Consider the following 72,089-nt stretch of genomic DNA (forward strand, 5'->3'; position numbering starts at 1 on the left):
GAAGATACATTTATGGTGGATTAACACATTCTAGTAAACAATGTACAGTATCAGGATTGAAAACGAAGAGATTATTGTGTAATGCTGGGTATACACTGGTCCTGATTCAGAAGTGGACACTAATACAGTCACTATTGCATCTTATGCTGCAGCGTGACAGCGTCTTTATGCTAATGTCGCAGCCGATGAGATTCGTACAGAGACGCTCACCGTCTGCGGCACTAAACCACCACAGTGCACATTAAGATGCACCATCAGCTGCATGCCGGTCACACCATCAAACATTGGAGCCCTTTGGAGACACAGAATGAACGTCGGGATATGGCCACCGAAATCAGTGCAACTGTAGCAAAAGCTGCACTCGCTGCCTGTGAAAATACAGTGACACACCAGCAACTGGCTAGCCATCACTTTTTTAACACCTAGAAATGCCCACTGAAATTGCCTCTCTCTGCATCTAAATTAATTCTGCTACTCCCAGCAGTAACCATTAGGATGCATGCGCAGTGCGGCTTGACACTACGTGCACCTCTGAATCAGGCCCTTTGGGCAAAGTTTACTAAGTGGTGGGTTTGTTGATGTTCTATTTGGCAGTGGTTTCTATTTCTGCCAAATTGAACTTAAACAATAGACAAGCACTGCACAGATCACTATGACATGTGCAGGCTTTGTTATGTTTAAAATTATTGAAATACTTAAAAATGTAAAAAAAAATAATACATGCCACCCAACATAAATAACCATCCCTGGACCTTGGAGCCTGGAAAATATGGGGGAAAAAACAGAGGAGGGGGGTCCCCTTATTTTCCAATAACCAGTACCAGGCTGTCTATAGCAATGGGACACACAGCGTGGGGTCCCCCTGCCATAACATTTAGCCTGAAACTGAAAGTAGGGACCCCCCCAAAAAAATGTGGGCCCTCCTACCAAGGGACAACCAGTCATTAAGGGCCTGCTGATGCTTGTAGCCCCCCTGTAAAAAAATGAAATTAAAGACAAACACACACACACACATTATTGTATTTTTTAAACAATTAAAAACAGCTCTTGTAAACCACTTTAATACTCAGAAAATCGATGAAGCAGGACCTTTTTAGATCCATGTAGGCTTCCATGATATCGGCAAAACCAAAAATGACAAACTGTCTCTTTGCAGGGCCCAGTCGCGAGTGACGGTTACTCCTAGTCGCTCTCCATTAAAATGAAAAGGGAAGCGCTGATTGGCTGAGAGCATGGGAACGACCCTATGTGGGGGAGTGTTATTTTAATTAAAAACATACAATACTCTGTGTGTCTTTATTTTAGTATTATTTTTTTCACAGGTGAAGTACAAACGCCAGCAGGCCCTTAATGTCCAGGCATACTGCACTTGTGGTTCTACAAATGCCATGATGCTAGGGACGGCTTGATGGAACTTGTAGGCTGCCTAGAAGGAACAATATTAGTAACTTTTTTATTCCATTTAATCCTACATCCAGGATCCAATCAATATCCTGACAGTGGGGATGCCGGTGCTTAGAATGCTGGCGCCGGAATCCTGACACCTGTCAGAATCCTGGTGCCGACATCCCGATGGTTAGGGGGAGGGTTAGGGGTCAGGTTTAGGTTTATGGTTAGGCACTAAGGGCGAGGGTTAGGTCTAGGGTGCGGGGAGGGGGAGGTTAGGTTTAGGCACTAGGTGGGAGGGTAGGTTCAGGCATCGGAGAGGGAGGGTTAGGGTTGGGAGAGGGGGAGGGTTAGTATACTGACCGACAACAGTATGTATCCTAGCCTTCGGGATGCCGGTGTCGGAATTCTGACTGCCGGGATCCCAAGCACCGGCATCTCGTACCCATCCCATATACCCACAACCCAGAGGTGTGGGGCATAGCTCTGCTGGTTGTCCCGGGACAGGGAGGCTCCCCATTTTATGGGGGTAGGGGATCCATACTTTCTGAGGCATTCCAGCTCTGGGCTGACCAGTTTGAGGCTAACTAATGTAATGGCAGGGGGCCCCACACTGTGTATCTCCCTGCTATAGTGTTATCCACTTGGCTGGTTCAGCCTGGTGCTGGTTTTTGGAAAATACGGGGAACCCCACACAGTTTTTCCCCCTATTTTCTAATACTAGACCATGCTTAAGATGAACTGTGAAATATATTAGTCAAGGTATAGGTGACACACAATGTTCTACAAATATAGTATGAAAAAAGTAAGTAGTACAGGCTACAGATGGTAGATGTCAGTTGTTAAACAGTAGCAGCCTATACACTAATGATTGTTTAACAGTGTGTGTTTCTTCATCATCTAGAGTACCTGTGACAACATGCCAAACCATTCAGAAACCATTAGCCACACTGTGACGGTACCACTGCAGGCCACGCTGGGGACACTGGAGGAAATTGTCTGCTGACGCCTTGAAAACACTTATTCTTTATTTTGTGCCAAAAGTGTAGCGGTCACAGCATGGTGGGCAGAGAGCGATACCCACCATGAACCCTGATAGAACAATGAGGGGACGGACATGGAGAAAAATCTGTATACTGCCAACTGTACACAGCCCTGCATGCCTGCAGTGTATACGGCACTGATCCTCATATGATATTGAGGAAACCCCCTCACAGACACACAATGCACACATATTCCGTTATGTCCGGCTACGTGTGCTAAGCGGGTTCAACAAGGGTTTTTTTATTAAAACGGAAAAAAAAATAACAATAAAAATACTACAATGGTGAAAGTGCATTTTGTGTCTTATGTGTAAATAAGCAGACTTAGTGTTCAAGGACATTTTAGGACCAGTGACATTCATTTACAATCCCAAAAATAACATATGGTATCATGATGCATTTGCCTGCCTTAGATAACAGCAGCACAGAGGATGTTGTGAGCTGAACCAATATCCATTTGGATGTAAAATATCAAGTAGTAGCCAGATACTAGTGACATTATGAAGTGTCTTACGCCTAATGATGATTTATAGTGAATTGATGGACTACATTCAGATGGACATTGGTTCAACTCCCAAATGGCTACTAATGGGGTTGGGTATGGGCTCCCATCGGTCAGGATGCTGAGAGTCAGAACACCGACACTGGCATCCTGACAGTCAGAATCCTGACAGGATTTCGTAAGTATCCTAACCCTAACTCTAGCCCACCTTTCCCGCAGCCTAACCCTAACCTTCCCCGCAGCCTAACCCTAACCTTCCCCTTCCGCAGCCTAACCCTAACCCCCCCACCCCACACACACACACAGCCTAACCCTAACTCTTCCCTCTCACAGCCTAACAGTAACCTTCCCCCTAGTGAAAAGGGGTATATGTGTTCTGCGCTCTAAGTGTAAATATGAGCTGCTCAGTTATACATAAGATAGGACAATAAGAAAGGAGGGGAACTAAGCGCTTTTGTGGAAAGCAACGACTGGAACAGAAATACACATAGGAATAATAAAAAATAAATAAAAAATTAAAATTTAAAAATTAAAATAAAATATGAAAATATTTTGAAGCTGACATCTGATGCTCACTTTGAATCTGGTGACATTAAAGCCACAGTTGCTGTCCTGTGCTTCATTCTTTCAAGTGCAGCCAAGCATAATGTGAGCAGTGACAATCTGTCCAGCGAGCTCCAGCAATTGGGTCTTCCCAGAGGTGAGAAGGGAGTCTGTTATTTCAGTCCGGGTTCTCGCTGTCCTGTCTGGCTTTTCAGACTTCCTGTTTTATCACTTCCTGTTGGAGAATAAAGTTTTGTGTATTTAAGGCAGTCAAAAGGCAAACAGACTTATCCTTGATAAAGAACCTGTTGAGGTACAAAACGCGTTGGCGCACAGAGAGCGGCATCTAAGAGAAGTCTGGAAGCCAACATCGTGTACGGCAGTGGGCGTCTGACACCATCACAAAGCGCCGCGGGTAATACACGTGGGATGCACGGACCCAGCGAACTTACCTGGACAAAGAATCTTAAGTGATTCACCTCAGCAACTACAAGCAAGTCTAAGGCAGGGTCAGCTAGGGCTAGCCCGGAATATCAGATTCCACGGACGGCTTCCATTAAGACCCAAAACGATACTGCTCATCTACACCTTATCCCGGAAGGGCTTTTAAACATCTAATTACCTTCTCCTTTTTTTAATTATTTTTTTATTTAAATTTTTCAATTTAAATTTTTTTTATATTTTATTTTTAATTCATTTTTTATTATTCCTATGTGTATTTCTGTTCCAGTCGTTGCTTTCCACAATAGCGCTTAGTTCCCCTCCTTTCTTATTAACCTTCCCCCTAGTGCCTAACCCTAATACTGTCGGAATATCAGCTATCGGGGTTCTGGAGCCAGGATTCAGACTGCTGTCGGGATTCTGACGCAGGGATTCAGACCGCCGACTACATCCCCTCTAATGTGTGTATGGCGCAAGTTGTTTTTAAACATGTCTTACCATTTCAATTCCAATTAGAATTGCAGTACATAGTATGGTGCTGGAATTTCTGACATTAGCCAGTATAGTACTGATATGTTTATAATCAACCCTAATCATTCTGGTTATTCCTGTAAATGCCACTGGCTTAGTTTGAATAGTTCAGAGGATCTAAATGCACCTGTGTATCCATGGCAACACATCCACTAGAAGCACTTATGTGACCCCATAGGTAAGTCATAAGGGACAATGTGACATTTGTAGGGCAAAGCAATTCTGGTCATTAGTCACTTCTCTATGTGTAGCAGAATGATTTGTGCTGCAAATACAAAGCACAATCTATATCTCACAGCTGGCTCAAACTAGTGGTTTAAACGGCTATTAATGGCCAAATTAAAATTTTCAGACCTGACATATTAAAATAAAATACGTTGTCCATTCCACTTCATACTGTACCTCCATCATCCTCTATTATACAGTATTTAGCACAGAGTGACTAATGGAATCTGCAACAGGTCAAAAAGTAGAGACTGCAGTCATTTTAGTAACTGGGACATCACAGGCCCAGCTCATGTGTGTATCAATCCACAGAATGCAGCTCTACAAAGTAATGCATCCAAACAGCCACTCACTGTCAGCACCTTACATATATACAGTATATAATTTTTTTCCAATAATAGAGGATATTCATTCAGCGCCCATGCTGTACAACAATGTCCGTGTCTGTTGCCCTCCATATTGCAAAGCTATAGACAAACAGTAGGTAGTGGTGGCATTCATATTACAATTTTAACGTTTCAGTGAGACTGAGTGGTATATTTGCTAATATATATACACTACCGTTCAAAAGTTTGGGGTCACTTAGAAATTTCCTTATTTTTGACAGAAAAGCACTGTTTTTTTCGATGAAGATAACATTAAATTAATCAGAAATACACTCTATACATTGTTAATGTGGTAAATGACTATACTAGCTGCAAACATCTGTTTTTTAAAGGAATATCTACATAAGTGTATAGAGGCCCATTTCCAGCAACCATCACTCTAGTGTTCTTCTAATGGTACATTGTGTTTGCTAAGCTCGTTAGAAGACTAATGCCTGATTAGAAAACCCTTGTTAGGGCAGCTGAAAACAGGTTTGCTCGTTAGAGAAGCTATAAAACTGGCTGTCCCATGAGTAGTTGAGTATCTGGACCATCACATTTGTGGGTTTGATTATACTCTCCAAATGGCCAGAAAAAAAGAACTTTCATGTGAAACTTGACAGTCTATTCTGTTCTTAGAAATTAAGGCTATTCCATGTGAGAAGTTGCCATGAAACTGAACATTTCCTACAACGGTGTGTACTACTTCCTTCAGAGAACAGTACAAACAGGCTTTAACCAGAGTAGACAGAGAAGTGGGAGGCCCCGGTGCACAACTGTGCAAAAAGACAAGTACATTAGAGTCTTTAGTTTGAGAAATAGACACCTCACAAGTCCTCAACTGGCAGCTTCATTAAATGGTACCCGCAAAACGCCAGTGTCAACGTCTCCAGTGAAGAGGCGACTCCGGGATGCTGGCCTCCTAGGCAGAGTGGCAAAGGAAAAGCCATATCTGAGACCAGCCAATAAAAGGAAAAGATTAATATGGGCAAAAGAACACAGACATTGGACAGAGGATGATTGGAAAAAAGTGTTATGGACAGACAAATCGAAGTTTGAGGTGTTTGTGAATCACGCAGAAGAACATTTGTGAGACGCAGAACAACTGAAAAGATGCTGGAAGAGTGCCTGACGCCATCTGTCAAGCATGGTGGAGGTAATGTGATGGTCTGGGGATGCTTTGGCGCTGGTAAAGTGGGAGATTTGTATAAGGTAAAAGGGATTTTGAATAAGGAAGGTTATCACTCCATTTTGCAATGCCATGCCATACCCTGTGGACAGCACTTCATTGGAGCCAATTTCCTCCTCCAACAGGACAATGACCCAAAGCACACCTCCAAATTATGCAAGAATTATTTAGGGAAGAAGCAGGCATCTGGTATCAGTGGCATAACTACCACCCCCGCAGACCCCGCGGTAGCTTGGGGGTATGGAGGCTTTTGGGGCATGGTGGCTGCAGATTCCATGCAGACTAGCCGTCCGCATGAAATCTGCTGAAAACGGCCCTCTAAAAATGGTCACCGCCTAGGAGGAGACATGCTAGAGGTCCTACTGGACCTCTAGCATCTGTTAGTCACCCAGGCAGGGTAGTAGTGTGGACCGCACATAAGTGCAGTCCGCACTACACTACTAGTATAACAAACACACAGCCGTCGGCAGCTGTTTGTTTGTTTTAGCAGCCGATGAGAGTCAGATAGACTCTCATCGGCTGCTTACCTTGTGCCCATTGCCGGAGCCGGGCTCTTCCGGCCTCCGCAATGGGTGATGGGAGAGACATCATGACGTCTCTCCCATCATGCAGAGCGGGCCAGCCCGGGAGGACCCTGGACGGAGGAACAGATGCCGGAGCGTGGATCAAGGTAAGTGGATTTTTTTGTGTGTCTGGCGGGGTGGGGGGGTTACTACTACTAAGGGGACTGCATAGAGGGGGATTACTACTGGGGGCACTGCTGGGGGGGACTACCACTGGGGGGATTACTGGGGGGGACTACCACTGGGGGCATTGCTGGGGAGACTACCACTGGGGGCATTGCTGGGGGGGACTACCACTGGGGGCACTGCTTGGAGGACTACTACTGGGGGCACTGCTGGGGGGGACTGCTACTGGGTGCATTGCTGGGGGGGACTGCTACTGGGGACACTGCTGGGGGGACTACTACTAGGGGCATTGCTGGGGGGATTGCTAGGGGGCTACTACTGGGGGCATTGCATAGGTGGGGTTTACTGCTGGGGGCTCTGCATAGGTGGGGATCACTGCTGGGGGAGACTGCTACTGGGGGCATTGCTGGGGGGGATTACTGCTGGGGGCACTGCATAGGTGGGGATTACTGCTGGGGGTACTGCATAGGTGGGGATTACTGCTGGGGGCACTGCATAGGTGGGAGACTACTACTGGGGGGGACTGCTACTGAGGGCATTACTGGGGGGATTACTGCTGGGGGCACTGCAAAGGTGGGAGACTACTACTGGGGGCACTCTTGGGGGGACTACTACTGGGGGCATTGCATAGGTGGGGATTACTGCTGGGGGTACTGCATAGGTGGGGATTACTGCTGGGGCACTGCATAGGTGGGGATTACTGCTGGGGGTACTGCATAGGTGGGAGACTACTACTGGGGGCACTGCTGGGGGGGACTGCTACTGGGTGCATTGCTGGGGGGGACTGCTACTGGGGACACTGCTGGGGGGACTACTACTAGGGGCATTGCTGGGGGGATTGCTAGGGGGGCTACTACTGGGGGCATTGCATAGGTGGGGTTTACTGCTGGGGGCTCTGCATAGGTGGGGATCACTGCTGGGGGGGACTGCTACTGGGGGCATTGCTGGGGGGGATTACTGCTGGGGGCACTGCATAGGTGGGGATTACTGCTGGGGTACTGCATAGGTGGGGATTACTGCTGGGGGCACTGCATAGGTGGGAGACTACTACTGGGGGGGACTGCTACTGAGGACATTGCTGGGGGGATTACTGCTGGGGGCACTGCAAAGGTGGGAGACTACTACTGGGGGCACTGTTGGGGGGACTACTACTGGGGGCATTGCATAGGTGGGGATTACTGCTGGGGGTACTGCATAGGTGGGGATTACTGCTGGGGCACTGCAAAGGTGGGAGACTACTACTGGGGGCACTGTTGGGGGGACTACTACTGGGGGCATTGCATAGGTGGGGATTACTGCTGGGGGCACTGCATAGGTGGGAGACTACTACTGGGGGCACTGCTGGGTGGACTACTACTGGAGGCACTGGTGGGACCACTACTGGGGGCACTGCACTGGTGGGACCACTACTGAGGACACTGCATAGGTGGGGATTACTGCTGGGGGCACTGCATAGGTGGGGATTACTGCTGGGGGCACTGCATAGGTGGGGGACTACTACTGGGGGCATTGCTGGGTGGGGACTACTACTGGGGGCACTGCTGGTAGGTTAGTACTGGGGTCACTATATAAGGGGGACCACTACCTGGGGCACTATATAACAGGGACCACTACCTGGGGCACTATATAAGGGGCACTGCATAGGGGGACCACTACTGAGGGCATTGTATAAGGGGCACTGCATAAGGGCTTGTGTAGCTATCCGAGAGGGAGAGGAGGGTGCAAGGTTGAAGAAATGCCTAGGGTGCCAAGAAACCTTGCACCGGCCCTGCACCCAGGGGCTCCCATGCACGCTGTACTGTGCCAAGCAGACGGAGGAGTACAGCCGCTTCCTGCTGTCTGACAAGTACTCATACTGGCTCTCTCTCTCTCTGTCCTCTTCCTCTGGGCTGTCAGACACCGGTGGGAGGAGCTGATGGGTCTGCAGTGGCCACAACCTGACTCCCCTCTCACCCAGGCCACTCAGGATGCTGGATGTGTACCAGATGCTGCTGTGTGCAGGCTGCAACGCTCTGTCTCTGTGTACTGGAGCAATGCTCTGCTTTTGTGCTCTGTGTACGGGAGGGATGATCTGTGCAGGATGCTCGTTATGCTGATGATGATTGGTGCTCTGTGATACATGGTGTACTGTACATATAAATGCAGTGTGAGGGATGTTGGCAGTATAGGATGCTTTATACGACTGGGAGGGATGCCCTGTGACTAGCAGGCATTTGCTGTGAATTAGAGGGAATGCCCTGTGACTAGGAGCGGTGCTCCGTGACTAGTAGGGATGCTCTCTGAATTCAAAGTAGCATCAGCGCCCCCATTTATATATACTCCCAAATATATATTATACCCCTGGCAACGAGCATGGAGCCCCTGGCAATGAGCATGGAACACCTGACAACAAGCATGAAACCCCTGGCAACAAGCATGAAACCCAGAGACCCCGTGCATCTAGCATGCAACCCCTGGTAATGAGCATAAAACACCTGACAACGAGCATGAGACCCCGACGAGCAGGTAATTTAAAAGTAATTAGAAGCCTTACTGTGGGCCCTAAAATGGCGTCAAGGGGAAAATATGTACAGTAAGTGGCACTTTGGTAATAGGCATTACAGTGTGTGGCATAATGTGTATTGGGCATTATGGTGTGTGGTATAATGTGTAAGGGGCATTACGGTGTGTGGCATAATGCCCCTTACTGGGGGGGGGCATTTTGGTAAAATAATTATAATTACGCCACTGGCTGGTATTCTGTCTGTAATGGAGTCGCCAGCGCAGTCACCAGATCTCAACCCCATTGAGCTGTTGTGGGAGAAGCTTGACCGTATGGTACACAAGAAGTGTCCATCAAGCCAATCCAACTTGTGGGAGGTGCTTCAGGAAGCATGGGGTGAAATTTCTTCAGATTACTTCAACAAATTAACAGCTAGAATGCCAAAGGTCTGCAATGCTGTAATTGCTGCAAAAGGAACATTCTTTGACGAAAGCAAAGCTTGAAGGACAAAATTATTATCTCAAATAAAAATCATTATCTAACCTTGCCAATGTCTTGACTATGGGCCTGATTCAGAGCCGGACGCAATTAGCGCTCGCTCGTCCAGAAAATAGGGGTGGCTATTCAAATCAACCGTTCGCTCTTTGTGGTCTGTTCACGCCTCTAGGTCTGAACGAGCGAACCAAACTTGCAGTCGTTTTTTTAAAAAATACGCCCCCTGGCCGCTCGCATCCTACGTCATGTCCGCTATTATTAGATTAATCGAGTACATCGACCAGGGTATGAACTGCTCGCTATTCTTGGGGTTGGTTTTTCCTACCACAATTTTGCGAGCAGTTCTGACTATAAAATATCCCAGTGACGTGGTCAATAACGCTGCTGTTTTAATTATGCACACCCTTAAACCGCCCGTTTTGACCTTTTAGCACGCCTGCGTTCGGATCTCCACTCCCCGTTTTCAAGCACCTTCCCCCGTTACCACCCATATACGCCTCTTTCTGTCACTCAAATTGTCAGGCATTCGCTATTTTGTGAGCACATGAATTTCGACCGCACTGACTGGTTCACGCATGCGTATAACGATCCGTACGCATGCGCAGTTGGGCAAACATCACTCGGAGCGAACGAGCGGCCGCTTACGAGCGGCTCTGAATCAGGCCCTATATGCTCTATTCATTTTGCAACTCACTTGATAAATACAGTCAGTTTTCATGTAAAACACAAAATTTGGGTGACCCCAAACTTTAACGGTAGTGTGTGTGTGTGTGTGTGTCATATATATATATATATATATATATATAAGAAAGTCAAAGTCTGTATAGAAATTGCAGTGGTGCTCCTCATGAATCCCAAAGGGTAATCCAAAAGTATAAAACATAGAAAAAAGGGCACTCACCAGGTAGTTGAAAGATAAAATCACTTCTTCATTGAAAACTCGACAAATGTATGTGGTGAAGCATTGTCCTGTTTGCATCTGCTGCTGTCCTGATGATGGTTCCTGAGAGAACCGAAATGTTGACTACTGTGATGATTTTTTAGTGACTTTTCAATAAAGATGTGATTTTATCTTCCAACTACCTGGTGAGTGCCCTTTTTTCTATTTTCCAGTGTGTATGTATTTTTACAGTGTGTATATATAAATATATATATATTTTAGAGATGTGCGCCGACCCCCGTGTTTTGGATCTGGATTGATTTTGCCAAAACCTCACCTCCATGTTTTTCGTAAAAAAAAATCATAAAAACAGCTACAATCACATAAAATTGACCTGTTTTTGTTCCTACAGTATTATTACCCTCAATAACATTTATTTCCACTCATTTCAAGTCAATTTTGACTGCCTCACAGCTCACTATATTGTTTTTATCCAGTTTAGGCCCAAAAGTTGCACCAAGTTAATTGACAGCAGTGGGCGGCACAAACACATGGCAGTTCAACTTCCAACATGGCGCATCTGGAAGCAAATGTTTTTATTATTCAAGAGAGGCCTAAGGGAGTTGGAGTATGTATGTAGTTGAAGGCAGGGCAGGGACAGGAAGGGTTGATTGGTAGTAAATTTAATTTAATTTTATGAGGGGAGGAGGAATTTACAAAAAAAATATTTGACACATTCACATCAGTCCTTGCCCCAGAAGAATCCTTGAGCACCATGCCTGCTGCTGCTGGGAGTTGATTTTCTCATCCCAGAAGGGGACCAGGAAGACTTCTAGTAGTGCTTTCCACATAAAAAAAGCATTTCCCAACCTTTACAAGGACATTAATAAAAACATAGGCCCTCATTCAGAGCCGGACGCTCTGAGCAGAGCGCTCGCTCTGAATGAGGGCCATCCTCCATAAAAATGGAGCGTCCTCCTGGATGCTCGTATAGCTGTGGGTCACCACCCACAGCACATATGAGCGTGCAGGATGATGGTCGCGATGGTCTTGACCATCGCCAGTGCGACCAGAAGCCTGTGGTCGGGTTTTTCGACCACAAGCCCTGGAGTGATTTTGGCTCTATCAGAGCCAAAATCACTCCCACTGACATCACTAGTGATGTCAGTGGGGCCGGCTTCTGACGGTAGGCGTTAACTTGGGAACGCCTCTGTCTGGCAGGCATGCCCCCGGCACGCCCACCAAAGGGGGCGTGCTGTCAATCACCATCGACAGCACGCCCCCTTTGATCAGACACAATGAGCGAAGGAAAGTCCTTCGCTCGTCGCGTCTGGCGCATGCGCACAACGGAGCTCCCTCCGTCGTGCGCATGCGCAGTGCACACCATCGACCCACTTGCGAGCGGACAGCCGCTTGCGAGTGGGTCTGAATGAGGTCCATAGTTAGTAGCCTCAAAGTGCCACTTAACCAGCACAGATATGTGGACAAGCATAAGATCTATGATTTAAGGCAGGGGTAGCCAACCCTGGTCCTCGAGACCTACCAACAGTGCATGTTTTCCAGGGCTCCTCACAGAATCACAAGTGTAATAAATAATTAAATGTGTTAGTGAGAAATGAATACACCTGTGCACCAGCTAGGTGGTCTGGAAAATGTGAACTGTTAGTAGCTCTCAAGGACCGAGATTGGCTATCCCTGATTTAAGGCCTTACGTTGTGTCTTTCTTGAGAATCCTGCGCCTGCTTCTTCAGCTAGTAGTGAATTTTCATCCCAGAAGGGGACCAGGAAGAGTACTTTCCAAAAATAATTGACTTAAATAATCCTTTCCAAACCTTCTGTAAAGGCATTTCACAACTTCTACAGGGACATTAAAAAAAACGAGTTAGTGGCTTTCAAACTGCCGTTGACCCCACTGTCCACTTAACCATATCAGATATGTGAACAAGCAGAACAGCTCATTAAATGCAACATTTCCAATTTAAGGTTTAAGTCTTACGTTGTGTCTTTCTTGGGAATCCTTGAGCACCATGCCTGCTTGCTGGGAGTGGATTGTCATCCCAGAAGGGATGAAGACATTATTTTTTCTTCCCAACGGACACAGATCTGAAGAGAAAGAGATACAATAATAACTACTGGCAGGAAAAAAAGGCAATTTGGGGGTAATTTTAGTTTTACTAAAGTTTCTAAAAATGAAAAGTGTTCATGTTGTCCATAGCAACCAATCAGATTCTACAGTAGTTATTTCTCTATTGCATTCTAGAAAATGATAGACAGGATCTGATTGGTTGCTATGGGCAACATGAATACTTTTCATATTTAGAAACTTTAGTAAATAAATATACCCCTTGGAGGCCCTTACACAAAAAAAACTGCCTTTGCTTTACTTGAGCTGCCCACCTTCCAGTGTGTAATCAGAAAGAGTTTTCAGCACAGCCAGGAACCTTGTCAGTGATCGGCCTGAAACTACTTCCCCATAATGTGGAAAAGATGATGTCCGTCAAAATTAACTACAAATTCTACAAGAAAGATCTTTACCATCAATTACGTGCAAAAATTACTGAGGCACCTTTAATGGTGGATTCCAGCGGGGACAATTTAATTTTGTGTGAAGATGATGTATACCCCAGATTATACCATCATCCAAACCTATATCATCATCCCATCCTGTGTTGTGTATAAATTACAGCTGCGCTCCCTGTTAGATTGGGGATTCATTATTCACTTTAGTGGATGTTTGCTCCATTTTAGTCCATATCATCACCACATCTCCTACACATCTTCTGACATGGGCTACAGGAGGAGCAGCTGCACTCTGGAATATGGTTGCATGGAGTTGCCTCTCTGACTCACTGAAAGTCATGTAGCAGGGCCATGGGTAGGGAGTAAGGACATTATACTCAGAGAACACAGCTTTAGCTGTTTTATTCCATTTTTTAAACCATAGCCTCTAGTTTCACCTTTGAAAATGTTTATGAAAATCTCAGCAGAGGCGTTTGTGATGCCATGGCTAACACGCACACACACACACACACACACAGAAAAAAAACCACATTGATTGATTAATTAATTTTTTGGGGCACTTGTGAGGGAGAGCACCCAAACGAGACAGCAGTCTCTTGATAAACAACACAAGCAGCACCCCTGACACACACACAAAAAAAACAGATTGATTGAATTAATTTTTTGGGGGCACTTGGGAGGGAGAGCACCCGAACGAGGCACCAGCCTCTTAATAAATGACACAGGCAGCACCCCTGATACACACAAAAAAAATGTTTTTATTTTCACACTGGTGGTGTTGCTAATACGCAATTACGCACACACAAATTATTATTTTATTTTTTTTCACTGGTGCTGTGGTTAATAGGCAATTATGCACACACAATTTTTTTTTTATTTTCTCACTAGTGGTGTGGCTAACAGCCACACGCACACACAAAAAATTGTTTTCATTTTTTCACTTGTGGTGTGGCTAACACGCACACAAAAAAATTGTTTTTATTTTCACACTGGTGGTGTACACACAAAAAAATGTTTTTATTTTAACACTGGTGGTGTGGCAGGCTAACACGCACACACAAACATTTTTTTTTCACACTGGGGGAGAAGAGCACCCCTGAACGAGGCAGCAGCTCCTTGATAAATGAGACACAGGAAACACAGCACCCCTGCGCACCTACATTGCTGATAAGTGTGGCTAACAGGCACGCACACAGAAATAAAAATATATATATATTTTTTTTACACTGGGGGTTAATAGCACCCCTGATAGACAGAGCACCCCTGGACAACACAGCAGCACAGCCAGCCCCTATAGACAACAGCCAGCCAACCCCTATGGAGTGGACAGGACAACAGCCAGCTAGCCCCACTATATGGATATTATGGACAACAGCCAGCACCTATGGAGTGGACAGAACAACAATAAGCCAGCCCCAGTATATGGACAACAGCTAGCCCTGCCCCCTATGTACATAAGCAGCCAGCCCTCGACAGAACAGTAGCCTAGCCAGTCCCTATGCACATAAGGACATAATCAGCCAGCCCCTGACACAACAGTAGCCAGCCCCTATGCACAGCAGAACAGAACAGCACAGCACAGCTCCCAGCTCCCTCCCTCTTCAATCTCCACAGCCGAATTGAAAAATGGCGGCGATTGCGGGACCTTTATAGAATCCAAAACCCACAAGATTCTGACAGCGGGATGATGACTTTTTGCCTCGCTTTCAGATCCGAGTCAGGCAGGAAAACCCGAGCCGAATCGGATCTGACTCGGATCCCCTAAGTTCGGGTGGTTTCGGATCTCTGAGATCCGAAACCCGCTCATCTCTACCTAAGTGTAAGTGTAATGTCAGTGTGAGATGGCGAGATGTCCCTGCTTAGTGGCTGTGTGTAACAATGGCTAATGTACAGTACGTGTCACACATGGTCTAAATACAGCTAGGAGAGTCCTTATCACAGGGGTACACACAGTGGTAATATCTGCTGATACCTTATGTGGAGAAAGGAGTATTTGAAACTGGTTCAGAAACAGGCTGATTCGTTATATAAGCTGAATTAGCTCTTTAGTGAGAAGTAATGAGTTACGTGCATTGCCGGTTACACTTTTCAGGTGTTTGATTCAGGGCCACAACTAGGGGTATGTGAGCAGTGCTGTTGCCCAGGACTTAAGGCCCTGTGGGTGGCACTGTCGTTACCCCACTGCACCTGCATTTGGCTTGCAGGGTACCTGGAACAGCATCTCCAGTCTGCAGTGCTCTACTTCCTGGTGATGGCGGCCACGCCCCAGCATGACATCATGACGTCACATGTTTGATTTGCCCATTTGTATAAGGTTCAATTATATTGCAACTATCTAAATATTCAATTGTTATGTTTTAAGAGAATGAAGAATAATAAGGACACAGGGCTAGGAAGTGACCAGATGTAGAAGTCACTCTAAGGCTTTATGGTGGTATTGCCTTGGTAAGTTGTTGTTACAAGGAGCCCAGGTGTTACAGGGGGACCAGGTGTTATAGGAGGCCCAGGTGTTATAGGAGGCCCAGGTATTTCCATGTTTTTCACTTAAATCCAAATCCTTCCGTATCTCGTATAGCACAAAGGATCTTTGCCTTCATCTGTTCATAGGTCTTATACGGAGGTAGGCATAGGCGATTTAAGCTGCAGAGAAAAAGTGTATTACAGAGGATGAGATTAATCATCGACACTCAAATACAAAGGTAAAGTTGGTCACAGATGCCAGACGGCCGCACTTACTCTGCTATAGCGTGAACAAAACTACATGCATATATGCTGTGACCGCACCGACCCTATAACTATGCTTGTTCTAATAGTCGTCACCATTATCAGAGCACATTTGCACCAGCCCTGTACCCAGCGCCACCATCAGGGGGGTAAAGGAAGTACAGCTGTAAGGGGTGCTAATTTCTTAGGGGGCCGCAGCTGACTGACTCTTTTTTCTTGTAATAAAGTGTATAGAGCTGCAGTACCATGTACCCTACCAGAGGATAGTAACAGTGCAGTCATCTCTAGAAATGCCAGTGTACATCCCTACTGGCGGACAACATGCAATTCGTTTCAGATCATCTAGATTGAAAGCTCTGACGAGCAGGGCCCTTACTTCCTTACATATCATGTCTGCCTCACTCTGCCTACACCCTTTGTCCTCTTTCTGTTTATGCTGTATCTTTAATTACTATTCTGCTACGTTTGTATATGCATGTGTACTAGTGCGAGGGAGAGCTGTTTAACTTTCCGCTCCAGTTTGTGTAGAATGGGTATTTGCCACTCATGCATCAAAGGTGTTGCCTAGGGGTGATGTAGTTATTATCCCAGCAGTCGGGATGCTGGCGCTCAGAATGCTGGCGCTATAATCCCGACACCAGTCAGAATCCCAGTGCCGGCATCCCGACAATAAGTATTGGGGTTAGGGGGAGGGTTAGGGTTAAACATTGGGTGACTGCTAGGTTTAGGCACTAGGGGGGGAGGGTTAGGTTTAGGCTGCAGGGGAGGGAGGTTAGGTTTAGGCCCGAGCACCGGCATCCTGTACCCAATCCGCCTAGGGTCCCGTGATGTTTTACTAAGGATCCGTTGGCCCATATGTTCTGATTTATTGTCAGAACATGTCACTGAGAGTGAGAGACTCAGGCCTGCAGACTCTGTAGAATGACATGACAGAAGGCTATTAGCTGATCAGAATGGCATCTTCAGGATGGGGGGGTCCCAATTATTGATATCTTTGCAACACATCAGCAGAGCAGAGAGAGGCAGGAATTTTTTTTATCATTTATACCTACAGTATGTAAAACTGCTATAACTGTAAATGTAAATATGATGCAGCCCTGCCTATACCTGGTGCAAGAGGTCTGTGTGAGAACAGATAGATCTCTACATATGCACCTTCTGCATAGCCCGCAATTCTGCCTACTTGCCATAACTAAGTTTAGCCTACGTGAAAATATCATGATGCCTCCCAGTTATGCCCATTCAGTGGAGATGCGAGTGAGCTGTACATGACTTGGATTCATCCATAAATGTGATCTGTAGCCATATCTAGTGCCCATGCATGCACAGCTGGTATAGTGTCCCTGCATGCCCAGCTGGTATAATTTTCCTGCATGCCCAGCTGGTATAGTTTTCCTGCATACCCAGCTGGTATAGTAATCCTGCATGCCCAGCTGGCACAGTGTTCCTGCATGCCTAGCTGATATAGTGTTCCTGCATGCCCAGCTGGTACAGTGGGCCTGATTCAGAGCCGGACGCGATCAGCCGTTCGCCCCCAGTAGGTACGACCGTCCAAATGTCAAACCAAGCGCTCGCATGGGTGGTCGCTCGTAGCGAGTCTTCCACCCCATATTTCCACAACCCCTCCTCTAGCTAACGAGCGTCCGAAATAGCGAGCGCACTACTCGTTTTTGGATGAAGTGTTCGCTCGCAGAAGTACAACCGTAAGTAGGCCTGTCATTTGTCGATTGCCTTGTTTCTCCTTCGTTAAACATCCGTGAATCGATTGGTGGCAATCATTACCTTAATTGACTTCATTGTTGGTCGAAAGTTTTCTATCTTGTTTCTTTTTTGAATGTCAATAAACTTTGTTTGTTTTGTGTTCATTTTGTGTTCGCTTTTAACGGCAAACTTGTTTTTTTTCAATCCAAAGGCAGTTTGTTTGTTTTTTTAATAGCTTTTATTTTGGTTTCTAATTTTGAAATTGTTTTATTTCCAGCTTGTTGCTAACGCATCCAAATGCAGCAAGTCAATCATAAGTCACAATATATTTTTAGGGGTTGTTCACATGACTCACACATTAACCAATAGAATTCTTCATGTTATTTATGAAAGTACATTAGCCAGTCAAACTTTAGGTCCCTGTAATAAAACTGATTTGTGTAAAAAAAACCAAAAAACATTGCCATCATGAGAGCCAGTGCTTTTACACGGCGTGAGCTGCTGGTGCTCACCGAAATTATTGATCGCCGTATAACGGAAATGCCGCCCCCCGTCACCAACCAATGCAAGCGCCGGGCGTACGCCGAGGTGCGGCGCTGGCTGCGGGCCATGGGATTTCGGAGGACCATAGGCCAATTAGAACGCCGGTGGTCGGATTTGCAACGCTGGTCCCCACACCTGCTTGCGTATCTTCGGATGAGGATCCGTTGGCATAAGTGGATATTTGAATGTTTATATATCTATGACAATCTGTTGTTACTTTTTGTCTTTGCTAATGTAAATTTGCATTAATGCGTGTACATGTGTGCAGTATGCGTTTTTTTCGGGCTAAATGAGACCTTGTTAATGTTTTTTTTTTAAATTAATATTTTCTTTTGGGTTAATTTTTTACATTTAAAATGTTTTTTGGTATACATATTTGCTAATATTACAAACTATACATCATTTAGGTCAGGAGCGGATCCAGAGACAGAGACGGTGGCCTGCCCGACCCCTCTCCCCAACTCCCACCATCTCCTCCCCTGCCCTCTCCTCCCAAATTTTGCCACCCTGCCCTGACCTGGTCATCCCTATTTCCCCTCCCTCTCCTGCTCCCCAAATCCAAATAACCCCTCCTTCCCCTGTCCTACCCATCCACATTCCCACACCCTCCCCTGATGCACCCACTCCTGAATCCAACACCTTCCCTTTATCCCCCGGACATTTCGCCACCTCCTTCGCCCACCCACTGGCCCACTTTGGAGGAAGAGGATCTGGGCCAACCTGGCCCTGAACATGCAGGTATTTTGTATTTTATGTTTGCAATTATTGTGTTAAAATGTGCCCTATATGCATACAAAGTGATTGTTCAAACCACTATTCTCATGTTCATGTTTTTTTTTTTTTGGTGCCAATTGGTAATTTAGGCAAATTTATGTTACCACTATAGTTTAGCACCAAAATTAGCATGGTATGTAAACTTTATTTAAGTGTAAATCATACTGTTTTTCTTGTATGTTTTATTTTTAAAAATCACATTTAATTAAAACTCATATTTGTGTTTCTACAGACCCAAGGAGGTGGGATCAAGCCATTTTGGGCCAGATAATGGCGATGAGGGGACATTTGGTCCAGCTGCTGGTCGCAATGGACCATTTAATTTTGTTTTTGAGAAATTAATTTATTATGTTATTTTATTTTGTTAATAAAAGCTGTTTCTTTAAATAAATCTCATTTTTTGAAAATTAGCTCACAAGGTCATTCATTTTTTTTTTGGGGGGTAAACATTTGGGTTTATGGAATTTGCATATGAAAATGCAAACAATGTGGCATACTACATTTTTGGAGTAAGTATTTTAAAAAATTTTAACTTTAAAAAAAAGAGTGGTTTCCCAGACTTTAAAGACATATTTGGACATTCCAATAATTTGGCCAATTGACATTAACTCCATAATGTTTTTCTAAAATTCCCTTATGTAATTATTTATTTTTTTCAAAAATATCCATGCAACTCCCAAAATAGGTAAAAAAAATACGAAAAAAGGTAGGCCCAGCTATGCAAACATGTTGTTAATTGTTATGTTGTTTTTAAAATTGTTTGTAAAAAAAAAAAAAAAAATTATAAAAAAAGCACTTGTAAATTAAAAGGTACTGTCCATTTGCTGGTTTTTCATGTAAAAAAAAAACAAATAATTTTAAAATTTGTTTATTATACAATATCTCACAATAAAAAACAAATACACACAAAGATTGGAAACAAAAAATCAAGAACTGGTTGAAGATGGTGCATGCCAACATGTCCAAAAATCAGGTAAGAAACACATTTGTCCAGGTGTAAAGGTCATTTTTGAGTCATTAATGTCACAGGCGAGCATTTTCAGGAAGTAAGAAGGTTGTTGTTTGGATTTTGCACAAAAAAAAAGGTTAAAATTTGAAACATAGGATAGTAAACACACATAATTTTCAGTCTTCACAATGTTAACAAATGTAAAACCAAGGAAATTCAAATACCTGAAAAAGCGGGAATCGACCTCATCACGTTTGGCCCCCCCTGATACTCTCCTCCGACCAACCTGGGGGGGGGGCATCCTCAGGCAAGGCATCCTCTGGCTGCATTGGAACACCATGTTGTGAAATATCCCACACAGGACCACAATTTTGGAAACCATAGCTGGCAAATACATGACAGTGGTGGAGGCATCAAAATCGGCCTTTTAAAAGGCCAAAACAACGCTCCACCACCGCCTGGTGGCAGTAAGTGCGGAATTATATTGAGTTTGTGGCCCTGGTGTGGGAACCAAATAAGGAGTAAGCAGCCAGGGCATGCAAGGGTAACTACTGTCTCCTGTGGAAATAAAAAAACATTCAGTACCATTTCTAAGTCAACAGTGTTTAGTTTAAAAATTAGGGGTACCACTTACCCAGAAGCCATGCGTCACTAGCTTGTAGGTTGTTTAATTTGTGCCAAAGCCCTGATTGCCGGATGACAAATGAATCATGTGCACTTCCTGGAAATTTGGCATTCAGGGACAGGATGTGGAGGGAGGCATCACATACCACCATTACATTCATGGAATGGAAATGTTTACGGAGGCTGCTGGAGGCTGAAGTGGTATGTGAGTGCCATCCACAACCTCTATGATGTGTGGGAAGCCAGCAATTTTGAAAAATGTCTGCTTCACTACATTAAGGGAACCCATATCCAATGGCATATTAATAAAATGATGGAGGTGCTTAAAGAGTGCATCCATTACCGCCCTCAGGATCCTTGAAAAGGAGGATTGGGAAATGCCTGCAACGATCCCAACTGTGGTCTGGAAGGATCCTGAGGCGCAAAAATGTAACACTGACATTAACTGCGTATGTGGTGGTATTGCTGTTGGATTGTTAATTTGCCTTTCAAGATCACTCTCTATTAATGAAAGAGTGTCTAGGATGATTTGGGGTGGTAGGCAATACCGCCGTAAAACCAATTCATCAGGCATTCCAAAAAGGGTGACACGTGTTCTAAATATCTGGGGCCTTGCACGCCTACGATGCCTACGCCTAGGAGGATGTTCAGGTTGGTCGGGGTCGTGGACCATCGCCACTATAATTCGCCCAACATCAATCTGAAATGTTAGACAATGTAGTTATTTTTACAACATTTAAAAATAAGAAAATATACTTATCTTTTTTACACATTAAGACGAATCTTACAGGGTTAGGCAGTGACATCTTGAAGTATAACCTACGAATTAGATTTAACATTAAAAAAAAAAGAAAATTACCACAAAATAAAGACATGCCAAGGCAAAAATATAAAGAATGCATGCACTACACAGATGTTGTTAGTGTATGATTTTATTCTAATAATCCAATGTACGCTAACGCCACAGACAGGAGATGTGCAAAATATACTCAATAGAGGATACAAAATACCGCTAAATGGTACACTAACGCCACAGACAGGAGATGTGCAAAATATACGCAATAGAGGATACAAAATACTGCTAAATGGTACGCTAATGCCACAGACAGGAGATGTGCAAAATATACCCAATAGAGGACACAAAATACCGCTAACTGGTACGCTAACGCCACAGACAGGAGATGTGCAAAATATACGCAATAGAGGATACAAAATACTGCTAAATGGTACGCTAACACCACAGACAGGAGATGAGCAAAATATATGCAAGACATTTCGCATTTTTGATGGCCAAATAATCATTTGGGAAAAAAAAAAAATGCATAGTGAGACCCCTTAAAAAAACATGATAAATGTTAACAATAAACAGGGTCTAATGTATGTCAATAAACACTTACCGTACAAAGACGATCCCGAAAATCGAAATGCAGTCCACAAGACGAAAGGAGATAAATAAAAAAAAAAAAAACTAAAAACAAAAAAAAACATTTTACAAACAAAAAAAAAAATTAAAACAACCCAAAAAGCGACCCACCAAACTTACCTCAACACCAAAAAAGAAGGCTTACTAAAAAAACGCAACAATGCAAAAAAAAAACAACAATCGACAACTCGCACCAAATCCAAACAACTTTACAAACCACAACTCCGCACCTATAACAACCTCCAAACACTTCAATCAACCCACCCCGAAACAAGGCCACAAAAAAGCCTTAAATAGACCCAACTTTCCTGCTCAAATCAATGACGCACAATAGATGCGCCCGTATAATGCACACGCATCTATAAAAACGTCACGAGAGGCCACAATGGTCTGCTGAATTCAAGGGTTTAATCATGTTCACTGAACAGCAGCAAAGCCAAAATCCAGGACCAAACAGTAAGTAGCTCCAAATGTAAAGTTACCACACACACAAAAAAAAAAAAATATATTATTGTTTTATTTTTTGTAAGGTGTTGAGATTGACAATGAGGAGGCTGCGGGGCCTAGTACCCAGGCCAGGGCCAAACGAAAAAGGCAGCCACAATTCACAAGAAAGGAGATGGAGGCTTTGGTGCAAAAGTGCGTGGATAACTTGGCACAGGCATCCCGAAATATGGGTGCAAGCCAGAGATGGAAACTGTGGGAGGAAATAGCCAGTGCTGTCAATGGTGTTGGTGATTTTGTCCGTTCAACCAAAGAAGTCAAACGCCGGTACATAAATGCTGTAACCTATTTCCACAATTCTAAAAACTAAGTTAAAAAACGAAACATACATTTTTAAACAACAGATGGAGCGACTTCAAATATCGGCTCAAACAAAAACTGGCTGATAGGGCTAGGCATGCAGAAGGGGACAGGTGGTGGGCCAACCCCTGTGTCATTGGAGTTAACCGATTTGGAGGAACTGGCACAGGGGTGTGTGCAGGAAAAGGAGGTGTTTGGCGTGTCCACATGGACACAAACATGCCAGACTTTGCTGCTCCACATGTTGCTGCAGGTAATTTAGTTAAAAATGTTGGAACAACTTGTTTAAATACAATGACAAATGTACAAATATTTTTATGATCTCTCTTTTTCACACAGGCACAGAAGAGGACGAGTCTGCTCCAGAACTGAGGTTTGTCCGCAGGGGAGGAAGCAATATTCCCGGCTGGGGACCCTGTGGCGGACAGTCCAGGGCCTTCCCCCTCGCAGGCAGTGTCCCTTCTCACAGATCTCAATGATAAAACGGATAAAAACACAGAGATTCTGATGACGATGGACGCCAATCTGCTACGGGTGGCGGACGCCCTGGAGGAAAACGCTGCGGCCAATGTCAGAATAGCTAATGCCCTGGAGCAGCTTGTCCGCCTGCGCATGTTGGAGCAGGACTCCCTTCCTGCTGGAACATCAGGGCCCTCCACCTCTGGCGCAACATCGGCCATCCCTCCAAATGTGTCTAGCCCTATGCCTAGCCCAGAGGAAACACCAGCTACCTCTGCCCAGGCACGCCATACAACCAGACAGACAAAATCATGAGACTAAAGGCATTGTGAAGTAGGGGGCGGGGCCATGATGACATGATTCAGCGTGAATCGCTGGGGTGCAAGGGTGGTGTAAGTTTATATGGGCTGCATGCTTACAGAAACATTAGTGTTACTTGAAAACAAGCACAGAATCACCTATCATAGCCCGCAATTCAATTCAAAGCGATAATGAATAGCCCCAGGAGGGAGCAACCAGAGCTATTCAATTCAGAGCGATGTTTGGTCCGACTATAGGATTTCTTCTCACACCCTACTGGGCTTTTTGCCGGCTTAGTGCGGCGCTAACAGCCTCGTGGACAGCACTTTAGTCAGAGAACGCCGTTTCTCGCAATTAAACAGGTTAAGTTGCGAGAACTGGCATTCTCCGACTTAACAGTGCACTGAATTGAATAGCTCTGAGAGCTCCCTCCCGGGGCTATTCAGCATCGCGCTGAATTGAATCGCGGCCTTAGGGGTCTATTTACTAAGCAGTGCTAGGAGACAGAGTGTAAAGTGATAAGGTGCCAGCCAATCAGCTCCCAATTGTCATTTTTCAAACACAGCCTGTGAGATGGCAGTTAGGAGCTGATTGGCTGGCACCTTATCACTTTTCACTCTCCTAACACTGCTTAGTAAATAGACCCCTAAGAAAGAAAAGGGACGGACAATAGACCTGTGCTAAACAGTGATGACTGATCCATTGTCTGTAATCTCCTCTTCCTTCTGAGATGTGAGGGAATGCGTCTCCTGTGTGATATGTAACCACCTTTATCACCCATCATCCCGCCTCTCACAGCTGATTCCACAGGTCATCGCATGCATGCCGGCATTGGTTACGGCGGTATGCATGACGATCCGAGCAAAGGACCGCTCTGTCCGTAAGAAGGATGCACGTGCCACGGGGGGTGCTGGGAGGGATCTGATTGGATCCCTTTTATCAGCACTCTGTGGAGAGAAGCCCATTTGCTTCTATGGGTAATGCCAGGAAGATGGCGTTATCCAACGCAGCCAAGTCCCGTAGTGCCTTGTGAGAAATGCGGTCAAACACACTTGCTGCTGCACCCCACCATATATCATTATTGATTACATGTGCCATATCAATAGGGTCAGTTACCTGCCAGAACCAAGCAACGTGTTTGCTGTACCATGTGTATCACTGATACACTGTGTTCTTCCGCCAGTCGGTTATCTATGTCATGCACACCGCACAGCATCACCTGCAAAACCAAATGCCATTCTCTTCACATTTTATTCCTGGGGCACTTCTGTAACTACCATCAGCCAAAACCTATTTGCCCTCTGATAATAAACCCCCAGTAACACTTCCAGCTCACGCATGACTCCCAGCGTGTTCCGTGTCCTGAGTGTAAGAATCTGCGGTACGTCACCTCTGTGCCAGCTAATATACTCTCACTTACACCGCTGACACTGAAAGGATAACTAAGCCCACAAGTTTCTTACTATGGGCCTGAATCAGAGGTGGATACATTGCAGATGTTTGCGGTGTTGAGCAATCATGTTTTTACTGCGTGCGTGTATGAGTCACACTGCTCATGCGCCAAGTGTCATTTCCAGGGCCGGATTAAGGGGGGGGTGACAGGGGCGGTTGTCCCTGGGCCCCACATGTGGAGGGGCCCCCGCTAGCAGTGGTGCGCTGTCTGCGCCCGCCGCTAGTGTCCCCTATGCTAGTGTAGTGTAGACCGCGCAGTGAGCGTGGTCACACTACACAGTGACATACACACAGCCACTGGCGGCAGCTGTGTGAATATTACAGCAGCCGATCAGAGTCAGACAGATAACGGAAGGGAGCCGGCTCCCCCCTGCAGCTTGTGGTGATGGGAGAGACGTCATGATGCTGACGTCTCTACCAACTGTGCAACAGAAGAGCCGGGACTCATGTCAGGAGTAGGGATTCGGGTAAGCTTTTTTTTGTGTGTGTGCATGTGGGGCTCTGTCACTGCATAGGGGGCGGGGCGTTACAGTCATCCCTGTATAGGGGAGCAGCTACAAGGGTCACTGTATAGGGGGGCCACTTCATGGGGGCACTGTATAGGGGGGGGGTTTGGTACTGGGGGCAATGCATAGGGGGGGCTACTCCTGGGGCACTGTATAGGTGGGGACTACTACTGGGGGCAGAGCATGGGGGACTACTACTGGGGCACTGTATGGGGGGGACTACTACTGGGGGCAAAGCATAGGGGGGACTACTACTGGGGGCAGAGCATGGGGGGGACTACTACTGGGGGCACTATATAAAGGACACTGTATAGGGGGGAGTACTACTGGGGGCACTGTATAGGGGTGGACTACTACTGTGGGCAATGCATAGGGGGGAACTACTATTGAGGGCAATGCTTTTGGGGGAATACTACTGGTGGCATTATATAAAGGACACTGCATGGGGGGACAACTACTGGGGGCACTGTATAGGGGGGACCACTACTGTGGGCATTATATAAGGGGCACTGCATAGGGAAGACCAATACTAGGGGCACTGCATAAGGGGCACTACTACAAGGGACACTGCATAGGGGGGACTACTACAGGGGGCACTGCATAAGGAGCACTGTATAGGGGGGACCATTACTGGGGACATTGCATAAGGGGCACTTCTACAGTGGGCATTGCAAGAGGAGCATTAAGGTGAATAGAAAGAAAAAAAAAATCCTAGGGTGACGAGAAACGGTGGTATATAGGGGCCCCCACAAGTTTGTTGCCCAGGGGCCCCCACAGACCTTAATTTGGCCCTGGTCATTACCATCAGCGTTTTCAGCAAGGACTTGGATGCAGTTTGATGGACAGTCAAGGAGCATTTGTGGGAGGTAATGGGGGGTGACTCAAACACAGGAGTATCGCGACCGTTTCAGGGGCTTGTCTTACTAATTTTTTTAAGGCTCCGGTGGCTTACTTCTGACAAACAGAGGGCCTGATTCGGAGCTGAACGCTCTGACCAGAACGCTCGCTCTGAATCAGGGCCCTCCTACCTGTTTTTGGAGCGTCCTCATGGACGCTCGCATAGCTGTGGGTTACCACCCACAGCTTATGCGAGCGTCCATGATGATGGTCGCGATGGTCAAAGACCATCGCGACCATCGGGCTTGCGACGATACCCTGCGGTAGGGTCTCGCTGCCGTAAGCCCAGGAGTGATTTTGGCTCTATCAGAGCTAAAGTCACTCCCACTGACATCATTACTGATGTCAGTGGGGCCGGACTCAGACGGTAGGCGTTCCCATGGAAACGCCTCCGTCTGGCCGGCATGCCCACCAAAGGGGGCGTGCTGTCAGTCACCATCGACAGCACGCCCCCTTTGGTGCGAGACCCCGAGCGACGTATTTCTCGTCGCTCGCCGGGTCTCGCGCATGCGCACAACGGAGCTCCCTCCATCGTGCGCATGCGCATTCGCCAAACATCGACCCGCTTGCGAGCGAACTTCCCTCGCGAGCGAGTCTGAATGACCCCCAGAGTCAGCAACCACAGCGTTGCACAGAACATTGATGGTGCGACCAATGGCGCCTCTGTGTACACAGGCAGTGGACTACAGATGCCACCAGTGGGCGTCTCAATACAATTTCAGGTGGCTGAAACATTTGCATATTTTTGAATAACTGCTGCGTATGGGAACGCAGCCTCACAGGATTGGCTCCTACCTCTGAATCAGGCCCAAGGTGTTTTCTCAAATCCTACTAATGACTGTAATTATGATTTGTTACTCTTATGGATGGATCCTGCACTTTCCCCTATTTAGTCTTACGGTAATTATCAGTGTGTGTCTGTTACTGTACCGGTTATTAACCCTATCACACACCTGTGTCAGATCACATGGGGTGTTATATACATTATATCATCTTTTGCTATGTCTTATGTACAAGTAGGAATAGAAACAAAGGATCTATATACTCACTATCGGTGGTGTATCTATAACCGGTGCCCAATCATGCATCATGGCACTTGGGGATATACATACATGTAGTAAGCTCTAGCACAGTGCCAGAGCCTACACTGCACATGTGCGGCAGAAGCGGGGTGCGCTTGGAGACTGTATGCAGGTTCCTCATCTCATTAGACATCCCTGATAACTATACACCTTTTCCCCAATACAATAATATATGTATAAATGTATATGTCATACCTCCAACTCTTTCTCCTCAAAGTCTTGCAGCCACTGCAGGGGGACAACGCTGTTAAACCTCTCCAGGAAAGCGCTCATCTGATGTTCTGCTCTGGATAAAATCCATTCAACCATCAGACTAGAAAAACAGGACAGGGTGAGATGAATCACAATGTATTTCCAGTTCAGCAACGGCTAATAGACATACTGTATCAGTGCTGTATTAGTATTATTTATTAGTCATATTAAAGGGGGAATCTTAATTCATTGTTAATTGGTGTTAAAAATTGTTTGTGGTGCTTTTTTTCAGTGGCATTTTGGACATCCGTAATCTGACGGACATTGACAGAAATTTTTAAAACATCAAATCCGCTGAATAGTATATGTCCAGCAGTTTCATAATGCGGGTGAAATGTTGCTGCTTATGTAGTCTTCTTACCCAATGTATTCCTCCTTATTGGCCTCAGTAACCTGGATGTTTGCCCCATCCGGCCTCAGGTCATGGGATGTGACTAATCCTAACCTGTCCATGCTTGCACAAAAGAACAGCTCCAAGTCACAGTCCTCGATGTTGTTGCCTCTGCAAACAAGAAGCATAGCCACCATTGCACATACTGTGTAGCCGGATTTCACAAGATTACAGAGAGGTGAAGGTGATAGAAACAGAAGAATGAAGTTTTGTAACCGGCCACTCTGGTCACACAGAGACATGAGTAGGATACTGAAACCCAGCACTTATTATATCATTGCTATATTATACCCAGACACTCTGGTCATACAGAGACATGAGTAGGATGCTGTAACCCAGTACTTATTATATCATTGCTACAGTATATTATACCCGGGCACTCTGGTCATACAGATACATGAGTAGGACGCTGTAACTGAGTACTTATTTTATCAATGCTATATTATACCCGGACACTCTGGTCATACAGGAGTAGGACACTATAACCCAGTACTTATCATATCATTGCTACAGTATAAGACATGAGTAAGAAGCTATAACACAGTACTTACAGGGCCAGCCCCTGGGGTGTTCGACCTGAGCGGTCGAACAGGGGTGCTACCCATAGAGGGCTCACCCTTCCCCAGTATCCCGATTTCAGCAGGACAGTACTGTCCCGCTGTTCCATCCGTAGGATGAAGTAGCCTGTGGGTGGTCAAATCGGGGATTTGGGGACCCCCACCGCCACAGCTGTCTGAATGGATGCTGCGTGCATGAGTGCGGCATCCATTCAGTGCCATGAGAGCGCTGGGGGAAGCCCAGCTAGTGAGGCTCCCCCCAGCCTGACGTTATTTGGAGGTGTGCCATGCGGGCACGCCCCTCAGATAACGTCACATAAGGAGGCGTGGCCACGCCCCCAATTTCGATAATGAGTGCAGAGCCCTCAGCCGCCACAGGGCGCTATTAGCCCTGGAGCCAGCACTGAGTACTTAACATATCATTCAGGGCCGGACTGCCCATGTGGCACTTCTAGCAAAATTCCAGAGTGACTGATGGCCAGATGGGCCGGTCTGGTGTTAAACCCTTGCCGAGCAGCTCCGCTCGCCTGGGATACTGAAAGACAGGGGCGTGCTGCGAGGCCAGGCCCCTGCGACTTGCAACATGCCCCTGTGATTTCTAACCACGCCCCTCTTGAAGAGAGGTCACGCCCCTTTTTCCGGCGCGCACGCAGGGGGGCGGTCAGCAGCCCCAGTCCGTCCCTGATATCACTGCTATATTATACCATTGCATTGAGTTACTAGCTTTCAATGCCAATCTGTCTAGTGTGTACAGTACACAATTTAGTAATTGAAAAAGCTGCCCAGAGCAGTGAAACACGTAGGTGCTTATCCTGACTGCACCCTGGACACTTGTTATTGCCATTGGAATATCTGCACCACTAAAACACTATAGCAGCGTCTTTGGACTTTGTAACATCAGTTCCAGTCCCACCACACCACCACCAAGTCCGTCTCCCTGCATTGGACAAACCTCAGTGTGGGACCATCGCTTATTTGGGACATTGTGGACAACTCAAGTGGGTAAATCAATCATCAGTGCTATTTGTTGGACTGACATTCCTCATCAGTCATTGCTGCTTTCTTTTGGACTGTGATCTCACAATCACTCAGTGATACAAGCGCCTTATTACCCTTCAGTGTCTCAGGGTACTTATCAGTCTTTATCTATTGCTGGTCATCAGTAATTAATGCTCTCCTTTTACAACATTCTTATGCAATAGCAGTATATCATGTTTTTAATGTTATGTCTAAATGTTTATTAAATTGTTACATTTATATACTTTTATGTAGTTATCAGCGCTGCTTTTTGTTCTTTATCTTTTCATATAACTGGAGATTAACTGTCTCTTTTCTGCAGCTGCTGGGAGTAGCACCACATGTCAGCGCCCTTTTATCTATTTATAGATTCCTTGCTACCACACAATTTAGTAATGTCTGTTCTACCAGAAGAGCTCTACACTGTCACAAATGCCAAATGCTGTTAGTAGCTGGACAAAATCTGATTATTTGAAGTGGACACTGCAGTTAAAGAGACAATGCCTTTGTAATTACTTATCCCAACTTAAAGGACTGCTAAAGTGGAAAATGAGAATAATCAGGTGCATGCATAATATGAGACCTGAGTTATGTAGTCCTTATGTGACACTGAGCACTGTTGGTGGTGTTAATAGGCAGGGGTGCTGAGAGGGCGGGGAAAGCTGGTATTAATTACCCAGGCCTGGGCTTCATGGAGGGGCTCAGGTCCGCCGCCACACACCCCTCCCCCTTACTTGTCAGCGGCAATGTCACTGTCATCCTAGACTAGCACTCACAGCTGTGTGTTGGGCTGTGGCGGGTGTAGGGAGGCTGCTGCCACTGGTCAGCAGCAGCAGTTTCCTTACATCGAGTCCTCACAGACTTCGTGCACTGGACCCAAATCTTTAGTCACTCACCTTATCCATGTAAGAGACTTGTACATCTGAGGGTCAATGGCCTCCAGGTCTGCGATGGCGAGCTTCTTCCCCAGAAACCGCTTGTAGAATGGTATAGAGAAGCCTTTGGCGATGGAACAAGGCCTGGAGGGGAGAGCGAGGAAATCACTGCTTATGGGAAACACACACATTCCCTACTGGGAACCACATTACATTACATATCATCATATAATCCCATCCCTGCACATATGGGACTTCATTCAGACCCGCTCACAAGCGGGTCGATGTTTAGGCCCTCCGCACTCACAGCGGCCGCACTGCGCGTGCACAAGCCCCGGAGCGAGAGAGAATTCTCGCTACCAATGGGGCACTGTTGATGTTGATCGACAGCTCACCCCGTGTAGTAGGTGGGGAGGGGGGTGGTTTCACAAACGGACGCGTTCCTTAAGGAACGCATGCCGTTTTGTGGGCGGCCGCACTGACATCAGCAGTGATGTCAGTGGGGAGCTTCCTGCTCGATCAGAGCAGGAAGCTCCCTGGGGCTTGCGGTTGCCGCTACCCAACCTTTGGGTGTCTTCGCAAGCCCCGATGGATGACCATCACCATGGATGACCATCACTCTGGTCAGTCGCTAAAGCTGTGGGTGGTAACCCACAGCTTAGCTAGCAACCAGGAGGCCGCACTTCAAAAGACAAGCGGCTGCCCACATTCAGAGTGGGTACTCGCATTTTGCGAGCACCTCTGAATGAGGGCCACAATATCACACTGATAATAACCAGTCACTCTGTGTCACATACACTGCTCTATCATTCCGTGTCCATTGGTTAGTAGCAGCATTACTCTGACATTATATTTCCCATTCCCGGACCATAAGATAACGCTCTAATAATGTATTCTCCAATAATGTTACTGAGCTATATAACTAGGGAGAGGAGCCAGAGGGCACAGAAGGCACTTCCTAATGTAATGACACCAGTTACTGAGCTATATAACTAGGGAGAGGTGCCAGAGGGCACAGCAGGCACTTCCCAATGTAATGATGCCAGTTACTGAGCTATATAACTAGGGAGAAGAGCCAGAGGGCACAGAAGGGACTTCCCAATGTAATGACGCCAGTTACTGAGCTATATAACTAGAGAGAGGTGTCAGAGGGCACAGCAGGCACTTCCCAATGTAATGATGCCAGTTACTGAGCTATATAACTAGGGAGAGGTGCCAGAGGGCACAGAAGGCACTTCCCAATGTAATGATGCCAGTTACTGAGCTATATAACTAGGGAGAGGAGCCAGAGGGCACAGCAGGCACTTCCCAATGTAATGATGCCAGTTACTGAGCTATATAACTAAGGAGAGGTGTCAGAGGGCACATCAGGCACTTCCCAATGTAATGACACCAGTTACTGAGCTATATAACTAGGGAGAGGAGCCAGAGGGCACAGCAGGCATTTCCCAATGAAATGACACCAGTTACTGAGCTGTATAACTAAGGAGAGGTGTCAGAGGGCACATCAGGTACTTCCCAATGTAATGACACCAGTTACTGAGCTGTATAACTAGGGAGAGGAGCCAGAGGGCACAGAAGGCACTTCCCAATGTAATGATGCCAGTTACTGAGCTGTATAACTAGGGAGAGGAGCCAGAGGGCACAGAAGGCACTTCCCAATGTAATGACGCCAGTTACTGAGCTATATAAATAGTGAGAGGTGTCAGAGGGCACAGAAGGCACTTCCCAATGTAATAATGCCAGTTACTGAGCTTTATAACTAGGGAGAGGTGTCAGAGGGCACAGAAGGCACTTCCCAATGTAATAATGCCAGTTACTGAGCTATATAACTAGGGAGAGGAGCCAGAGGGCACAGCAGGCACTTCCCAATGTAATGATGCCAGTTACTGAGCTATATAACTAAGGAGAGGTGTCAGAGGGCACATCAGGCACTTCCCAATGTAATGACACCAGTTACTGAGCTGTATAACTAGGGAGAGGAGCTAGAGGGCACATCAGGTACTTCCCAATGTAATGACACCAGTTACTGAGCTGTATAACTAAGGAGAGGTGTCAGAGGGCACATCAGGTACTTCCCAATGTAATGACACCAGTTACTGAGCTGTATAACTAGGGAGAGGAGCCAGAGGGCACAGAAGGCACTTCCCAATGTAATGATGCCAGTTACTGAGCTGTATAACTAGGGAGAGGAGCCAGAGGGCACAGAAGGCACTTCCCAATGTAATGACGCCAGTTACTGAGCTATATAAATAGTGAGAGGTGTCAGAGGGCACAGAAGGCACTTCCCAATGTAATAATGCCAGTTACTGAGCTTTATAACTAGGGAGAGGTGTCAGAGGGCACAGAAGGCACTTCCCAATGTAATAATGCCAGTTACTGAGCTTTATAACTAGGGAGAGGTGTCAGAGGGCACAGAAGGCACTTCCCAATGTAATGATGCCAGTTACTGAGCTTTATAACTAGGGAGAGGTGTCAGAGGGCACAGCAGGCACTTCCCAATGTAATGATGCCAGTTACTGAGCTATATAACTAAGGAGAGGTGTCAGAGGGCACAGCAGGCACTTCCCAATGTAATGATGCCAGTTACTGAGCTATATAACTAGGGAGAGGTGTCAGAGGGCACAGAAGGCACTTCCCAATGTAATGATGCCAGTTACTGAGCTGTATAACTAGGGAGAGGAGCCAGAGGGCACAGCAGGCACTTCCCAATGTAATGATGCCAGTTACTGAGCTATATAACTAGGGAGAGGTGTCAGAGGGCACAGAAGGCACTTCCCAATGTAATGATGCCAGTTACTGAGCTTTATAACTAGGGAGAGGTGTCAGAGGGCACAGCAGGCACTTCCCAATGTAATGATGCCAGTTACTGAGCTGTATAACTAGGGAGAGGAGCCAGAGAGCACAGCAGGCACTTCCCAATGTAATGATGCCAGTTACTGAGCTGTATAACTAGGGAGAGGAGCCAGAGGGCACAGCAGGCACTTCCCAATGTAATGATGCCAGTTACTGAGCTATATAACTAGGGAGAGGTGTCAGAGGGCACAGAAGGCACTTCCCAATGTAATGATGCCAGTTACTGAGCTTTATAACTAGGGAGAGGTGTCAGAGGGCACAGCAGGCACTTCCCAATGTAATGACGCCAGTTACTGAGGAAATGAGGACTGACGATTGCAACAAAGCGGCCCATAAAGGTGAAGATAGGCAGGTGTCCAGGGATGATGCTGGAAGCTGGATTTATATGGAGAGCGTAGCTCTCACCGGAATATTCTCAGAAACCATAGTTGGGATTCAGAAGCTCCTAGGAAAGCTTGGAAAACCAGTCTCTGAAAGAAAAAACATGTTAGAAAATAACACTTTAAGCCAAGGACAAAATATACAAAAAAAACCCTGATTTGAGCTGATTCTTATGGGCTGAGGATGTCACATGTAACAGCCTCCACCGGATTAAGCGTTAGGCAACAGGGACGTGCTAATCCACCTAGGTCCTGTGGAGGACCTAGGTGAATTAGCAGGTGATCAGGTTTAAACTACTGCTGCTGGCTGTCTCCTCCCCCAGGGCCACTCACTAGAATTCCACTGAAGAGTAAAGATCCGTCCATGCAGGAGGAGCCAGCTAGAAGCGGGTAAAGTAGGTGCGGGTATGTGGACAGGCTGGCTGGGCAAGATGGGGAGCAGGGTGTTTTAGACTACCTCCTTTGTTCTATCTTCCTGGTGGTACAGCAGTGAAGTATGACACTGTCGCAGGCCGCCTCAGCGGGAATCAGTTATTAGATTGTGTGACATGAGTTGGCGCCTCTCTTAGTGCAGCCACTGGCAGCCCTTTCCTGAATTTTATTTCTGCCTATTTATTCAGCTGACGTTGGTAGGCTTACAGCCTGTGTGACTACAGAGTGTATGGAGTGTGCTGAGAGGGATATTGTGCCCTCTCCTGGCATCACCCACTCCCAGCGCGGCTTTCCTCAGGGGTGAGCGGGTCATTGGCCCACTGATTGGATTTCCTGAGACTTGCCTGCTGCCAGCCCAGGCCTCTGACTTATTGGTTGGTGTATTCCTGCTTATATCTCTGTGTCCAGTCACATGGTCAGGCTAATTTATTACCAGCAAAGACACCAGTAACATATAATTACCTTGTTATGCCTCCATTGTCCAGCCCTTCTTCCCCTTTAAACACCACATGGAGATGTCTCCTTAAATCGTATGGCTTCAACGCCATAATCTATATGGGAAAAGAGGAAGAAAATTAAGCATCTGACATCTCACTTTCTCACACATAGTCACTATATACATTTCTGCACTGAGCCAGTGATTGTATTACAGCATCCAACCCCTTCTTAGTCCCCCCTGTAGCTGGGCCCAGATCACTGGAAGTCATGGCATGTTATAAGCGCACCATGAATGTATGTCACTATGCAGCCTCGCCAAGACACAGCACATGCCAGAAGTTAATTACCCAGAATCCCCTTTTCCTATGACAGGACTAAAGTTGGGGTATCTCCCGAAGGACAGCCCCCACCATTGCTACCCAACGTATCAGAGAAGAGGAGATTACCTGCTGGAAAGAGTCCTCGACTATTGTCCGTCTTGAAACAGTTATTTTTGTTGTCTTGGGCAATGTGTTAGATTGCAAAGATAGGTATAATCAGATTAGTATTTCTGTCCTAGGGCTCTATTTACTACAATCCGCATATTGAATGCGGATTGTAGTGTGATATTACCGAGTGAATTCGCATTGTGAATTCAGGCAATATCACAGGGATTTACTATAAATCCCTTGCAGGGACAGAGCTTGCGATAAAGCTCTGTCCCTGCGGATCCCATCCGCACTCTAGTCGCGGTATTTTCGTAAAAAATACCGCGACTAAGAGCCCGCGCATGCGCCGACCGACCACCGCTACTACCCCCCACCGACGCTAAGCCCCGCCCCCGGCGCTAAGCCCCGCCCCCGCGATCGCGGACCCCCGCGACCCCCCCTCCCTTCATTACACTTACCTGCATCCTCCTGGCCTCCGGTGATCTTCTCCGGGCTTCCCGATCAGGTGATCTCCCATGCTGCACCTGATGACCGGGCCCCAGTGCACTGTGGGAGACCAGCTGACCGGAGAGGAGCCATCACCGGAGGCCCGATCACCGGTCCCTGGATTCAGGTAAGGAAAAAAAAAATGTTTAATTTTTTTTTCTTTTTTTTACAGTAATCAGCTTGCTGTCTACTTAGACCACATAGCTGATTACTGGTACCGGCTCCCGCCTCTGCTCTCTCCGTTAGAGCAGAGTGGGAGCCCGGTAACCGGGGGAGACCCTGGATAACGCCACCTCCAGGTGGCGTTATTATCACAGGGCTTCCCCCGGTATTTTTTTACAATTTATTTTTAGTAACTTGCACACAGATCACATTTCCCATTACAATTATGGGAAATGCGATCTGCTTTACTAAAAATAAGTGATACTGGGGGTTGGAGTAGAATTTTACTAATTCTACTCCAATTGCCCTGTAATAACTACAGGTGAAACTAAAATAATGTGAAAAGGGTGTGAAAACACCCTTTTTCACTTTATTTTAGTAAAAATAATGTTAATAAATAGAGCCCCTAGTGAGATAGAAACAGACAGCAATACACCTTCATACACCCTGCCTAGTGCACCTCTCCCATCACTGTTTACTCTTCCCCCTGCAGCACATACCATTGTGTCCTCCAGCTTCATAAAATACTGATATACAATATCATTGTAACAACACCTTACAAAATGATTACCTGGCACAAATAACACAAATGAGCTTGTCTCCGGGCAAAGCTGCGCAGCTCTGCATTCCTGGGCTCTTGTGTCCTAAGGTCACAAAAGAAAAGGAAAAGTAATTAGTGGTTTTATAAATCATTCTACTTATTAATACACAGAATCTTTGGAGGATGTGCAGTATTTCAGTGGTGTAGCGATTGTTATGTGGCCTCAGTAGGCAGGGGTGCTGAGAGTGGGGGGGAGGGCAAGTAGTAATTACCCCCCCCCCCTCCATTTTATCCCACAGCAGCCCAGCATATGCTGCTGTGTGCTGGGCTGCAGTGGATTTGCGCCGGGCTGAGGTGCTCACAGCGCCCCTCCCCAGCGCACAGTGCCGTTGCAAAAAGGATATTTTTTTTATCCTTAGGGTGCGTGGCCACACTCCTCATGATTGGGACATGCCTCCTTCCCCCCAGGCCCGGCATGGCTCTCTACGCCCCTGCAGGCATATAGGTCATACGTGTCCTTTTAGAAAAGTACAGTTGAGAATCAGGTAAAAAAACATTTTTAGGTGCCCCCAACATCACGAATGCATGTCAGGTAATGTAATATTTATTTAGATTGCCACTTCCAGCATGAGAATGCAGTCTATACAGTCATTGGGGACCGGGAATAGCAACTAGTGACAGAACAGGCTGTATTCCCAGGAATACCGATTAGTCCAAAAATGACTTTATGTGCAATTTCTAATATGGGAATAAGAGGAAAGTGTATATATACTAAGGATAACCCAAGGACTGCAAACATCTCTATTACAGACGAGGGTTCATGTGGGAATTATACACAGGTGCAGCAGTATATAGTGCTGGAAATTTGTTGTGTTTACATTAGAGATGTGCCAAAAAGGTAAACAGGGGGTGGCAGTGCCTCTGCCATCCACTTTATACTCCAGCATTTTGACTATAAAAATGATTAGAATAATACAAAGACATTTTCTTATTATTTTTATAGTCGAAACTTTGATGTATACCTAAATATGACAGGAAAGGCTCTGCCTCACCTGAATGCACATCACTGACAGACGGGATGTGGTAATAATCCTGACAGCGGGGATTCTGGCGGCGGTATCTTGACTGCCGGAATCCTGATGGTAAGTAGCAGGGTTATGGGGAGGGTTAGCGTTAGGGTTTAGGCACTAGGGGGAGGATTTGGGTTATCCCGATCGCTGGGATGGTAACTACATCCTCTCTGCTAGAGGCATTAGCTAGCATCTGATAGGCCCACTGTACCCAGAAAAAAACTAACTGCATATTTAAAGCAAAAATGTATAGGAAGCATAAATATAGGAAGTTTCTGTAAATGTATGTTTGGTTTAGGAAAGTCATAGTGGAGAATCGGCTTGCAACTCTCTGTTTTAGCTCACATGAAGTTGAATCAGGCTGATATAGACATACAGGGGTATTCAATATGGGTGCGATAACATCGTTTTTGCGTTAATATCGCAATTATGACGGCATTATCACAGGTTTTACTTTTACACCCTGTTCAATTTCAAAGACTTATCGCAGTTTTGACAAGTCTTTGATAAAAAACGGTGATAACTTTTCACCATTGAATAGGTGTCAAAAAAAGTGCAGAATTAGGGTTTAGGGGTGCAGGCTTAAAAAAAATAGCCTGCACCCCTGAGAATGACATTTAAAAAAGAACTGTGTCAAAAAAAGTAAAAAAAAATAGGGATACCCCAAAAAATTAATTTAAAAATTGGGGTGCAAAAAAAAAAATGGAAAAAAATTGTTAAACAATAGGGAAATAGGTTCAGGGCTATTCTGCAAGTATGCGGCAGATGTTTTGAAGAATAGAATTATAGCGGCAGGTGCACAAATGCAGAATTTTAAAAAACTTACTTTAGGGACACCAAAATATGCTAGTACCCATTTTCATGTACCCCAAATTTGATGGGACCACTTAAAAAAACGAAAAAAATAACCTAAGTGCTCTTCTGCATCACTTCTTCAGGAAAAAAACACCTGCTGCGGCTATTTAAATCCCCGACTTTCAATTAAAGGCTAAAACGGGGGTACCCATAGTGTTCCCCCCATGTTTTTACAACTTTAGGGGGGTCTTACAACTATTTTCAGGAAAAATTCGTAACTTTACGCAAATCCAACTTCGGAGTTTCCCGTTTTCGTTAATTTTATATTGAATATGGGGATAAGCGGGAGCGCGCACCAGACTTTAACGCAGGAAAAAACTCAGATAAGAAACGTTAACTTCGACAGTGAAGTTAACGTTTCATATTGAATACCCCTGATAGTCAATTTGCATATATTTTTCTTATTTTCACTCATTTTAATCTTCTATTTGCACAAAGTTCTTTGTCTGATGAGGACATTCTTACATTTGACGGCGAGGATCTTCCCACTGTGTGGTCTCTGTGGAATGGTTCACATATTAGCTCTTTCCACCTGGGGAGAAGACCTCTCTTCTTTCTAGAAAACAGAGACATATTGTCTTGTCACCTGCCTATATCTCAGAGATGCCTATAAATACCACTGTACAGTAATACTCTCTTACCTCAACCTGGTGGCAATGCCCCCAGTGGATCTGCTACTGATGAAGCCTAGAATGGAACATTATAAACGCTGCAATTAGAGATGGGCAGATCGGAACCGGAATCGACAGTCTGACAATCTGAGTGTAACATATCTAAACTTAGCCTCAGGGGGATTGGTAATTACCCGCACTCCTCAGATCTGAAAGCAAAGTAACATATCATGGAGTTTGTGAGATTTTGCTTCCGCCAGCCTGGACCTCTCACTGTTTGGTTGGTGTCATCCTGCTGGAGTCTATGTATATAATGTCATATAGGAAGCACAACTACGACTTCTAGAAAGCCATGAATAAGTCAGTGAGTAGTACATGCTGGACTCCTCAGACGGAGACAGCTGCTGTCACTGGTGGGCAGAGATATGGAGCTATCTGCTTGCTATAGCACTCCCAGAGGGCCTCATTCAAATGCACTGTTCAGCCACTTTGAATGTTGGGAAGTAAATGTGGACATCCGCCTGTCTTCAGCATTGGCTGCATCTATAAGGCAGGACTATCCCCAGCCATCCGCTTGTGCCAGTAGCCATCAGACCTATCCTTGCTGCAAGGATGTATCTGATATCAATCGGATCTCTAACCTGCAATTCCATCTTCACTCCCACGCAACAATTATCCTATGTATGAGTTACACTCCCTAATAGTGACATCCATCTGCACAATCCGTACAAACCCAGATCTCAGTTACCGAATCAAGGTCTTGCTGGTGAAGCTGCACAGACTCGCTGGTAGGCTTTGCAAGAATAGAACTATAAAGATAGTAAATAGGGCGCTGTGGTGAGAAGTCTTCCCAGCAGCTGCAAAAAGGGGAGGTAGTCAGCCTCCTATATGACAATATAGAAAGGAAAATATGCAGCGCTGATAATAGATGCAGTTTAATATAAATATAAAAACAATACAATCATGAAAATAAAAACATATCAAAATAATTTGTGTGTGGTAATATTGTGGATCCACTGCAATAGTAGATGGAGGTCCAAATAACAACCTCATAAAGCATGCATAATATCCTATAGGTACTCTTGCTGCAGCAATATACTGGATGGGCACTGATGTACTCAGATGGAAGCAGAACCAGAATGCAGACCGAAACCGGAATGGATGGTAGTGTATAATCAGGAATAGAGCCAGGAATGGAGTGGAATTACATATGTAGTCTGTGGATTGGTTCAACAGGCGAGGAGCAGAATCAGCTGTTCAGGATGTGCTGGGATGCAGAGCAGAACCAGCTATACAGGATATGCTGGGATGCAGAGCAGAACCAGTTATTTGGGATGTGCTGGGATGCGGAGCAGAACCAGCTATACAGGAATCAGGAACAAGCTGTAACTATTTGTGCTGCCAGGGAATGATGAGCACAGGCTTGTAGCAGAATCAGGAACCAGGTGCAGACACTACCTGTGCAGCCAGAAGAATGGTAGATACAGGTCTGAAGATGATGCAGGTGTCTGTACAGTACTTTAGGGAAAGTAGTCCAGGAATTCAATGGGAACTGAGCTTAGACATTGGGTCGCTGGTAGGCTTTGTCCAGCTTATGATCCTGGTGTTGTGGTCCACATACAAAGTCCTTCCATTGTCAGCAAATCTTTTCTCCCAGCTGTAAGACACAAACATGTTTTGCTTTGTTTAGGACATATAAAGATGGGTGTGGAACCATGCTGGGCATAGACAGCATCTTATACCTCACCAGAGTGGTAGAAGCATGTGTTCATTAAAACATCTGAAAGCTTAACTGCAGCATAGTTTACTATGTACTTAAATAAATGAGAGTTCCTAAAAACGCTACTGTATTTGCCAAGCCTTCTCCTTATACAATGGCGGATAAGGAGGTGGAACCAGGTTTCTCACCAACAGGCGTTGATTTGGCATCTGGGTATGTGGCATGCAAACCCATGTAATATTAAATACAGATGTGTCCACTTGCATCTTTGCCGCGATCCCCTAGCTCAGGTCCATAACCATCAGAGGGACTTGAGTGTTGTATATTGGGGAGGGGGTACAACCACTGTAATGCTTGCTATAGGAGTGACACAGTTGAATGTATTGGAATAGACCCACATGTGGGATGTAATTATCCTAAATTCTGCAAGGAAAGAGAAACCCTGTAGAGGTGACGTTTCTGGGAGGAACAAGATTCCCTCCTGGATCCAAAGAGAGAAGGAACTATGAGTCAGACCAGGGGAGAAAGCAAAGTTGTCCCATATCAGGATCAGAGGGGGTAACAAGACTACACTTATAGACATTCCAATCCCATGCTATAGGAGCGATCGCTACTGTTGGGTGCAATGTGATTTCAATGTCTCGCTCTGAGGGGGAATCCAGAGAGGACAGGAACCAGAAACCATATTAGTGAGTGCAGATTGTATGCTGGCACATTCGGCCAAATGGGTGGCTATGAAATAAAGTCTCTTATGCAGATGTATAAAGAGCTGGCATTTCCCCCGCTGGCATCTGCCCCACAGATGGTCTTTGTTAGTTTGTGCTGCCCTAAGATCTATTGTTGGAACCACAACTGGAAATTACATTAATGGGTGTCGGTCGTCATGTTCATAAGAGATGCTGTTTAGTACACAGTTTGTTACACGTGTGTTATACTTGCCATATTGTGGCTTTTTCATATTGATTATCACTTAGCACTTTTTAGCCCCTGGGTTATACTGACACCATAAAAATGATTTTACTGCAAGACTCACTTACCCAGGTGGTAAGGGCGAATCCCACTGTGTGGTCTTAGTGTTGTGGTCAACATAAAAGGTTATTCCACAAGGATCCCTCATCTGCTCCCATCTATAGACAAAACATAAAGATAATGGGTCTTCATAATAAAAGTAACTGAAGATACAGGACAGAAAGAGAATATAAAAACAGATCTGTAAATATCACCTCGGGGTGATAAAGCCCAGTGACTGACAAGGACTCTGGATTCTGTGTGAGCGGCCATGGTTATTCCTGGCATACTTTACCCATTTCATTTGGTATTATTGCTCGGTGAGCAGATGAGAGATGGGTTCTCACATAGCAGCTGAGGTCATGGACGTCTGAACACAAGTCGGAACTAAATAAACTAAATTCGTATATTCGCCCATATACACTGAGCTCTATGTATTTCTGCGTTTGGTCATCCTGAATCCATATGCTTAGTTACATAGCCATAATTACCAGTGCGCATTACACCAGCCCTATCCCTGGTGCAGGCAGATACGTCTTGCACAGGTGTCATTACGTGTATGCACAACACTGCATAGCACACGATAATAACACGCATCTTGTGCTACCACCAGCTCTGCAAGCTAATCAAGACGCCTCTCTAATGGGGGCACATTTTACACTTGTGATTTATATACAAAGGCTGTTCGCAGATCATTAGCGGGCTACAATAGATTAAATCATCCACATACCCAGGTGGCAGATGCTTTGCAGTGGTGGTGGGCTGCGGACTAACAGGACGCACTGGGGCAGTAACAGCTGATTGCCTGCGTCTGGTGGCTTCAGGAACTGCGCTGCCAGCAGAAGATGAAGGTGCACAGTCCGTTCGTGTTACAGGTTCAGGCACAGCAATGGCAGCAGATGTGGAAGGCGCTGGTGCGTCTACCGGGTCGCTTGTAGCGGCCTCGCTGTTTGGTATGGAGGATCCTGCAGGAGCTGATGCAGCTTCATCGGAAGGCACGCTATTGGCTTCTGATGCAGCACTTGCGCCATTACCTGGAAGAGAGCAATAATTCATGTCAAGAACATGTGGGACATATTACTCTAATTACATTATTCTGAACATGTGTGTACACAACATATAATTGTTACTTGTATTATATGTTTATGTCTGTACCGTTCACTACTGATAAAGTATGTTACAATTGCTACCAATAGGCCAGACGTGTGTTCTGCTTATGTTGTTTGGGCTACAGTCCCTTTCTTATGTATTGTTTTCATATTATAAAATAGCAGTATTGTCATATTGTGATTGCTATGTCGCATCTTCGTGTCTCAGGTGGCCTTTGGCTGATCATTTGCTGAAGTACTACAGAGGATGACAGGGCATGCTGGGAATTGTAGTTTGATGTATAATATTTCAAATTATGTTGTTATATTTATTTTCCTGTATTTTATTACCTCATGGCACAGGAACAAATGTAGGTTATTTTGAACCTTTCATGCGGTGACTGCACATGGGTGCTAAAGTCTTAAGGGGTATATTTACTAATGTGCAGGTTTTTTAGAAATGAAGATGTTGCCCATAGCAGCCAATCAGATTCTACTTAACATTCATCTAGCACCTTCTAGAAGATAATAGCTAGAATTTGATTGGTTGCTATGGGCAAACTCTCCACTTCTAAATACCTGTTCTTTAGTATATATAAAGCGACAGAGAAAGAGAGCAACAGGGAGAAAGAGAGAGGGGGGTGAATGTTTTGCCTCTCTAATAAATACAGCAGGAGCTTCCCGCATAAAGTGCACACATTACTTACTGGCTGCTGTGGCTGCAGAGTCACATGTTGTCAAGGACTTCAGAATAACGGTCAACTCGCCCGTTTGGACCGCGCCACGTTTTCCCTCCAATGAGAGGGGTAATTGCTCTACAGCTCGTTCCACTAAAATACAAAGTAAGTGACCAAGTTCTATGAAACACTCTACATCTACTATAGTGGGGCCTGCAATGATAATGATCCTGGGGCCTGAGCAGGGTTGGACGGAAGTTGTTGCAACTTACATTTCCCATGGTGGTTATCCAAGACTTGCTTCAGGTCTATGATGGCTTTCCCCAGCAAGGTGTCAGCTCTGAAAGCATGGTGGCTCCATACCCTAACTTTCAGGGTGGTGTCTGGGGTTATGCTCCTGCACACAGGGGAAAACACAATTAGTATTTGACTTGTTCTTGTTTAACATGCTAAACACAGAGAAGGAGGGTGTTATTCCATATACTGTATAGGGAATGCGTTCTAAGCAAAGTAACATCACTACAAATGAGAAATACATTAAATCCCAGTGTTAATGTTACTAATAATTAGGGGTGTGCACCGGCCACTTTTCGAGTTTTGGATCTGGATCTTTCTTCGTGTTTTGGATCTGTATTGGTTTTGCCAAAACCACCCTTCCGTGTTTTGGGTTCTGGGTTTTGTGTTTTGGATCTGTATTTTTTTTTAAAAAAAAGCATAAAAACAGCTAAAATGACAGAATTTGTGGGTTTTTATGCTCCTATTCAATTATTAACCTCTATAACCTTAATTTCCACTAATTTCCAGTCTATTCTGAACACCTCACAATAGTGTTTTTATGTCCAAAAGGTTGCACCGAGGTAGCTGGATGACTATGCTAAGCGACACGAGTGGGCATTACAAACACGTGGCCCATCTAGGAGTGACACTGCAGTGGCAGACAGGATGGCAGTTTGAAAAACTAGGCCCCAAACAGTACATAATTCAAAGAAAAAAAAGGTGCAAGATGGAATTGTCCTTGGGCCCTCCCACCCACCCTTACGTTGTATAAACAGGACATGCACACTTTAACAAACCAATCATTTCAGCGCCAGGGTCTGCCACACGACTGTGGCTGAAATGATTGGTTCGTTTGGGCTCCCACCAAACAAGCTGGCAATTAATCTGTCCCTGCACAAACTGGCTCTACGGAGACAAGATGTTGTCCTCATCCTCCTCATCCACCGATTCCTCACCCTCTTCAGTGTTGTGTACATCCTCATTCTCACAGAGTATTAATTCGTCCCCGCTGTAATCCACCACCACAGGTCCCTCTGTACGTTCTGGAGGCTCGTCTCCCTGGAAGAGTTGATAATTCATTTTTATGAACATCATCTTCTCCACATTTTGTGGAAGCAACCTCCTACGCCTTTTGCTGACAAGGTTCCCGGCTGCACTAAACACTCTTTCGGAGTACACACTGGAGGGGGGGCAACTCAGGTAAAATAGAGCCAGTGTACAGGGGCCGCCAAATTGCCTCTTTTTCCTGCCAGTACAGGTACATACTGTCTGACATGCCTACTTGGATGCTGTCACCGATGTAATCCTTTAACAGACAGACGCACGCTTGTCACTGCTGCTTTGAGGATGCAGGTGCGGCTACTGCGCATACATTTCACATACAAACACAGAAAAGAAGTTTATTTTATTTTGGTTGGAGCGCACTTTGGGGGTTACACCACCCTTTAAACAGACAGATGCACGCTTGTCCCTGCTGCTTTGAGGATGCAGGTGCGGCTACAGCCCACACAATTCACAAAGACAGAAAAAAAAAATATTTTTTTTTTTGTGGAGCGCACTTTGAGGGTTACACCACCCTTTAAAAGACAGATGCACACTTGTCGCTGCTGCTTTGAGGATGCAGGTGCGGCTACTGCGCATACATTTCACACACACACACAGAAAAAAAGAAGATTATTTTATTTTGGTTGGAGCACACTTTGGGGGTTACACCACCCTTTAACAGACAGATGCACGCTTGTCACTGCTGCTTTGAGGATGCAGGTGCGGCTACAGCCCACACAATTCACAAATACAGAAAAAAAAGAAGAATTTTTTATTTTTTGTGGAGCGCACTTTGGGGGTTACAGCACCCTTTAATGGACAAGCCAGCCGGCCCTTTACTTATGACACAGGTGCACGCTTGGCGCTGCTCCATTTTTGATGCACGTGCAGCCACAGTGCACACAATTCACAAACACAGAAAATAATTCCTCCACCATTCTGTCATTGGTGACAGTATCATATGCAGTGACTGTAGACATGTCAGAAATTGTTGGCACGTCCTTCAGTCTGGACCAGATGTCCAAACCGGCCCTTGACTTATGACACAGGCTCATGCTTGACGCTGCTGCTGTGTTGATGCACGTGCGGCTACTGTGCATACATTTCGCACACAAACACAGAAAAAAAAGAATTGTTTATTTTTTGTGGAGTGCACTTTGGGGGTTACACCACTCTTTAACAGACGAGCTAGCTGGCCCTTTACTTATGACACAGGCGCACGCTTGGCACTACTTTGTTGATGCACGTGCGGCTACTGCACACACAATTCACAAACACAAAAAAATATATATTTTTTATTTTTTTGGAGTGCAATTCGGGGTTTACACCACCCTTTAACAGACAAGCCAGCCGGACCTTTACATATGACACAGGCGCACGCTTGGCGCTACTTTGTTGATGCACGTGCAGCTACTGCGCACACAATTCACAAACAGAAAAAAAAAATATTATTTGGAGTGCACTTTGGGGATTACAGCACCCTTTAACGGATGAGCCAGCCGGCCCGTTACTTATGACACAGGTGCACGCTTGGCGCTACTTTGTTGATGCACATGCGGCTACTGTGCACACAATTCACAAACACAGAAAAAATATTATTTTTTTTGCACTTGGGGGGAGCACCTCTGATGGACAGAGCACCCCCTGGACAACACTACAGTACCCCTTTAGGACTGGGACACTGCACAGGACTTTGGAGTGGACACAGCCCCTATGGACAACAGCAGCACAGCACAACACAGCCAGCCCCTATGGACTTTGGAGGAGTGGACACAGCCCCTATGGACAACAGCAGCACAGCACAACACAGTCCAGCCAGCCCCTATGGACTTTGGAGGAGTGGACACAGCCCCTATGGACAACAGCAGCACAGCACAACACTACACTGCACTGCACTACACTACACTACACAGCCCAGCCAGCCCTAACTCCCACCCTCCCTCTTCACTGTCCACAGCCGAGTGAGAAAATGGCACCGACGTGAGTACCTTATATAGAATCCAATACATGCGAGACCCGGAAGGTGGGATGATGACGTTTTGCCTCGATTTCAGATCCGAGTCAGGCGGGAAAAGACGAACCTGACTCGGATCGGCCTCTTATCGGGGGGGCTCGGGGGGGGTTCGGATTTCAGAAATCCGAATCCACTCACCCCTACTAATAATAAGCACATACTAATAAAAACAGTTGATAAAAAACTTTCTGCTTACACATATGGGAAGAAAAAACAGATTCCTGGTTGCAGCTTTGTCTCATAGCCCCCTGCAGCATAGTGTACGATATACTTACTGAGCACTCCCATAGGCTCCCACTACATTGTTCCGAGTGCCAGCACCTGCTTACATTATGTGTAGGACTATCAGCAGTACAGCACATCTATCAGGCCTTACCACTATAAGCCTGTGACTATAAGACCTCTCTGTACAAGCCCCTAATGTTACATGATTAGCAGGACACCAGCTCTCACACCTGTTCTGTAACTACAGGGAAGAAGTATCAGAGTGTTACATGATAATAGGACTTACACAGTGACCGCTTCCTCCCATGTAGGGTTAGTAGAGCTTTTAGCTCTAGCTGTCCTCTTGCTGGTAATTCCCCCCACAGCCAGCACACCGTACACGGCCGCTCCAAACCAACTTCTTCTTTTGAATTTGGCAGAAGACACTGAAAAAGAAGAAAAGAAAAAACTAAACATTCATCCCATCAGTGTGTAACACTTGTATTGCTCTTTTAGATTTTAAGTGAGAGCAGCTGAGGACAAGGTACAAGTTTGTGCCATATTTCAAGATATATTTATGTTATTTTATGGGATAGTCGATTTGGGGGTCTGTATAATAAAGATGTAGAGGCCTTAGAAGAGGTCCCCCTGTCAGTCTGCTAGTTATGGAGTAAAAAAAAAAAATATGATACCTAAGTATAAAAATTAGGTGCAACCAATAAAATACAATAATAAACAGTTGTTAGCTATATAACAGCTCCCAGTGGTAGCGCTGGAAACACTACCCAATTATATATACATCCAAGGGAGTGCTGGATTAATTAATAGTAAATTTAATGCATAAATAACATTACATATAAGTACATCAATAAAATTAAGATAAAGGATACTATATGACTAATATCCAATATCAACATATTCTCATAGAGATATATCACTGATAACTGGCAAATTTTGGTGGCTTGGAAAATGTAATTCAAAGGATCCTATGGAAATCCACTAGTGGTATAGAAACTTGATTAGTAGAGCCAGTGTGTTAATATGGTTTGAATCCATATAGTCTCACCACCCTTAGGAAAATCAGCTAGTACCAGTGGTAGGGCAATCCTCTGTGAATTACGTTCCCCGTCTGGTAATCAGAGTCACCGCTTGCCAATGTGATGACGTCAGCGGCAGTGGGAGCAACACATCAGTGCCCAGATATGAGAAGAAGTCACGGCTCTTGCATAAGAAACAGACGTTTAACATCCGTAGCACCACACTGTTAAGTAGATCCACTGGTCAAGCAGCCAGTATTAAGTCCACAAACTTAACGCGTTTCTCCGTTATTAGACCATACAACAGTTTCCTCAGAAGAACGCGTTAAGCCTTTGCTTAGGATTTCCCTAGGGGTGGTGACACTATATGGATGCAAATCATATTAACACACTGGCTCTACTAATCAAGTTTCTATACCACTAGTAGATTTCTACAGGATCCTTTCAATGACATTTTTCAAGCGACCAAAATTTGCCAGTTATCAGTGATATATCTCTATGAGAATATGTTGATATAGAATATTAGTCATACAGTATCTTTTATCTTAAATATATTGATGTACTTATATGTAATGTTATTTATGCATTAAATTTACTATTAATTAATCCAGCACTCCCTTGGGTGTATATATATAGCTAGGGAGTAGATGGATCACTAGCCCAAACACTATTATCAGCACTGATGGCATCTTATCGGTCACTGACCAACTCCAGCATAAAATAAAATATATTATATTATATTATCCTCTCAGCTCATGGACACTACTTATGTGGATGAGCCTGAACGGACTCAGCAGGACTTCCTCTGAAGTCGTATAACACATGTTTATGTAGATGATGAGATTTTACTGCTAAGACGGAAGTACTGACTTTTAAGATTCCTCCATCCTACACTTCCCTATTATCAGTTGCCTGTCGTTTCTCCAACACCTGTTGTTCCATCAGGTATAAAATCTATATAGAAAGGCGCCCTCTAGTGTAATGATTCAAGTACATATGCAGTGCGAGTGTGGGCATGTAGCCTCGTTATTCTATTAAGTTATACAGTACATATTACTCCATGGCTGCAATATCCAACACAACATTAGCACTGTATGTGTACTCTAACTACTACACTAGAGGTCTCTCTCTCTCTCTCTCTCTCTCTCCCCCCTGCCCCCCATAGCAACATTTTGAAGGGGCCCCTGTCTCAATGCTTTTATACAGACACATCTCCACTGCAGTTGTTAATTTCTGAATCATAGCAGTGCCGTAGTTCCCATTATGGGGGAGAATTATCGAGCCTTGGTGAGAGAGGTATAGTACCAACTAGTCAGCTTCTAACTGTCATTTAAAAAAAACAGCCTGTAAAATGACAGGTAGAAGCTGATTGGTTGGTACTTTATCTCTCTCCAAGGTTTGATACATCTCCCCCTATATCACATTGAAGGGCTGCCAGTACACATTATGCAACACAGTACCCTCAATTCACATCATGACATAGTGTCCCATGTTCATATTATGCCACACTATAGTGCCTCCAGGTCATATTGTGCCACATTACAATGCCCTCCAGTCTATATTATACCACATTACAATGAGCAGGTCTGACAATGCCACATAACAGGGCCCTTCAGTTCAGCTTATGCCACATTATAGTGCCCCTTTACCATTATAAGATCAGCTGCACAAAACTCTCACTCACTGAAAATGGAATGTCACCTTAGTCAGGCTGGGCAACGGATCGGACCAAATTGCTTAGCAGGCAGATCAGGGAAATTTGTATACAACTATATAACCTGTGTCCGGGCCCCCTAAGCCTCTGGACCCCATAGCAATGGCACCACCTGCACCCACTTAGCTACACCCATGTTTCCATCTACTGTATCTACCTACAGTATCCATCTATGTATACATAGGAGCCTGTGCCATGGATACTCACACACCCCCTTATATATCCTACATATATCCTGCTTATATAGCCTACCTGTCACGTGCAGCTGTGATCCCTCATGGGTGGTGGTATCAGGCTGTTGTGGTGAGGCGGTGGCCATTTCTGGCTACAGATCTGGTCTCCACATCAGTAATGAAGACTATCTGTAAGTAAATCTACACTAATAGCAGCCAGAGCTCAGCACTCTGGCTGCCGTTGTAAATTCAGTTGTCAATAAAATCCGTAAATCTCCAAATAGCTAAAAGTACAGGAGTAACTGCTAAGCAGAGATGTATATCCCAGGATATCCAGGGCTATACTACAGGTGCTTAGGGCTCTATTTATTAACATTATTTTTATTAAAATAAAGTGAAAAAGGGTGTTTTCACACCCTTTTCACATTATTTTAGTATCACCTACAGTTACTACAGGGCAATTGGAGTAGAATTCGTAAAATTCTACTCCAACCCCTAAGTATAACTTATTTTTAGTAAGCAGATCGCATTTCCCATAATTGTAATGGGAAATGTGATCCGACCAGAGTTACTAAAAATAAATTGTAAAAAAATACCGGGGAAAGCCCTGTGATAATAACGCCACCTGGAGGTGGTGTTATCCAGGATCTCCCCCCGTTACTAACGGGGAGAACAGAGCCCGGAGCCGGCCCCAGTGATCAGCTGTGTGGTCTAAGCAATGATCAGCTGTGTGGTTTAGCAGATCTCTGCTAAAAAAAAAAAAAAAAAAGTAAAAAATTTTTTTTACTTACTTTCCAGGGACCGGTGGTCGGGGCTCCGGTGATGTTCTCCCTCCGGTCAGCTGGTCTCCCATGGTGCACTGCGTCCCGGTGATTGGGTCCCAGTGCAGTATGGGATATCAGCTGACCGGGGGCATGGCAGACATCAACGGAGCACCGATGACTGCAGGTAAGTGCTATTAAGGGAGGGGGGTCGCGGGGAGTCCGTGATTATGGGGGCGGGGCTTTATCGCAAGCTCTGTCTTTGCAAGGGATTTGTAGTAAATTAAAACAATAAAGTGGGCGCTAGTCAAGGTCTAATCACCAATTATGTGATTCTGATGAATAAAATTTGCAGTTGGAGCTGCCCCCACACAGGTAAATCTGGAAATTTACCACAAAATATTACAATACTAGAAAAAATAATAATAATGGGAGCGCTGGTAACTGGCTACTAGTTTATAAAATAGATTTATTCAATAAAAAACAAATAATTATACATTGCATCAATCCAATTTTTCCAACGCAAGTGGAATCATTAATAAGGCTAAATTGCCACAATTTAAGGCACGGATCCGGCTTTATCTATTTAAAACAATATATAGCATACGACATATGAAACATCGATGTATATTAAAATCAATCTGACGATATCAAACACTTTTTATCATAAATCATTAGGCATCGATTCAATCCGATTTTGGTAGCGGAGTATGGAGTTAGAGATTGATAATGGTCAGCGGATATATATTAGTAGTTGTTAGTATAGATATCTATACACTGACAGTTAGTATATGAATAGACAGTCACGCACAGTCACAATTAAATAGATGATAGAAAGCAGCTTATAATAAGCAATTTGCAGGATATTTCTGCTGCTGTATATTTCATACGTTACCATCCGTTTAATATGGGAAAGGTATAGCCAAATGGAGCTGACCTCTACCCCAATGCAGGGGGAGGAAATTGGACAATGTTGGCCACCTATAAAAGTCAGTGTTGGACACAGTGTGTCAATAGTAACAGTGCTGTTGATCAAGCGGTCCAGAGGTATATGTAGCCTCAGACAGAGGGACCTCTATTACTGATTCACGGCACTCCTTACCGCTGGCTGTGTGTAAATCACTGAGACACGCTGGAACACGCTGGCTCCCTCACGCTCCGCTACTTCCGGTATCAGGCTTGTAGCTTCCAGTTTGCGTTCCACCTGTGTTCCACAAGTCACCTGACGCGTTTCTCCGCCCTATGACACGGCGGTTTCCTCAGAAGATAACTCACTACCCATTGGTGCTGTCTTATATCCCTCTTAATATGCATTCATTGGTTCACTTTCAATCCTGATTAGGGAAATACGATTCCAACTCATAATGTATTGCACTGATGCTTTTCAAAAGAGTAAATCATCAAAACTCACATATTATAATAAAAAATAATAAATACAACTTGTACAATTCATTAATTTATGTCTTGTCATACTTTGAGGTGCCTGTGCCTATATAAAGCCAACATTAACCATTAGGGTATCCTTCACCTTAGATGTCGATCTATATTTCAAAATTTATATCTTATAATTAATCATATGGTGAGTAGTTATTTATAAATTATTAAATCCCTACTTACAACCATATTACAACCTGTTCCTTAGAAAGGGGGGGAGAAAGAAACAGAAAATAACTTCATGTCATAATTAATAATAAATAAATAATATAAATGGCAGATGTACTAAAATAATTTATAAAGATCTAATATAGGACTAATATAGATCTAATATACTAATATATATCCGCTGACCATTATCAATCTCTAACTCCATACTCCGCTACCAAAATCGGATTGATTTGTAGTAAATCCCTGTGATATTACCTGAATTCGCAATGCGAATTCAGTCGATAATATCACACTACAATCTGCATTGCAAATGCGGATTGTAGTAAATAGAGCCCTAAGAGAGAAATGGCTGCTGTACTGTGGCAGTCATTGTGATGCCTATTGCATGTCACAGTCACTCATACTGGGAGTTATGTACTGTGTTACATTTACACTGGCAGTAGTAATATATAACTATATAATATCACCAGACATGACCGGTGTGTAACTAGTAGTATAACCTGAAAAAACAGGGGCACCATATAACTTAATTAGAGATGTGTGTGGACCCCCATGTTTTACTTTTGGCAAAACCACCTTCAAGTGATTTGGTTCTATCTACAGTATACGGTTTTACATTTCTTTAAAATGTATAACATAAGCTACAATCATGTAATTTGGGCCAATTTTTGTTCCTACAGTATTATTAACATCAATAACATTAATTTCCAGTCAATATTGACCACTTCACAGCTCACAGTATTGTTTTCACCTATATAGGCCAAAGGCTGCAGTGAGCTGGATGGCTAAACATGGACATGGAAAGTTCACAATAAAAAAGGATTATTTATATGTATTATTATTATATATCTCAAATCACTACCTTGTTGAGCTGTTGTATAATGTCATTAGGAAGGGTCTTTAATTGGTATACAATCGGGAAGCTGGCCTCCTTAATACCGGCAGCCGGCTTCCCGACTGTCATATCCTGGCGAGGGTGAATGCTGGGCGTCTAAATGTAGACGCCTGACATTTCCCCGACGCCGGGAGACCGGCGCCCGGCATCCCGATCGAAGGGATGCCGGGCGCCGCAAGCGGACAGCTGCGGGGGGGAGGGTTAGGTTTAGGGCACCCAGGGGGGACTTAGGGTTAGGCACCCCCCCGGGGGACTTAGGTTTAGACAGCGGGGAAGGGGGGGGTTAGGGTTAGGCACTTAGAGGGGGGATTAGGGATAGGTACTTGGGGGGGAGGTTAGGGTTAGGCACCCCTAAGGAGGGTTAGGGGGTTAGGTTAGTCAGTACTTACCTATCGACGATTGGGATTTCCAGCGCTGTCAGGAACTCTGCTTTGGTCGGCCAGGCGGGAATTGAACTGTGCGGCCGGCAGTATTTCATACTGATTCCCTTTAATTTACTCATTGGTTGATGTTTTAATTGTGGCGTGAGGAATCACCCTGGAAATCTTTTGTATACTGTAGGCTGCTGTTATTTGCATACTGACACAGGCTGGCAGTGTCTGAACTATACTTGCCTGCCCTCCCGATTCGGCCGGGAGCCTCCCGAAAATTGGGTGCCGCTCCTGGCCCCCCGGAAAGGTAGGCAAGCCTCTCGGCCCCAGCAAGCCGGCTGTATTCGCGCTGAATTGCATCATCGTAGCCCCGCTCCCTGCCTCACAATGCCATTAATCTCGGCATTGTGAGGCAGGGGGCGGGGCCATGATGGCGCAATTGCGCTGTCACGCCCTATGCCCCGCCCTCAATATTGCGGTTTGCTCTATGTCATGCCCCCTTTTCACCATGATACGCCCCGACAGAGGGAGCCAAATGGTCATGGGAGCCCTGGTCTGAAACTTACTTAATTGGTTACAATTTCAAATGGTTTCAGTAGCTTGCAGAAAACAGAGTATTCTCCAGCGTGAAGCTTATAAAGGATGGAATTCCACCTGGTTACTACCTCTTGCTTCAGTAGGTGGCATGGCAAATGGAACTGTAGATGCAGCTGCTGCAATCTTCTACATGTGGCTGCTGAATCCCAAAAATATCCAGAAATGTTTCGGGCTACAGACAGAATCTAGGGCATACACTGTCATTTAAAAAATATTTTGGATCACCGAGTTTACTGTGTGCGCAAAACATGGTACATGTTCAAATTCACCCAGTTGTAATTAGAGATGAGCGGGTTCAATAACTTTGCATATTCGACAGGATATAAATCCCGACACGGTTATCTCCGTTGGAATCGGATCCCAAAACGAGGCAAAACGTCATCTTCCCGTTGTCGGATCGTCATCTTCCCGTTGTCAGAGCAAAGACAGGGCCAAATTACACAATATTAGCTGTTTTTATAATTTAAACAAAAAAAAATTACAGATCCAAAACCAAAAATAAAACATGATGATGAATCCAGATCCAAAACCAAAATACGGGGGTCAGTGCACATCTCTAGTTGTAATGCTTGTACAATGTTACTTGCATTATTGGAAATGACAAATCCTAAGGAGAATCCTAGCGGAGTAAGCCATCTTGCTATAACATCCCTGAGTGTTTCCTAAAGGATAACACCGGTATGCCCAGGTGCGAATCTTTAATGGGCCCACACCGCACACCCTGAACCCATGTTTTTTAATGCTTACCTCTTTGAAGTCCCACGTCGGCTGTACTAAACACCTGGAAAATGTCCACCACGGCCATTTTCCCGGTGTTTTGCACATGCGCAGTGAGGAAATAATCACGAAAATGGTGCGTGACCTGCGCATGCGCAGTAGACACTGGGCACAGACTAGTGTCCAGAGTCTACTGCTGCGTTCAGTGCGCTGCCGGTCGCCAGGGAGAGAGGAGGGGGCCCTGGACGGGGAATACACACAGGCCTCTTAATACGCCCCTGGGTATGCCTCTGAGTGAAGTCGGTGATACAGAGAGTAGCCTGCCTGTGACTGAACTGGCGTTGTCTGTTGTTGATGCTGCTGCTGAAGGCGCTACACAAACCCAGTGGGCTGTCACAGTCATGTAATGCTAATAGTTATTTTCCCCATAACTACAGCTCACAGTTCCACACCCACTCCCTCCACTCAATCACGAGGGAGGGACTTTTATATGCAATCCAAGACATGCAAGACCAGAAGACCGGGAAGATGATGTTGTGAGTCATTTTGGGATCCGAATTTGGCGGAAGGTCCGAGCGGGGACTCAGATTCACTCAGATCCCCTAAATTCGGGTGTGTTCAGTTTCTGAGAAAACCGAAACGCTCTAACAGTAACCCTAGTAACCCATACACTATGAAAATTAAAAGTGTATTTTAGGGAACAAAAGTAAATTTCTCAAATAACCAGCCAGCATATATAAGCTCTCACAACTCCTATAACAATTGAAGAAATTAATAAAGTTATTAGGACTCTTAAACCCTCCAAAACAGTAGGCCTGGTTTAAGTCGAGGTTTTTATTCCATCCAATCAAATTTGTGACCCCCTGCAATTTTATTTTTAACACTATAATGAAAGAGTCTGTGAAATTAGCCCACTTGAACTCTGCTACAGTACTATCACAATTATTACACATCACACCTTCTCCTTAGGGCGGCCGCTACCTCCCTTTTCCTCCCCAGGGCCGAGCTCTCAGCTGCCTAAAGGAGAAGGTGTGTGTGTGTTACGGGGGGCAATCACTCTGATTGTGCCCCCCCTCTTTGGATTCGCCACTGCTCACCGCAGACTTTTTCACAATATACAGTATGCCTCTTAATAGCATCACTAATGCGACAAAAGGACAATGCCCTGGACACAGGCGCTAAAGTGTGAACAGACAGAGGATATGAGTGAGCCGCGCCATTCTGCATACCAAGTATTGTTGTGCTTAATCTACAGCTTTGTACCAATTCCTTTGCAACAAAAACACATAATCCTAGTTCCTAGTACACTAAAATTGACTTTATATGCGGTGACAATGCCAATAAAATGCTAAAATTCGAAAAAAGTATGAAAGTCTGGGAATCGCTACCTATGACGGAGCATCCAGGCCATACTTACCAACATTCTAAATCTCCTCCCTGGGAGAAGCCCCGAAAAGGAGATTCTGTGACATCTTCTGGGGGCGGGGCCAGACTGTATAGTCTTTAGGCCCAGCCCACCGCCGGGAAAAGGCCACGATTTGTGGGTCCATGAATTGCTTCATTTTAGCCCCGCCCCCTACTTGCGGACCTGAAAATTCCCCGTAATATCTACCCATTATGCCCACTTCACTAGGAAGTGGATGGGATGCTGGAGATATGCCTACTCTTCCGCTGGTGCTAGGGTTTACCCAAAAAATCGTGAGCCTCCTGCGACTTCTGGGAGAGTAGGCATGTATGATCTAGGTTGCGTCTGTGCCTTGTGTCATATGGCACAAAAAGAAAGAACGTTTGAGGGCACATCTGTATGTTTAACATAATCAGTTATACTGTACATAACTGTATGCATTTATATTACTGTACGGACGAAAGCTACAAAGCACTGAGCCTCTCTCTAGGGGTATATTTTTTAGAAGTGGAGATGTTGCCCACACCAACGAATCAGATTCTACTTATCATTTATGCCTATTCTCCTGGAAGTCGCAAGAGGTTCCCCCCACAACCCCTGTAGAGTAGGCACTTCTTCTGCATGACTGCCCACTTCCTAGTGACGTGGAGAGAATGGAGAGAAATTTCATGGAGGTCGGGGGTCCCCAAGTAGGGGGCGGGGCTTACTGATTCACTACAAGAAACGTGCCATTTGGCACTGCCCCCTATTTAAATATGCGCTATTCGCAGCAATTTGCAGTGAGAGACGGGGCTTAATGACACAAACTGGCAGGCTCCACCCCTATCATCACCCAACTACTTTTCCTCCCTGGGAGGAAAAATGTAAAGTTCTAGGCAAGTATGCATTTATCTAGCACCTTCTGGAAGATAATTACTAGAATCTGATTGGTTGCTATGGGCAACACCTCCACTTCTATAAACCTGCACTTTAGTAAATATACCCCTAGGACTGCAGAGACCATCATTCAACTTAAAGCCGGCACCAAGGGGAGGGTTAGGGTTTGGTTTAAGATTAGGGTTAGAAAACAAAAAGAATGTGTCAACCATTTGCGTGTCGACCATTCTGTGTTGACCTTTTGACCCTGGCAACCATTTGTACCTGTCAACCTTCTTCCATGTCGACCTTTAGTGTGTCAACCTTTGTCCCTGTCGACCTTTTTTCCGTGTCGACCTATTGCCTGTCTGTCATCTGGTGTCTATCTAGACATTGTCAACCTTTTAACTGTCTATCTATAGTCCGGATACCCTCAAGATGAAAATCTGGGAACTGATTGGGGAAATAGAAATATCTACAGTATTCTGTTTTTTTTTTAAGATGCAAGATAAGCATGCTGTATGTCTAGAAGTACCGGCGGCTGAAAATACAGACGCCGGAAGTCCGATTGTTAGAGATCCCGACAGGGGCACGTAAGTATGTAACTCTACCCTTCTCCCCCCATAACCCTCCCTTGGTGGTGCTTAACCCTAACCTCCCTGGGGGGGTGTCTAACCCTAACCCCCCCCTCCCCACACCCTAAGCCTAACCCTCCCCGGCGGGTGCCTGACCCTAACCTCCCCCCCGAAGGTGCCTAACCATAACCCCCCTCCCCTAGCCTAACCTTAACCCTCCCCAGGGGGTACCTAACCTTAAGTCCTCCCGGGGGTGCCTAAACCTAACTCTCCCTCCCACCTGTGGCTACTAGCTAGCAGTGGCCGGCTTACCTTCATTCAGGAAGCCGTCTGTCGAGATTCTGGCGTCAGGATTGAGATGGGCATTGGCATTTTGACAGACTGCTTCCCGGCCATTGGTCTTTTAACTACATCCCAAAGAGACAACTAAATCTCAATCTTTTTTCATGCTACAGCGGTCGTACTTTAGGACCATTACAAAATTGAGACAAAATTACTATTCATTAACATTTGAATTAAAAGACAAGCTACTGTATGTTACGCTCAACTTTTAATACATGTGCAATGCAGGCCAATAGTTATCATGACTAAGCCAAAAATTGGACTTCATCCGCCCCCCATTCCTGGGAACAGTAAACAGCAAGTTATTAAAGACACTGTACTTCGATAGATGGGCTGCCAGATGTGGAAAAATGAATCAAGAATTCTATGTGAAAAAGGGTTTATAGGAAAAAACAACACACATATAATGAATCTGTTTCAATCAACAGATTTTAATGTTTCCAGTATAGACAACAAATCAGCGATTCCCCCTAATTTCTGACACAGTTGTTTTAATAAAATAATTATTACCAATATTAAAGAATGGACAAGAGGACATAAAAGGAGTCATTTTCTTTCAGTCCTACTGAAACTCCCTATTCTTACCACATCACCGAAAGTCTTCTATAATCCCATGTATGCTGTGATCTACCCCCTATCCACAGCACATCACATAATCTGGCTCACTACACTGCACTACCACACTTTAGATGGTACCAACACCAACATGGTAACATATGAGAATTTGTGTTAAATTAAAATCATTTTAATATGTCAAGGTTTGTTACTTTCTGTCCTAAATCAAATTAGACAAAATAAACACGCAGACAAATTTTGAATAGGAGTATATGTACTAATATATATATATATATATTAGGGGTGAGCGGGTTCGGATTTCTGAAATCCGAACCCCCCCGAGCCCCCCCGATCCGAGTCCGATCCGAGTCAGGCTCGACTTTTCCCGCCTGACTCGGATCTGAAATCGAGGCAAAACGTCATCATCCCGCCTTCCGGGTCTCGCGGGTTTTGGATCCTATATAAGGTACCCGCGTCGGCGCCATTTTCTCACTCGGCTGTGGACAGTGAAGAGGGAGGGTGGGAGTTAGGGCTGTGTAGTGTAGTGTAGTGTAGTGCTGCTGTTGTCCACTACTTCAAAGTCCATAGGGGCTGGCTGTGTTGTGCTGTGCTGCTGTTGTTAATAGGGGCTGTGTCCACTACTTCAAAGTCCATAGGGGCTGGCTGGACTGTGTTGTGCAGTCAGTTCTCCATAGGGGCTGTGTCCACTCCAAAGTCCTGTGCAGTGTCCCAGTCCTAAAGGAGTGCTGTAGTGTTGTCCAGGGGGTGCTCTGTCCATCAGGGGTGCTCCCCCCAAGTGCTAAAAAAATAATATATTTTCTGTGTTTGTGAATTGTGTGCGCAGTAGCCGCACGTGCATCAACAAAGTAGTGCCAAGCGTGCGCCTGTGTCATAAGTAAAGGGCCGGCTGGCTTGACCGTTAAAGGGTGCTGTAACCCCCGAAAGTACACTCCAGTCCAAACCAAAAAAAAATTATTTTCTGTGTTTGTGAATTGTGTGCGCAGTAGCCGCACGTGCATCAACAAAGTAGTGCCAAGCGTGCGCCTGTGTCATAAGTAAAGGGCCGGCTGGCTTGACCGTTAAGGGTGCTGTAACCCCCGAAAGTACACTCCAGTCCAAACCAAAAAAAAAATTATTTTCTGTGTTTGTGAATTGTGTGCGCAGTAGCCGCACGTGCATCAACAAAGTAGTGCCAAGCGTGCGCCTGTGTCATAAGTAAAGGGCCGGCTGGCTTGACCGTTAAGGGTGCTGTAACCCCCGAAAGTACACTCCAGTCCAAACCAAAAAAAAAATTATTTTCTGTGTTTGTGAATTGTGTGCGCAGTAGCCGCACGTGCATCAACAAAGTAGTGCCAAGCGTGCACCTGTGTCATAAGTAAAGGGCCGGCTGGCTTGACCGTTAAGGGTGCTGTAACCCCCGAAAGTACACTCCAGTCCAAACCAAAAAAAAAATTATTTTCTGTGTTTGTGAATTGTGTGCGCAGTAGCCGCACGTGCATCAACAAAGTAGTGCCAAGCGTGCGCCTGTGTCATAAGTAAAGGGCCGGCTGGCTTGACCGTTAAAGGGTGCTGTAACCCCCAAAGTACACTCCAGTCCAAACCAAAAAAAAAATTATTTTCTGTGTTTGTGAATTGTGTGCGCAGTAGCCGCACGTGCATCAACAAAGTAGTGCCAAGCGTGCGCCTGTGTCATAAGTAAAGGGCCGGCTGGCTTGACCGTTAAAGGGTGCTGTAACCCCCAAAGTACACTCCAGTCCAAACCAAAAAAAATATTATTTTCTGTGTTTGTGAATTGTGTGCGCAGTAGCCGCACGTGCATCAACAAAGTAGTGCCAAGCGTGCGCCTGTGTCATAAGTAAAGGGCCGGCTGGCTTGACCGTTAAAGGGTGCTGTAACCCCCGAAAGTACACTCCAGTCCAAACCAAAAAAAAATTATTTTCTGTGTTTGTGAATTGTGTGCGCAGTAGCCGCACGTGCATCAACAAAGTAGTGCCAAGCGTGCGCCTGTGTCATAAGTAAAGGGCCGGCTGGCTTGACCGTTAAAGGGTGCTGTAACCCCCGAAAGTACACTCCAGTCCAAACCAAAAAAAAATTATTTTCTGTGTTTGTGAATTGTGTGCGCAGTAGCCGCACGTGCATCAACAAAGTAGTGCCAAGCGTGCGCCTGTGTCATAAGTAAAGGGCCGGCTGGCTTGACCATTAAGGGTGCTGTAACCCCCGAAAGTACACTCCAGTCCAAACCCAAAAAAAATTATTTTCTGTGTTTGTGAATTGTGTGCGCAGTAGCCGCACGTGCATCAACAAAGTAGTGCCAAGAGTGCGCCTGTGTCATAAGTAAAGGGCCGGCTGGCTTGACCGTTAAAGGGTGCTGTAACCCACAAAGTACACTCCAGTCCAAACCAAAAAAAAAATTATTTTCTGTGTTTAGCCGCACGTATATATCAAATCGATATAACATAAATGGAGGACCAAACTTTCTCCGATAAAAATAAAATAGAGAAAGATCAAGAACCACTTCCTCCTAGTGCTGAAGCTGCTGCCACTAGTCATGACATAGACGATAACATGCCATCAACGTCGTCTGCCAAGGCCGATGCCCAATGTCATAGTAGAGGGCACATACAATCCCAAATGGCAAAGTTCAGGAAAATGACCTTGAAAAAGACATTTAAATCAGCTGAAGAGAAACGTAAACTTGCCAATATGCCATTTACGACACGGAGTGGCAAGGAACGGCTAAGGTCGATCCCTAGTATGTTCATGACTAGTGGTTCAGCTTCACATGACGATGGAAGCCCTCCTCCCATTAAAAAAATCAAAAGAGTTAAGCTGGCAAAAGCACAGCGAAGAACTGTGCTTTCTAAGAAGATATCACAAATCCCCAAGGAGAGTCCAAGTGTGGTGGTGGTTGCGATGCCTGACCTTCCCAGCACTGGATGGGAAGAGGTGGCTCTTTCCACCATTTGCACGCCCCCTGCAAGTGCTGAAAGGAGCACCCACAGTCCACTTGCTGATATGCAAATTGAAGATGTCACTGTTGAAGTACAACAGGATGAGGATACTGGTGTAGCTGGCGCTGAGGAGGAAGTTGGCGAGGAGGATTCTGATGGTGATGTGGTTTGTTTAAATCAGGCTCCGGGGGAGACAGTTGTTGTCCGTGGGATGAAAAAGCCCATCACGGTCATGCCTGGGCAGAAGACCAAACATTCCACCTCTTTGGTCTGGCAATATTTCTATCCAAATCCGGACAACAACTGTCTTGCCATATGTACCATATGTAAAGGTGAAATAAGTAGGGGTAGGGACGTCAACCACCTAGGAACATCCTCCCTTATACGGCACCTGCAGCGCGTTCATAAAAAGTTACTGTCAAGTTCAGAAACTTTGGCTAAGACCGTAAGCAGTCCAGGGACACCTAAATCCCGTTGTCCTGTTGTATCCAAGCGCCTGCAAACCACACCGTCAACTCCCTCCTCGTCAATTTCCTCCTTAGTCAGGATCGGAAGTAGTCCTGCAGGCCATGTCACTGGCATGACTGACTCTCCTATCCGGGATTCCTCTGGAGGATCCTGCATTGCTACGCCTACTGCTGCCGCTGCTGCTGTTGCTGCTGCTGGGAGTCGTTCATCATCCCAGAGAGGAAGTAGGAACACCACTACTTTTACTAAACAATTGACCCTCCAACAGTCCTTTAAGTACGACAGCAGTCATCCTGAAGCAAAACGTATAACTGAGGCCTTGACTGCTATGTTGGTGTTAGACATGCGTCCGGTATCCGCCATTAGTGCAGTGGGATTTAGACAATTGATGGAGGTAGTGTGTCCCCGGTTCCAAATCCCATCTAGATTCCACTTCACTAGGCAGGCAATACCCAGACTGTACAGAAACGTCAACAAAAGTGTCCTCAGTGTCCTGAAAAATGCCGTTGTACCCAATGTCCACTTAACCACGGACATGTGGACAAGTGGAACAGAGCATACTAAGGACTATATGACTGTGACAGCCCACTGGGTAGATGTATCACCTTACGCAGCAACAGCAGCAGCGTCACCAGTAGCAGCATCTCAGAAACGCCAGCTCGGTCCAAGGCAGGCTACGCTGTGTATCACCGGTTTCAGTAAGAGGCACACCGCCGACAACCTCTTAGAGAAACTGAGGGAAATCATCGCCCAGTGGCTTACCCCACTTAGACTCTCCTGGGGATTTGTGATATCTGACAACGCCACCAATATTGTGCGGGCATTACATCTGGGCAAATTCCAGCACGTCCCATGTTTTGCTCACACAATAAACTTGGTGGTGCAGAATTTTCTGAAAAGCGACAGGGACGTGCAGGAGACGCTTTGGGTGGCCCGAAAAATTTCTGGCCACTTTCGCCATTCAGCGACTGCGTGCCGAAGACTGGAGCGCCAGAAAACACTCTTGAACCTGCCCCGCCATCATCTGAAGCAAGAGGTTGTGACGCGGTGGAACTCAACCCTTTATATGCTTCAGAGGATGGAGGAGTAGCAAAAGGCCATTCAAGCTTATACATCCACCTATGACATAGGCAAAGGGGGGGGTATGCACCTGACTCAAGCACAGTGGACAATGATTTCCGTATTGTGCAAGGTTCTCCAGCCCTTCGAACTTGCCACACGTGAAGTCAGTTCAGACACTGCCAGCTTGAGTCAGGTCATTCCCCTCATCAGGCGTTTGCAGAAGCAGCTGGAGAAGGTGAAGGAGGAGCTAAGACAGAGCGATTCCGCTCGGCATGTGGGACTTGTGGATGAAGCCCTTCTTTCGCTTTGCCAGGATTCCAGGGTGGTCAATCTGTTGAAATCAGACCACTACATTTTGGCCACCGTGCTCGATCCTAGGTTTAAAGCCTATGTGGTGTCTCTCTTTCCGGCCGACACAAGCCTGCAGAGGTGCAAAGACCTGTTGGTGCAAACACTGTCAGCTGAAGCGGAACGTGACACGTCAACAGCTCCTTCTTCATTTTCTCCCGCAATTGGGGCTGCCAGGAAAAAACTTAGGTATCCTAAGCAACCCGCTGGCGGTGATGCAGGGCAGGCAGGACCAAGTTTGGACATCTGGTCCGGACTGAAGGACCTGGCAACAATTTCTGACATGTCTACTGTCACTGCATATGATACTGTCACCATTGACAGAATGGTGGAGGATTACATTGGTGACAGCATCCAAGTAGGCATGTCAGACAGTCCGTACCTGTACTGGCAGGAAAAAGAGGCAATTTGGAGGCCCCTGTACAAACTGGCTCTATTTTACCTGAGTTGCCCCCCCTCCAGTGTGTACTCCGAAAGAGTGTTTAGTGCAGCCGGGAACCTTGTCAGCGAAAGGCTTAGGAGGTTGCTTCCACAAAATGTGGAGAAGATGATGTTCATAAAAATGAATTATCAACTCTTCCAGGGAGACCAGCCTCCAGAACATACAGAGGGACCTGTGGTGGTGGATTCCAGCGGGGACGAGTTAATACTCTGTGAGGATGAGGATGTACACAACACTGAAGAGGGTGAGGAATCGGTGGATGAGGATGAGGACGACATCTTGCCTCCGTAGAGCCAGTTTGTGCAGGGACAGATTAATTGCCAGCTTGTTTTGTGGGGGCCCAAACGAACCAATCATTTCAGCCACAGTCGTGTGGCAGACCCTGGCGCTGAAATGATTGGTTTGTTAAAGTGTGCATGTCCTGTTTATACAACATAAGGGTGGGTGGGAGGGCCCAAGGACAATTCCATCTTGCACCTCTTTTTTTTCTTTGAATTATGTACTGTTTGGGGCCTAGTTTTTCAAACTGCAATCCTGTCTGCCACTGCAGTGTCACTCCTAGATGGGCCACGTGTTTGTGCCGCCCACTCGTGTCGCTTAGCATAGTCATCCATCTACGTCGGTGCAACCTTTTGGACATAAAAACACTATTGTGAGGTGTGAGGTGTTCAGAATAGACTGGAAATGAGTGGAAATTAAGGTTTTTGAGGTTAATAATAGCATAGGAGCAGAAAAATCAACACATTCTGTGATTTTAGCTGTTTTTATGCTTTTTTAAAAAAAAATACAGATCCAAAACACAAAACCCAGAACCCAAAACACCGAAGGGTGGTTTTGGCAAAACCAATCCAGATCCAAAACACGAAGAAAGATCCAGATCCAAAACCAAAACACAAAACATGAAAAGTGGCCGGTGCACACCCCTAATATATATATATATATATATATAGCAAGAAGACCAGCGGCACTCAAGGGATTACGGGGTCTGCTTACTAAGCAGTGTTTGGAGACAGAGTGAAAAGTGATAAGAAAGTGATGATAAGGTGCCAGCCAATCAGATCCCATTTGTCTTCTCACAAGCTGTGTTTGAAAAATGACAGTTGGGAGCTGATTGGCTGGCACCTTATCATTTTCTTATCACTTTTCACTCTGTCTCCTACCACTGCTTAGTAAATAGACCCCTTAATAAGAGACAACAACCGAAGGATTTAGACAAGTCGACGTTTCAATGCGACAGCATTTTCATCAGGACACAGTAAAGTACAAAAAACATGCGGAATTGTGGTGATGGGGAGCACTTAGTAAAGTACAAAAAACACTGACCTTAAATGTGTCCTGATAAAAATGCTGTCACATTGAAACGTCGACTTGGCTGACTTCCTTTGGTTGTCGTCTCTTATTATGGGCTCCATTTACTAACGAAATATAACCCCTTTAGCGCTCGCTAAAGGGGTTATATCATCTTTCTGTATTTAGTAAACAGCGGTAATCTTAGATTACCGCTGTTTTTACAGCGTGTGTATCTTTCAGATGGCGATAGCGATGCGGGCCCCATTGCCGGCAGTGGAGCCCCAGCGGTGCCTTGCCAGGGAAGGCTTCCAGGCACTGCCGGGTCTCCGTGTCATAACCATGCGCAGACGGACCGTCGCACATGTGCATAACACTGGAGCCCTGTCGCTGGCAGCGTTAGGCTGCCAGCAGCCCAGCGGAGGACCTCGCAGAGGACCTGGACTTCGCTGGACCTCGCCAGAGGGGTAGGTATTACTAAATACCAGTGGAATTTTCGTTTGTATCACAGTGATACTAAACGAAAATTGCCGCTGGTATTTCGTTCGTTTGTAAATGGAGCCCTTAATCCCTTGAGTGCCGCCGATCTCTTTGCATTGTACTTGGGGCCCTCATTTACTAACGAGTTTTATCACCAAAACGAGTGATAAATTTCACTGTGTATAAATGGTGCTCCAGCCAATCAGCTCCCAACTGTCAACTGCTGGAAAAATAACAGTTGGGAGCTGATTGGCTGAAGCGCCATTTATCATACACAGTGAAATATTTCACTTGATTTGGTGATAAAACTCGTTAGTAAATGGGGGCCTTGGTGCGCTTGATCTTATGAGGTAAGAAGTGTTTAATTTTTTTGAGTGTCATATCCCCTCTTTTGGATTTCCTATATATATATATTTCCTTGCTCATTTCCTTTTTATAAGGGTGTTTCCACACTTATGGACCACCCATATATATATATATATATATATATATATATATATGTATATATATATATATATATATATCTTACTGTATATGTCCTAAAAAAACATTGTGAGGTCAATGTAATAGCCTGCGGACTGCAGGCATCGGCGAGCTCCGTTTGAGATTGCCCAATGATTTAAAGTAGCAGCAATTTGAAAGGCAAAACCAAGTATATTGTGCCTTTTAAATGACTGCTTCTTTAAAACATCAGACAGTCTCACACAGAGCTTGCTGATGCCTGCAGTCTGCAGGCTATTACATTTACCCCTGTGTCTGTGTCTACCATCATTTATATTGTGATGTGCACATAGAAATATATAATTTATTTATTAAGTACACATGTTTTTCTTTACAGTAAGGATTTTCCTGGTAACTATGCAACCCTTGTGTTCACACTGTGACTGAGAAAGGCTGAGAAAGTCTAGTTCTATTTCCTAGAGCACTTTACAAGCTGTCCTGGCAATTTCCTGCACATTCTGTGAGTGGTTTGGCTGGGCTCAGCACCGTGTAGGGGAGAGAGAAGCTATTTGCAGAGACTAATCAACGGAAAGTAGGTAACACACACTGGACTCAATTATGAACACTGGGCATAGGTGATGTCACCTGCGGCTCAGCTACCACAGTATGCTTCTCTACAAATACATAAATGTAATGACATGCTATTATTAAGCTCCAGCTGAAGTTACTGTAGAATGACCTACAAGATTAATTACCTCTATCACTAGTACATAGCAGAGGGATGTAGTCAGGATACCGGCGGCTGCTATCCTTGCCGCCGAAAAATCCCGACACTTAAAGCACGACATGGGACTAAAGATAGGCGTCGGAATCCCGACGTCTATCATTAGCCCCACGAAGAACTCCCGACACCTGGCATACCAAACAAAGGTAAGCCAGGTGTCTTAGGTTCTAGACGCGGTTGAGGGGATGGGTTAGCTTTAGGAACCTCCGGGGAGGACTTAGGGTTAGGAAGCCCCCCTGGTAGGGTTATAGTTAGGTTAGGGTTAGGCACCCCAGGGGGGAGATTAGGTTTAGGCACCCCCTGTGAGGGTTAGGTTTGGGGTGCGGGAAGGGGGGGTTAGGTTTAGGCACCAATGGGGGGAGGTTAGGGTTAGGCACTAAGGGGTGAGGTTAGGCTTAGGCACCACTAAGGGAGGGTTAGGGTAGGGAGAGGGGAGGGTTAGGGTACTTACCACTCCCTGTCAGGATTTAGAGCCATCGGTCTTCCGCTGTCGGTATTTGATCCGGCGGCTATTCAGCCGCCCGCATTGCATAACGATTCCCATAGCAGATCATATGCTACATACCGCTGCTATCTCTGAAACCAAAAATAAACAGTAATATTTATTAAATATGAACATGAAAATACTGCAAGTTGTGTACAGCTATTTTATAGACATTAAGCAACAGTACAGTATATATATATATATATATACCGGAATTATAAGACTGAATGATCACTATATTTCTAGACGACAACAGCCTGGAGACTATGGGCCTGATTCAGTCTTGGAAATATAGTAAGATATAGCAAGTACAGTAACTGTGTACCTGGACAAACCATGTTGCAATGCAAGGGGTGCAAATACATAATTTTGTTTTGCATGTGGGGTATGTCGAAGCTGGATGATTGGCTGAGATCAGATCTTTGAAAATATCTGAAGACGCCATGTTTGCGTTGTCTGCACCACGCCATCTGGCGTAGTCAGTATAATATCATTGTGTATGGCAATGATTTAGCGTTGTGTACATCTGCCGTGTTACTGCACACTGTTAATGTCTTTACATAATAAATGCGCACGGATACACATATGTATTTAAAGACTTTATATATATTTAAAAATGCAAAGGTTTGGTCAGTGCTGGGAGACAAGCCCTGTGTACATGTCTGTGACTAGTAATTGAAAAACAAACACATACTGTGAGGTGCAGACGAGTGTTTTCAATGAACCATTGTCTTTAAGTCTGACTATCATTGTATGCCTAAAGGAACTAGCATTTACATTCCAAATAGGCTGGAGAGGCCTTTCATTACATTGTGATTCCATCAAGTATCTGCTGGCCATCTCTGATCAGAATAACTCCATTGTCTGTAATTTTTGAACTTAGGCTCTGAATCAGGGCGTCTTTTTATTTTTATGGAGCGGCCTCCTGGCCACTCGCATTGCTGTGGGTTACCACCCACAGCTAATGCAAGCGGCCAGGATGATGGTCGCGATGGTCTTGCGACGAGACCCTTGTGGTAGGGTCTCAAGGCCGCAAGCCCCAGAGAGCTTTCGGCTCAAACAGAGCCGAAAGCTCTCCCACTGACATCACTTGTGATGTCAGTGGGGCCGCCCCCAGACGGTAGGCGTTCTCATGGGAACGCCTCCATCTGGGCAGCCACCCCCCGGCCCGCCCACCAAAGGGGGCATGCTGTCACTCAACATCAACAGCACGCCCCCTTTGGTGAGAGACCCGAAGCGACGGATTGCCCGTCGCTATCCGGGTCTCGCGCATGCGCACGACGGAGCCGACTCCGTCGTGCGCATGAGCTCTGGGCCACCATCGACCCGGTTGCGAGCGCTCAGCGCCCACAGTTCAGACAGAAGTAATATCAATAATACCAGTTACTGGATGAAGCTAGATATATATATATATATATATATTAATATATGTATATATATATAAATCCATGACACTGATGCACATTTGCACACACACACACACACACACACACACACACACACATATATATATATATATATATATATATATATATAGTACATACACTTAAACGATTGCATGTGTATCCACAATGCGTGCACACATATACACAGTTGCTATTGTAAATATAAACACACACAGTGCATGTTTGCGCTTCTACACAACCCCTGCACACAGCGCACTTTTTGCGCTGCGTGTAGATGCACAACGCATACTTACATATAATCATAAATATACACGCACTCATAAAAGATTCCTTCACATTAAACATAATATTAGAGGTTTTAATAACATATAATTATGTTGTGAAATGTATATGATATTTAACATGGTAGACATGGCATGTTTGGTACTATACTGACACACTGTTTATTTCCAGATATCCGAACCTACCAGCGAGGGAGTCGCATCTTGCGTTTGTTGGTTATGGATTATTGGAAATTATTGGTTAGAATGTATACTCTGTAATGTAGTGCCTTTAGCTAGTTTAAACCAATTAAAGAAAGACACTGTAAGCTCAAGAGACTGTGGAGAATTGGGACATACCCCTAGTGAACTGTCCTATGAACTACAATGTACTACAAAGACCAAGAGCATGAACCAATGGAATTATGTTTGTCTGTCTACATTGTTGTTATCATGATCTGTTAGGGTATATAACCTGTGTCCCGGTCCCAGTCAGTAGCCATTCTTCTTGGATGACCACAGGCTTCTGGAGTGACGATTGTTTACTGGGACCAGTGCGCATGCGTATGTATCAAGTTGTACCTTTTGTATTTAATTGTCTTTGTGCTAATTGTGATAGATCATAGCGTGTAACTTACTTTTTGTTGCAATAAGAACTTTTTGTGCTTTGGAAACACAGTTGGGCTGGAAAGCAATTATGTATTGTGCGACAGGTAACGCTAAATATCGTCTTGCGATTATTTAGGTGTAACGAAAATACGGTATTCATAGTTGGGGGCTCATAGTTTGGAGGTCACGCTACCTGAATTTACACGGTAATACGGCTCTTGCTTTCTCAACAAAGTGTGGAAGGCGCCATACGCAGGAAGAACGCACTGTGTTCCAAATCTGCTACCATCTAGTGTTGAGAAACCGATACCCTTTATTGTGTGATTTCAAAGGTGCGCTGACTAGGACCTGTGGACGGGAGAGAAAAAAATCTGTTTCTTTCTTTGTTAGGTTTGGTGCTAACATGCGACTTGCACAATAGCGTATACATGTTTCTTATATTGCTTCCATATGTTTAAACAATCAGTAAGATAACATTGTTGTATTGATAGCGTGATTGCATTGTTTAAGGTCTCTGAATCATACTGCCATACTGGGGAAAGGTTTATTTTTCTGAGCAGAAAAGGTGTTTGAAAGTGAATGTGTGCTTGTGGCGTGAATGTCGGTCCTTAAGACTTGGTAGGTGTCTGATGAGGCAGAAAGCTACTGGGTGTGTACACATAGCAGGTGTATTGCAGCAAGGACAGGGATTTTGTACCTTGGAGAAAACAAGTAGGTTTTTGAAATTCAGCCCTCAAATAGTGGTCGCAAAGGTCCATTGATCAGTTAGGTTCTCTGGGCATTGCGGTTCGACTGCACGGTTGGGCAGACTGTGATTGTGACTGGGGGTAGTGGACGAAATCACTGGAAAGGGTGAGAGTTATTGGAACTCTTAAATGCTAAAAGTGGAAAGTATTCAAAAAGGAAGCTTAGACGAAGCTTGTGTGGATTCGTCTGGAGTCAGAATAAGTGCATAGACATTAGTTTGATCCTCGTTGTGTGCACTGGCAGTAATGCTCAGCGGTTGGTAGCACATAAGGGAAGAAGCTGAGACAGAGCTTTTACGGAGATCTGTCTGAAAGAAGGATAATTACATAGGAATATCCTGCTCCTCTTGTGCACGCTCTCCGCAATGCTTATCGGGCCGGTTGTGCACAAGAGAAGGAGTGCGTGAACGTAGCTCTCGGGAATCGTTTACCGGTCCACATACTAGCGAAAAGTGCTTAGCGTTTTCCCAGATGGGTGCCAGGCTGATGCTGGGTATGGTGGACAATATGCTGCTTATGGAAGGACCGACAGGTTCGGCAAGGCATATAATGTATACAAAATATGGTGCGTATGCAACTGCATACTGTAATGTATGGGTTAAGATGACCAAAATGTGTGTGAAACCTTTTCCCAAAATTGGCAGTTTTGATGCGGAGGTGTTGAATAATGTTAGGCATAGCATCTGTGTGGTGAAATAAAGAAACAAATAAAGTATAATGATTGTTTAAAACAATGGCAACATGAGGGGAACACGTGGCTTAGCGGCGTGCACGTGACACAAAATAGCGCTGCGCTCATGATGCAAGGGAGCGTGCATGCAACGCTAAATAGCACCATGTGTGCGCCTCAAGGGAGCATGCATGCACAGCAAGGTAGCTTTGCCAAAGGTGCAGGCGGACCTCCGCTGCCCTGTGCAGCTGAAGGTTCAGGTACAGCTGATACCAAAAATAATAAAAATGTAACAAGTAACTTGTACCCTATCCTAAGTAAGTATAAGGAAAATGTTTATGAATCAGATGATGAACCTGTTGTAGTGTCTGCCATTTCACATGCTGTTCAAATGTTAGCTATTCCACCGCAGCAAGCACAGGGAGTGACCCCACCAGGTACAGCAGCAGAGGTGATACCATCAGCTGTAGCGCCACCAACTGTAGCGACAGCTGCGGTTGGTGGAAGTAATATAATACGTAGCAGTAGTAGACTGAACCCCCCAAGTACCAAGGCCAAAGGTAGCGATGTGGTAGGCGTTCATCCTGTCCGGACAATAACAGTTCCCAGTGGGAATCCAGACGCAAGCGGTGTAGTGCCTACAAGGGATGTAACTATGTATTGTCCATGGACGAGAGCACAGCTGCTTTCTATAATGTCAGACTTTCCCGACCCTAGAAAAGAATTAGCTAAATGCCAAAAATTTGATAAGGATCTCGGTAATGCTCACGAGCCAACCAACAGGGATTGGTGAGTGGTATTACGGGCATATCTTCCATCTACTACCGACGTGAAAATATTAATCACGGCCTCTGTATTGGATGGAGACAATCCCTTAACTGATGAAAGTAACCAAGATAACATTGCCCGCATAGTCACCCAATTGGCCGTATATTTTCCAGTAGTAGTGAACTGGAGTAAAATTTTCACCATTAAACAGGAGAGTGAATCTGCAGCAGATTATTTCACCCGAGCACTGCAGACTGTCACCCAGTACACTGGGATAGAGGAAATAAAAGACAACACACACCACAGGGAGTAGCAGTCATGGTACTTATGGATGGTTTTAAAGACAACCTAATGACCAGGGTTCAGACCT

The 72,089-nt window shown here is 45.3% G+C and overlaps 1 protein-coding gene and 1 pseudogene across 5 annotated transcripts in view; one reads left to right on the forward strand and one right to left on the reverse strand.

The window, feature by feature from the left end:
- Positions 1 to 2,710, forward strand: part of ASIC2 (acid sensing ion channel subunit 2) — an 811,363-nt gene extending 808,653 nt beyond the window's left edge. For 2 of the 5 annotated variants that reach the window (XM_088442348.1, XM_088442313.1), the window contains exon 10: positions 2,291 to 2,710. In XM_088442348.1, coding sequence (XP_088298474.1) covers positions 2,291 to 2,392 — 102 coding nt within the window. In that variant the 3' untranslated portion in view covers positions 2,393 to 2,710. Of the gene's footprint in view, positions 1 to 1,156; positions 1,626 to 2,290 lie in introns of those variants that run through there. The other 3 variants (XM_088442334.1, XM_088442342.1, XM_088442324.1) reach the window with 2 other exon arrangements.
- A 13,121-nt stretch (positions 2,711 to 15,831) lies between these two features.
- LOC148540606 (NEDD4-like E3 ubiquitin-protein ligase WWP1) lies at positions 15,832 to 49,981 on the reverse strand (annotated as a pseudogene).
- Positions 49,982 to 72,089: the final 22,108 nt, after the last annotated feature.

This window comes from Taudactylus pleione, unplaced genomic scaffold (assembly GCF_031769625.1).
Source record: "Taudactylus pleione unplaced genomic scaffold, aTauple2 ptg000018l, whole genome shotgun sequence".
In the NCBI taxonomy this organism is placed as follows: Eukaryota; Metazoa; Chordata; class Amphibia; order Anura; family Myobatrachidae; genus Taudactylus; species Taudactylus pleione.